Source organism: Primulina eburnea, chromosome 15 (assembly GCF_022965805.1).
Source record: "Primulina eburnea isolate SZY01 chromosome 15, ASM2296580v1, whole genome shotgun sequence".
NCBI lineage: Eukaryota > Viridiplantae > Streptophyta > Magnoliopsida > Lamiales > Gesneriaceae > Primulina > Primulina eburnea.
This window is the reverse complement of record NC_133115.1, coordinates 2,255,586-2,326,662: the sequence shown is the minus strand read 5'-3', so window position 1 is coordinate 2,326,662 and position 71,077 is coordinate 2,255,586. Positions and strand designations below refer to the sequence as shown.

The 71,077-nt window shown below is 33.8% G+C and overlaps 8 protein-coding genes and 1 pseudogene across 9 annotated transcripts; 5 read left to right on the top strand and 4 right to left on the bottom strand.

Moving 5' to 3' along the window:
* Window positions 1-3,093: 3,093 nt before the first annotated feature.
* On the bottom strand, window positions 3,094-7,203 carry LOC140814797 (TIP41-like protein). The gene is made up of 8 exons (XM_073173895.1): window positions 6,956-7,203; window positions 5,739-5,924; window positions 4,759-4,846; window positions 4,347-4,460; window positions 4,183-4,242; window positions 4,053-4,094; window positions 3,679-3,807; window positions 3,094-3,383 (listed from the first exon to the last, which is right to left on the bottom strand). Exons 1-8 carry the CDS (start codon window positions 7,093-7,095, stop codon window positions 3,288-3,290), a joined length of 855 nt encoding a protein of 284 aa, XP_073029996.1. The 5' UTR covers window positions 7,096-7,203; the 3' UTR covers window positions 3,094-3,287.
* Window positions 7,204-19,377: 12,174 nt separating this feature from the next.
* Window positions 19,378-21,667, top strand: LOC140815128 (probable indole-3-acetic acid-amido synthetase GH3.1). Its single transcript, XM_073174239.1, has 3 exons — window positions 19,378-19,785; window positions 19,862-19,963; window positions 20,113-21,667. The coding sequence occupies exons 1-3, from the start codon at window positions 19,466-19,468 to the stop codon at window positions 21,479-21,481; spliced, it is 1,791 nt and encodes a 596-aa protein (XP_073030340.1). The 5' UTR covers window positions 19,378-19,465; the 3' UTR covers window positions 21,482-21,667.
* A 6,032-nt stretch (window positions 21,668-27,699) lies between these two features.
* On the top strand, window positions 27,700-30,756 carry LOC140815225 (uncharacterized). Its single transcript, XM_073174348.1, has 2 exons — window positions 27,700-28,045; window positions 30,396-30,756. Exons 1-2 carry the CDS (start codon window positions 27,752-27,754, stop codon window positions 30,513-30,515), a joined length of 414 nt encoding a protein of 137 aa, XP_073030449.1. The 5' UTR covers window positions 27,700-27,751; the 3' UTR covers window positions 30,516-30,756.
* A 3,477-nt stretch (window positions 30,757-34,233) lies between these two features.
* On the top strand, window positions 34,234-35,902 carry LOC140814896 (3-oxo-Delta(4,5)-steroid 5-beta-reductase-like). The gene is given in 4 exon segments (XM_073173990.1): window positions 34,234-34,491; window positions 34,577-35,356; window positions 35,358-35,592; window positions 35,595-35,902. Coding segments are annotated over 4 exon segments (1,170 nt in total). The 5' UTR covers window positions 34,234-34,452; the 3' UTR covers window positions 35,711-35,902.
* Window positions 35,903-37,515: 1,613 nt separating this feature from the next.
* On the top strand, window positions 37,516-40,192 carry LOC140814672 (leucine-rich repeat protein 2-like; annotated as a pseudogene).
* A 215-nt stretch (window positions 40,193-40,407) lies between these two features.
* Window positions 40,408-41,785, bottom strand: LOC140814673 (uncharacterized). Its single transcript, XM_073173727.1, has 3 exons — window positions 41,531-41,785; window positions 41,056-41,181; window positions 40,408-40,768 (listed from the first exon to the last, which is right to left on the bottom strand). Exons 1-3 carry the CDS (start codon window positions 41,704-41,706, stop codon window positions 40,630-40,632), a joined length of 441 nt encoding a protein of 146 aa, XP_073029828.1. The 5' UTR covers window positions 41,707-41,785; the 3' UTR covers window positions 40,408-40,629.
* Window positions 41,786-43,999: 2,214 nt separating this feature from the next.
* LOC140814340 (uncharacterized) lies at window positions 44,000-48,659 on the top strand. Its single transcript, XM_073173290.1, has 4 exons — window positions 44,000-44,645; window positions 47,608-47,663; window positions 47,775-47,975; window positions 48,018-48,659. Exons 1-4 carry the CDS (start codon window positions 44,000-44,002, stop codon window positions 48,657-48,659), a joined length of 1,545 nt encoding a protein of 514 aa, XP_073029391.1.
* A 331-nt stretch (window positions 48,660-48,990) lies between these two features.
* LOC140814608 (LOB domain-containing protein 37-like) lies at window positions 48,991-50,040 on the bottom strand. Its single transcript, XM_073173643.1, has 2 exons — window positions 49,696-50,040; window positions 48,991-49,607 (listed from the first exon to the last, which is right to left on the bottom strand). Exons 1-2 carry the CDS (start codon window positions 49,877-49,879, stop codon window positions 49,159-49,161), a joined length of 633 nt encoding a protein of 210 aa, XP_073029744.1. The 5' UTR covers window positions 49,880-50,040; the 3' UTR covers window positions 48,991-49,158.
* Window positions 50,041-54,244: 4,204 nt separating this feature from the next.
* On the bottom strand, window positions 54,245-66,935 carry LOC140814983 (exocyst complex component SEC10b-like). 2 transcript variants are annotated; one of them, XM_073174076.1, is made up of 25 exons: window positions 66,561-66,935; window positions 64,899-64,991; window positions 64,554-64,802; window positions 64,395-64,469; window positions 64,143-64,244; window positions 63,880-63,930; window positions 63,667-63,772; window positions 62,873-62,992; window positions 61,640-61,731; window positions 61,142-61,307; window positions 60,990-61,066; window positions 59,516-59,614; window positions 59,344-59,434; window positions 58,162-58,247; window positions 57,846-58,019; window positions 57,068-57,121; window positions 56,852-56,980; window positions 56,622-56,714; window positions 56,388-56,534; window positions 56,169-56,266; window positions 55,865-55,949; window positions 55,584-55,642; window positions 55,126-55,224; window positions 54,941-55,024; window positions 54,245-54,627 (listed from the first exon to the last, which is right to left on the bottom strand). In XM_073174076.1, exons 2-25 carry the CDS (start codon window positions 64,989-64,991, stop codon window positions 54,549-54,551), a joined length of 2,508 nt encoding a protein of 835 aa, XP_073030177.1. In that variant the 5' UTR covers window positions 66,561-66,935; the 3' UTR covers window positions 54,245-54,548. The 2 variants fall into 2 exon arrangements, with proteins under 2 accessions (XP_073030177.1, XP_073030176.1); XM_073174075.1 differs by having other exon boundaries at window positions 66,566-66,935.
* Window positions 66,936-71,077: the final 4,142 nt, after the last annotated feature.

Here is a 71,077-nt window from a genome sequence, read left to right as displayed (position 1 = left end):
AATAAATAGGGATGCAAATGCGGTTGATGGCTTGCCCCTTGTCGTAAAAGACTTGGCTGAATCAAGTACCTGGGGGGCAATGTTTTGGGGACAAAGCCTAACCCGGAAACCATCAACAAAATAAGAACATCTGCAAAAGCTGTTGCTGAAGTTGCTGTTGTAGTAAAAGAGATGACTGGGAAGTGAGTGTGAAGTGGTGGCTGTAAGTGCTGTAGTGGTGCTGTGAAAAAATTTGGAAGAGTAGAAAAATCGGGTTTGGAAGTCTTTTGGACCTGCTTATGGACGAAAAATCGTAGGTATGCTATTCTCGCATAGAATCTGAGCATTGTTCTTGAGAAGACTACAAACGAAAAACTAACCGTTGGATTTGGCTGAAATTTTGCTATTTTATTCGAAATATATGAATGAATATTCTGAACAGTGGAGATCTGATTCTGAGCACGCGAACAAGAGGAATGATTTTCCGAACAGACATAATTTTGATAAATGCCGCAGAATTTTGGAGAAAAAAAATTTCGAAATTTCTGCAGCACTTGGAGAGCAGTTTTTGAAAATTTTAGTGTTTGTAATGGTGTGATTTTGAATGAGATGGTCCTCCTATTTATACGGATGAGGTGAAAATCTTAACATAATTCGATTGATATTCTTTCCAAAATTTTGAGATGCTCATTCCATAAATTTTGAGATACTACTTCCATAATTATTGATGTGCTTTCTTGTTGAGAAAATTTGCCTTGTATGTAATATTTTCTTCCAATTATGTGGATATCCAGCCTTAATTTACTGTGTATCTTGCACTGGATTTTGCTTTTCCTGTATTATTTATATTTTCGAATTTATTATCACTCGAAAATAAATTCTTATGCATGTCTATATTTAATTAATTACGTGCCCAAAAATTTGGGTTCTCACAGATACTACTAGGTATTTGGTGAAAGTACATTCAATCGAGGTGTTGACTCTCCCCGTCTCGAAGGAAGGGTCGACACTTGACCTACAATGTGCGTCTTTTTGCGACAACAGTGCTAAGAATCTAGCTCTTCAACTATCCAACTCATGTGGCTTTGTCAACTTACTGGAAGAATATAAAGAAACCAAATCCATCTTGCTCAAAGATGTTCCTGTCTTGGGAACATATGTTTTTGGCTCTTGGTTGCTAATTATTAGGCGCAGCCACAAGGAAGCCATCTGCTGATGAGACGCTAAAGAAAATAAATAGGGATGCAAAGGCGGTTGATGGCTTGCCCCTTGTCGTAAAAGACTTGGCTGAAGCAAGTACCTGGGCGGACAATGTTTTGGGGACAAAGCCTAACCCGGAAACCATCAACAAAATAAGAACATCTGTAAAAGCTGTTGCTGAAGTTTCTGTTGTAGTAAAAGATATGACTGGGAAGTGAGTGAAGTGGTGGCTGTAAGTGCTGTAGTGGTGCTGTGAAAAAATTTGGAAGAATAGAAGATACAATATATGATAGGATAATCATGTACCTACACCGTTTATCCGAGGGTTTGATGATGCTTGATAGCTGTTTACTTGTTAAACTTGATGGACGAAACTGTTATTTTTACAATAAAAGTAACCTCTCGTTAAGTTTGGCATCCATCAATTTTACAATAAGAGTAACCTCTCCTTACGTTTGGCATGCATCAAAAGCGGAACGATATTATAGATGTAACACAAATGGATCTTGATTCTTGAAATTAATGTGTTCTTTTTGGTTTAAATGCCTTGTTACATGAAATTTTCAGGGAAGAATTGTTGCTTCAATAGCTTTGGGATTTATTAGTATCCTGATATCTAGTTTCCTGGATTTCGCTTATTGGAAGGAACCAAAAAAAGTGCATGAGGGTTCTCGATTCTTGTTTCAATATTACTATAACAAGCAGTGGCAGTCCCGTATCAAATTGAATAATACAAGTTCTCAGGGAGAACATGATATTTTGGTTATTATGAGCTGAAATGTCAACTACTCTTTTGACAGTGATCCGTAAAGGAACTTTTGCAACGTACGACTATGGAATTTGGAAAATATGATGCAATACAACCGGTTAAAGCCACCAATATTTGATCTAAGCTCCATACCCAACTCGTCGCCAATCTTTATTGGCTATGGGGGAAATCATGCATTGGCGGATGTTGGCGATGTCCAGCACACACTCCAGGAATTCAAATGAAACCGAATGTGCTTTATTTCGAAAACTATGGCCATAGAGATTTCCTTTTGAGCACAAAATGAAAAGGAGACATATAAGATTGTATGGTTTCACTTTTCAGCTCCCTTGGAACATTTAGCAGTTATTGACTTCTTTATGCTATTCCATACGTATTGAACTACATTTTCAGAATTCTGAACTTGTGTTGTATACATCTAAACTTAGCCTTGAGACGTTTATCGACATTCACGATGTAAATGAATATTATCGCAGCTTATGGAGCCAGTGCACCTTTGTTAATACCTTATTTTCATGCTTTTGTTCCGGTTAAAGGATCATCGTCGTCATAATTCGTTTGTATCCGAGGATAGCTCTAATGCACTGGAGTTCTTTATAATGTATTGAATTTTTTAAATTGGAGATATTATTTATCGCATTCATTTTATACAAGATATTCCAAAATCCTATATATTTAAAGTTAGTACTTAGAATTCTTAATAACCCAAACTTAATGTCATCACAGTTAACTATTGACACAAAATCAACTTCTTATTCGTGTTTCTGGCAGGTCACTGGTCTGATCCGACTCCAAGAGCTGAACGGTTAGATGAATAAGACGGTTGGATGGATGAAATTGTTGGATGAACAAAAGAGTTAAATAAATGTGATCTGGTCCGATGATTATATCTCTTGATTCGTGGGCAAATAGATTAACATAAAAGTTTAGACTGTAAAATAAAAGCAAATTTATTAATTTCGAAATAGGTTAATAAATAATTTAATAACTTTCATTGTAATTACATAAAAATTTGAATATCCGATCGATTTAAAACATGTCTCACATAATTGAGTCTGACGTCGTTATGTTCTTTGTCATCTTGCTTGAATTTGATTTATTCCCAGCATCCGATTTGATTTGATAAAGTCCATTACTAGTTAAAGTCAATCTAAATTTAGTCTAATAATCTCATTCACCCATTTAATCGAAAATGATTCATAATCTGGTTTAGTGCATTTGCTAGTCTCAAGCAATTACGACGGTTAGGTCCGTAATCTTCAAGATCTGGAAGTGACAGTATAACATCCATATAACAAATTGCTACCATCCTTTAGAATAATCTCGAAGACAAATACAGCTATTGGAGCTTTTGTGTTTCACGCCTCACAATTGGGAGCCGTTCACTGATGATACCAGGATCACTGTATGCAGCAGAATCTTTGGGATATCCTTTCTGCACAATTAATTAAAGAAATAAGGCAGATCAATAGAGTGCAGAAATCGATCTTACAAGAAAACGAGTTCATAGATGTAATAGGTTGGTGTCATGGTGTGCACTCGATGTCTAATAATAGAATGTGTGACAGGCATGTAGTGGATGTAACCCAAGTATAACAAAGAATTGCACAAACTAAAAAGATGGAAAAAATGAAGATAGCAAGTGGGAAGTATGGAACATCCAAATTTAGAGGCCAACTTGGTAAAAGATAGATGATAATCTGACAAATGAAATAATAAACAAAACATACAGATGACATGGCATGAAATGTTGCTTCTCTCCAGCAGCTTTCTCGAAGAACAATTGGTTCATTACTCTCCCTGAAAATGCAATGCATACGAGTGTCTCTCAGTCTCATGAGCACTCCATCGACTCTGAGCTGTGAGAGAGATCAAACAAGTAATACCCATAGTAAGTGAAGACATGTAACACTAGTAAAATTACTATTACCATTAATAAAATCACTCTTCCGCTGTCACATCCAAAGCTAAAATAAGGAAACATCAAGTGTATGCATAAACTTTTGGTAGGCTTTTTATATCAGAAATCGTGATCAAAATTTGGAAGCAGTGATGTCAACTGTCAAAGTTAATATCTTAAAGAGAAAATTCTCAAAAGACTCACCCAGAAGCGCAAGAGGAGAAACCAACCACTGGGCATGACTCTCTGCACAATCATCGGAATACAGAGAAATTTGTGTCCTCGGTCCATTCAAGAAAGAAAGAAAATATATAGCAAAACTATTAAGATTTACCACTTTGACTGTCAAAAGAGAGATGCCATTATCAGCCAATTCATCTTCATACAATACAATCTGTCATATTAAATACGGCATAAACAAGTAAACCAGGTAAAGACATTCATACCAATGAATTGTCCCTTAATGCCTCATGAATCACCAATCAACAGAATACAAACCTCATCATAGAAAAGAATAGGCTCTTTAGCTGCCAAAGCAGCCATATCAATCTGCTCTTGGCAGTCTTCCCAATGAAGGCTGCGGTTGTTTTCCTCTGAAGCTCTTCTCCCAGTCTTGTAAACGAATAAAACCATGCATTAGGACCTCAAATGAAACAGTAATTACACAAAGTTGAATCATCTGACACACGATTCGTGGAAACCTTCATTTTGTCAAGAGTAGAACAAAAGTTGGACAATAAATTCGAATGTGTCAAGTCCTAGCAGATTAAGAGGTGGAAAAGACAAAGTCACTGGACGTGATCATCCTTTTATCTCAAACCTATAGATCAACAACTACTACAGTCGATCCACATTACTTTGAGGGAAAAAAAAAAACTAAGCTTGGACGCAACACAGAAAGAAGACACACCTCGAGATTCATTTCGATAGCAGTGCTTCCGCGGTATGGCGTTGTGAAGGTATAATCATAGTCCAGTATCACCTGATCGGTAGGCTTGCTGCAAGATTAAAAATAAAAAACAGATCAGAGAAAAGGTGTAGCCATGTAGGGAAGGTGTGAAATGACGTGGAATACTATGGACAATATGACTCCCTCCAAAGAATGAAAAAGTACAGTTTTGTATAACTCCTAAAGCTCCAGGTTAATGAATATGAAAGAGACTTGGACCACAAAAGGCCACAAGGTTGAATCATATTAGTATTGATAAATTTCATACATCTTGATTTGGTGGCGTTGAATTGTGCAGCTAGAAAATCAGTGCTGGATGCCTAAGATGGCTAGGCTATGCCTTAAACATGTGAATTTCTCCATGAAAACAGGCGAAAACACAGAAACATCACAATCAACTCTGAAATACTGACATTGAGAACTAAAAATATCAAAAGTAAAATGGAAGACTTGTCCCCATAACTAGGCTTCTTTTCTAGAACAAGACTCAGCAGTTAGAGGAGGAAATGGTTCATTTGATTTACGATGTGAGAAATCATATCTTCTATCTTAAATTAACATTGTGAGAAAACAATATTATTTTTTACCGAACCACGAATAGGTAACTGACATCTAAGAATGCATACAAAATAAAGTAACTAAAATAAAACAGTGAGACACATCCATTAAAAATGTATGATAGCGCATATGTGCATATAACATACCTACAACCATAAGAATTGCATAAATCAATTTAACATCCACAAGCCGCTAGGGTAACAAACACACTCCATTATACTCAGGAAACTTGTATGTAACGGCCATGCATTACTTCGATACAAATTCCACATTCCTCAGAAACTAATATAAAATCATATGATTTTGTTGAGGTTGTGGTGTTAAACAATTTGTACATTAGTAATAAAGATCAGTAAAAAAGATAGATATCTAGTACATAATACTTTCGAAATTTCCATTTAGCAGCTGCAGGAACTTCAACCGGAGGTAATGCCTCCTGCTTCCATCCACATAGAGCATCAAGTGCATTAAAATAAATTTTAATTCCACTATTTGCATGCTTAAGAACCAAAAAACTCTCCCCAAAAACCATCTCTGGCAAGTGGGATGTTTGAAGCTTCTCTTCCCACCTGCAGGTATACGTATACACAGGTTACAAAGCTGGACAGAATAATAGGCATAGCTAAACGACCAATTTATTTTCAACTCATTGAGAAACAAAACATCTTCTAGTAAGCCACAAAAGAATACAATGATTTGGATGCAGAGGATCAGAGAGTGCTTCATCGAATTAATCTAGTAACACTTTAAGGTGAAAAAATACTATATGAAGGGATACTTTAAATAACTTTCAAATGTTTTAGAATTACGGTCCTCAGGAGAACATCGAAATTTATGATATCAGTTACAGTTGATTAACTAGTATGCATGAAACGTTCAATTTTTCCAGCTGCTTATGAACGAGGAACACTTAACATACTTCAAAGGGGGTTGCAGAGGAATGAAAGGAATTTAGAATAACTGAAATCCGGTATGCAGGCATATCAATCCACGGGAAATAGTAGAATCACGAGGAAAAAAAATTCTTTCAAAGATGTTCCTTCTTATTCTGACATCCAACAACTGTCCATGACTCTTTCAAACCCCGTTATCTAATTATTCTATGTTTCTCATCGTATGCAGTTATCCCTTTCAAGTTTACACCATGTCATCCAGATAAAGTGTGTTACATCCTTAAATTATTAACATTTATTTCCAGCCGAGAAAAGATGGATGAGAAACTGCAACAAGATGATTTTTCTGTAGAAAAACAGCACCTTGAGGCATTAAAGTTAAACCGTGTCCTCTTGGCATTGACATTGATCAGCTGATAGATGACAAGACTAGATTATTTCCTCACCTTCGTTTATTTCCGTCATTAATCTTCGCACTTTTTTCTGAAGATTCTAATAGCATACAAATAATTATCTCTCAACAAACCACCACGTTCCAATTCATCCTTAAAAATGCATCAGCAGACATTCTTCTTCTTCTTTTCTAAACAAATGGTCCCAAGCACATACAATATACGCAATTAATCACACAAACTAACAAACACACTACAAAAACAGTCATATTAATCATATGCACAAACACTAAGGGAGGGAAATAAAATTAGTACTGTTGAACCAGTGAGGAGCTGAGAATCGAACGCTTGCAGGACTCGATCTCCCAGCCGCGGAGGCGAATTCCGACGATTCCTCCTCCGAGAAGCTCGGCGCCGGCGGCCTTAAGCTCCTTGTCGTCGCTTTGCCATTCCATCTCGGACAATTAAATTCAGTAAAGTGTTTTCTCTACACCCTCGTGTCTTTAATTAACTCCCAACTCTATTTTGACTTCGTGTTCCACCCCGCGGATACCCTGGCCTACACAACTCGATCACGGGTTCGAGTTACTCTAACTCGGACTTAAACAAATTCGAACTCGAGCTTTGATCGAACTTAGTCGAGTCGAGCTCAACTCGAAAATAAATAAATCTACTGACTAAAAAAATTATTTTTATTTTCCATTAAATTTTTGGAATTATCTTACTATTAGTAGGTTTAACGTATTATCTAAATCATATTTCTTACTTTTCAATAGAAGAATATAATTTTATTTGTGACAAATTATTTGTGATTTCATGAAAAATAAAATAATAACTAATAAGCAAATTAACATTTGTGTCGAACCATTGGGCCCATTTAGATATTGGGCCACGTGCCATTTTACAATTTGGGTTTGTATAGCTTGTTATCGGGCCGACCTAATTGGATCCTTCAAGGATCCGTTTAGTTGGGTTGATGAAATTGTTTGGATAACAGTAATATTATTATTATTATGTTCATGTAAAGTTTTTTACTTTTTAAAAAATTTATTTGGATTTTAATCAATTTTTTAATTAATTTGATTTATATTATAAAACAAGATTAATATTATATTTGTGAAATTATACTTTAGTGAGTGGTAAAATAATAATTTTACTTTGGTGCAATTGGCCATACCAAATAAGTTTTTTTTATGAGGTCATATTGCTTAATATATAATATAGATAGATTATGAATATTAAAATATTTGAATAGGATATTGAATAAATAATAATATATTTAATTTGGTTGATTAAATTTAAAATAAGATCATAAATTAAAATTTTATCATTTTCAATAATTAAAAAATATAAATAAATAAAGATATTGAGGATAATGTTGTGATTTAATATTCAATTATTTGATTCACATGAGTTAAATAATTAATTATTTGATTGATGTAGGATCAATAATTATTACATAAAGTTGCAGTCAAACACAACTTGTTAAAAAATACTCTGTCAAGTTGAGTTTTTTAAAGAGTTTTCTAAATTATTTTTGTAAAGAAAATGCTTTATCTAATTAAATTTTTACAAAAATTATTTGTATTATTGTGTACTTGGATTGGAATTTTTTTTGAAAAAAAAAAAAAAAAGAACATTTGTTATTGTTTAAATAGACAGATGTGTTCAAGAGGGAGATGATTAAAAATTCACAATTTTTTCAATTCTACCTTTTAGGTGACCTCTAATGGCGTTTACAAAATAAGTCTGATCTTGATCGTCAAAGTTCAACAAACAATTGATGTGCGATGCAAAATGAGTCTACCGAGATTTTGTGAATATATACAAAATTAGTAATGCAACAAGTAAAACACAAGTTCGAAAACTAAAACTTTTATACGTATCTCCTTCTTCTGTTTTCATAAGGTATCCACGAAAAGATTTTGATATTTACAATTTATATAAACACTCAATTCAGTAGTACTTAAAAATTACCCCACGGAAACTCTTAATATCAACTATATAAGAGTTTAAACATGTTTCTTATCAGAAAACTCTTTCTGTCAGTTACAATAACTCACTCAAACAATGAGATAAATGCAAATAAGTATAACAAGAATAACGAGTCAATAGATGATATATAGCACAAGTATGTGTCTTATTTTTTCGGTGAACCATACGTTGGCCTTTTATAGATGATTTTTAATGTTCGGATCTAAACGACTAAAGAATATTCTTACCAAGGTCATAAATGCAATAATACAGCATGCCATGTATCGTTTATCATGATCCAAAAATAAAAGGCAAAAAATAATGCTTTTGACATGGACAAACAAAGGTCAGAATATATTCTACTTAAATAGAATGTTGATCATTCTTTGAATGTTTGATTTGCTGAATTTATATTCCATTAATTAAATAAATAAGTCAAAGTCATAAATGATCATTTACAAGATTCATTAGAGAGCTGATATTCAGTGATGGTTGTTCGTTCATTTCGGTAGACCTTAGTTAATTTTCTGATAAGAATACAAGTGGTCTGCTGAATTTATCGGCTACTGTTTCTCGGTTATCTGAAATTTTAATATTTTTTGAACTAATTTTTTGAAGAGACTACATCACCAAAACTTAAATGTTCAAACAAATATTTTTTGTGAAGCTGAAATACAAGTTGGCAAGAGTTGAGTAATTTTGGGAAGAATCCTTATGTTGGACATGGTAAATTTTTTTATAAACACATAATTCTATTAAAATACATATTTTAAAATTCATTTAAGTTACATAACAACAATTCACAGACATTCTTTTAAAAATATGAAAAACATAATATTACATCAAAAAACATCAAATTTAAATTTGACTTTTAAAAAATAAATTGAAAACAATTCACATTTAATTACGTATTTATTTCTTATTTGTTTCAAATATTAATGCGGTATGTGAATACATAAATAATGATACTTTTTTTATAACATATTATTTTTGACAAAAAAAAAACTTTGTCTATATATATCTGTGAAATATAAAATAAAATAAATATAAATAATACAATAAAATGTATGAGAAAAAAATAATAACATTTTGATAATGAAAAATACATTTTAAACTTGAATTTCTGTTGTTTAATTTCCATATGCTAGTAGATCGTATCAACGAACTAATCAGAGTTTAAGTACTAAATGTATTTTTGAATTATTTCAAAATAGTTTATATTTTCAATTGAGTTCGGTTTCAATTTGAATAAAGAATATAAAAACACATAATTCATAGATTATATTTAAATTGATATAAAAATAAATTAAATTCAAATTTAAACTAATAAATGAAATGATATAATCAATTCAAGCAATAATTGAAGTTTATATTTTAAATTTTCATCAATTCACATATGAATTTTTTTAAAAAGAAAATATATAATTTTTTATTAAAAAAATATTAATAAAAATCGCATAAAATTAAATGTTTTCAATTATTTATTGCAATCCACATTTTGACATTAATGATATATCTTTCTTTGTTTGTGATTATCATTTTGGCGGGAACTTGGTATTTTAGACAAAAACTCACTTTATGTATGTATAGATATTAGTGAGTTCGAAATTTGATATAGATATAAATATATATATAGATTTCGAAATAATATGTATTTGGGATCAAAAATTTATGATTATTAAATATTGTATTTCTGTTTCAGTAAGTAATTTGAGCAGGAAGTTACTTAAAATTGAAATTTTATTTTTGAATGATTACCTCATGAGTGATATTGAACATTTCAATCATTTGTATTTTAAATTTATTTATACAGTTTTTAATTAAACTGATTGATATAATTAATGCAAAATTTTTAATATAATTTATGTTTTCAATAGAGTTTAGTTTTAATTTGAATAAAAAAAATAAAAAAACATATAATACATAAATTAAATTTGAATTGATATAAAAATTAATCAAATTCAAAATTGAATTAAATGAATTGATATAATCAATGCAAACAATAATTGAAACGATCATTTATTGCAGTACACATATATCAATATTCATGATAAATTTTTCCTTTTTTAGAAATGACATTTTGGCGGGAAATTACTATTTTTGGCAAAAACTCTGCTTTATATATATATATATATATATATATATATATATATATATATATATATATATATATTTAGGAATCATCTTATTATCGACAAATAATATCTTATCGACCACTCGATGTATATTTTTTTTAAACACCAAATAATCGAATTGACAACTGAAGAGGCAAAACAAATATCATTTGAATAAAAAAAGTATTTTAATTATCTTGAACTTAGTGTTGTAATGGGTCCATCTTCGATATTTTTCAATCGATTCAATTTCAATCTTTATTATTGAGTTGAATTAAATTTTGTCTTTTTTATGTATTGACGTTAAGCATTGATCACATCTCTTGCGAAACCAAAATCTAATTTAAAATTTGATTTTGCTAGTAGTGGCATATTTTTTTGCCCTCGAAAATTTTAAAAAATATTTTTTCTTCCGTGACTTTTTTTTTTACTTAACTCAATGTTCTTGCCCTTTAGTTCTCAAATTTTTTTCTTTTCTATATTTCTCGCACTCAACACATAAGATTTTAGAAAAATAAATCATAAACCACAAGTCAAAAGAATGAAAATGACAACTCCCATACGAAATTGATAGCTTCAACACCGTCGTACATTGACGTCAGTTAATATACGACCCTTCAAACCTAAAATCCTGGATCTGCACCTGATTGTAAGTGAGAAATAAGAAGGAAAGGGGTGGTATTTAAGAATTTAATTACATCACAAACATTTGAATAAGCAAAGAGAAGACGTTGAGAGAGGTGTGGCGAAGTTTCATGCAGCCAACAAATTCAAGAAAAAAAAAGTGAAAAACTAGGTGTGAAATGTGTCCTCACCAATAGCCATAATTTTGGACCAAAGGTAAGAACGTTGATTAACTTTGGAGTAATTTTGACCCGAAATAGAGTCTAAATTGTTAAAATGTTTTGGATTTTTTGTAAGACTAAATTGCTCTTTTTTTTTAAAAAAAAATAACCTTTTATCGGAAGCCTCGATTCCATTATTTTCTTGTAATTTATGACATACAAATACTAGTGTTTTCGAGAATGAGATGAAATGTCGATCGTTCACGATAAATTTTTTTGAGTTCGAATAAGATAATTTGTCATTTTATCATCAGATGTCGAAATTTTATAAATATTCTAGAATGTTTTACGTACCCAAAACGTTGTTGGACCTTTGACCATAAGCAACAAAATAATTGTTTTTATTAATTAAATTTGACTATAAACAACAGAATAAATAGACCTGTTAAGAATATAAATAAATACATAAAAAAAAATCACAAAAGTATTTGGGTCGACTCAATGTTGGGTCAACAAGAGCTTGGGTCGACCCAATGTTTTTTAGTCGACCCAAGTATGGGTCCACCGACCCAGGCATGAGTCGACCCACGTTTGGATTGACCCTTTCTTCTTCAAGCTAGTCAATCGAGGAACAGAAAAAATATATCAAAATAAACGTTAACATTACCAGATTTTTGTTAGTCATTTGTCCGATTGAGTTTGTCGATGTGAGGAGATCTGCGTCGAGAATTTCCGGGAAGGGTCGTCGCCAGAAAGAAAATGAAAGGGGGTCGACGGAAGAGAGATTTAGGTTTGGAGTCGACTGAAATGAGTATGGATAGATTTAATGTTAAGGGTACAAGTAAGTGTATATATCTAATCAAATTTAATGATATATTTACACTTAAACATAAAGACATTTATGTAACTTGACTTGTAGATTTTTTTTTTTAAAATAAGTAATAATGAACTCTATTTTCCCTAAATTACTGTTTTACGTACCCAAAACGTTGTTGGACCTTTGACTATAAGCAACAAAAGAACTGTTTTATTAATTTAAACGTGACAGATACCAATTTGTAGTTTCCATCGGCCTTCCTCTAATTATCTGCATGCACGTCAGCCCAGATATTTTCGTGGACTAGATCGAGAAAGAAGACTAAAAGTGCTTTTTCTTTTGAAATTGGAGGACCCCATTATTTTATTTTATTAAATAAATGCTCTTTGTACCATCGACTCTTTACTCGAGCGTGTTGAAATTGCAAAATTATTTAAAATAAAATTTAATCATATCCCAAAATTTGTTCACTTTTGATGTATTATTTTCATATATTTGCATGAGTGATCTTTGATCGGTTCTTGCTCTACTTTTTCAAATATGAAAATGACCTTGACTTGCAGAAAGGGCACATTATAATTAAAGACCGTTTCTCCTTGTTTAAAAGTACGTTTCTAAAATATGACCCGCATGGATAATTTTCCATAAACACCAAATTTTATACCATATTTTTTGTTTAGTGCAAGTACCAAAAAAAGAAAGAAAGATGATTGTATGGAAAGAATCGTTCTTTTCACATGGCCGAATACTTGTCGTTTGATTACAATCTTTAGTTAGATGAAATTATGTAACTCGAGTACTTTGTGTTGGGGAAAACCATAAACCGCAGGATCCATAATGTTAAATCATTAAGAATTTAACTCAAGTGGAAGCGTACCTGAAGCTATATTTCTGAATTTTTAGAACGTGTCTTAATCTTCCAGATCTACGCACTCTTTCCTTGAGAGAATCATTTAGTTTCTCTTTAAAGTTATTTACTTAATGGAGGAGAGAATAAGGAACGTGATAATGCGAGATCTGAGGACCATGACCTATATATATAGATAATGTTTACCATTCTCATCTGATATTTCTGTTTTAGTTCATCATAAAAACAGAAATTACACTTATTCATCTACACATTAAAAGTCCACAACCTGTAAAATACATTTAAAGCCCAATAACCCGAAACCTTAGTTGATCACTTTATTTTGGACTTAACTTAATAATCAATCCACAACACATAATTATTCATATATAAGCTCATATAAATAAAATTGATCCAACACTTTGAACCATATGCTTGTAATGATAATTATCGTTTCTCACAATCTCTTTTTTTTCTTCAAATAACTACAAGCATCTTGTAATTCATAAAAATTGAACACAAGTGATCCAATTGTAAAATCAAGTATTTATCGTTTTACTTAAAATTAGAGCCGATGATAAATGAATAGATTTAAATTTTTTTAAACTACAAAGCAACTCAAATAACACGTTGTGATTGCTTTCTCTGCATGCATGAACGAAAAAAATACTGATGAGGAAGAAGCTAGCTGACTTTGGAGCTTCTTCATCCAAAAATTGGGGAGGCCAGCACGATTTTTTAAAATATTTTATACGTAAGGTTTAAAATTGTTATATTATATTTCCTGTATTTGACGGCATTTAATTATAATAATTTGTTTAATACAAAATCTAATGTTGAAAAAACGATTAGCATTATTAGAAGGTAGATGATTCTGTGTAGGAATTTGAGGACACACTGATCCTGCAAGAATTGATAGGATATCTTCGTATTAATTAAAAATAAAACATCAATTTAATAAGCTGTAATGAAAGAGACAATATCTAATTAAAATATTACAAATCTGACTTTAGTTATAAAGAAAATGAATGGTCCAAAAATCTATCTAAATACGATTGAAAAATTGATATTTGAAGATATATATATATATACTACTTTAATTACGTTCTATTTTTTGCGTTTTGTTGATACGTTTGTTTTTAATCAACTCGTCACACAATTATGGATGAAAGTAATTTTTTTCTTCTTCTTTTTTTTGGACATGATGAACCTAAAATTAAATTTTAATTCAGAATAATTTTAAATGTTTTAGTATGAATTAAGTAAATTATTTTAATATAATATATTTTTTTATACAATGAGTGTCAAGAATTTATCTAAATATAACATTATTTGGACCGTGGTTTGGGGATTCTTGGAATAATATAGAAAATTTTGAGCCAATAATTCCCCCTAAATCTAAAGAAAATTACCAACCAAACTGATGGATTTAGAGAAAATTGAAGTGGCAAAAGGCAATTCAAATCAATGTTTCCTCTTCTTTTTAAGCAAAATAGATGCCAGGATAAATATTTGATTTTTTTTTTGGCTACAAAGAGTAGGCGCATAATTTATAGATTAGGTCTCTTGTGAAACGGTCTCACGAATCTTTATCTGTGAGATGGGTCAACCTTATCGATATTCACAATAAAAAAGATACTTGTAGCACAAAAATTAATGATTTTTCATGGATGACCCAAATAAGAGATCTGTCTCACAAAATACGACATGTGAGACCGTCTCACATAAGTTTTTGCCTAATGAATAGGTCTCTTATGAGACGGTCTCACAAATCTTTATCTATAATTTGTGAGACGGGTCAACTCTACCGATATTCACAATAAAAGTAATACTCTTAGCATAAAAAGTAATATTTTTTTCATGAATGACCCAAATAAGAGATCCGTCTCATAAAATACGATCCGTGAGACCGTCTCACATAAATTTTTGCTTAAATTATATTAGAAAGGATAACGAATGGGGTTAAACAAGTTGTGGGGCGGGACAGGGCAGGGCTATCGGTCCGAGGGAGGGTCGGGGCGGGTAACGGATTTGAATGGATCCACCCTATGTATATATATAAATGTCAGTGGGTCAAAAATATTCTTTAACCATTTAACTCAAGCTTCGTTTGAACAATCACTTGTAAAACGTTTTTTTACAAAAAAATTCTTAATGATTTTTAAGGTTTTTTTGAAAATAAATATACGTTTGGACAACTTTTTATAAATACATATTTACAATTAAAATAATAATATGTTTTGATTTCCATCGTTATCTTAATTTCTAAAAAAATAATAAAACACATCTAATTTGTTCTCTTTAAAACTATAATTGAATAACTCTTTTTTAAAATGATTTTACAAAAATCTTATCTGAAAATTTAATTTTTTTTCACTTATAAAAACATAAAAACATTTTAAAATATTTGTACAAACGAATCCTTAATATTTTATTTTACCTTTCCAACATATATAATTTTTTCCTACCATTTCAATTCCAAAAAGTGATAACTTTCATTTTAAATGTATTTTTAAAACTAATTTTCTTTATTTTTTCCTAGAACCACAAGTATCATATATGTCACGATTACTAGTATGCCGTATGAATAAATCACAGTTGTCGAATTCCTATATCTAAAGATAGAACTTGAGCATTGATACTATGTCGTCGTCGCATCAATTTCACCCGGGTATTGATACTATATCTATCTAAGAAAGTTGATGTGATAAGTTTTGCTTTATTATTACCTGATTTATGGGTATTGTCCGACACCTAAAGTAAGAAAAAGTGAATGTAGCAAATCGACTAAGTTTTACTCCTAAACAAAAAACCTATTATTGCTATTTTAAATTTTACTGACAAATATTAGTTTAATCTCTCGATTTTTTAGGATACCACATCTTGATTGTTCCATTTCCATTATCAAAATTATTACGTAATGGAGGTGTACAATTTAAATTTAGCAAGCATCTTGTGATACGGTCTTACGGATCTTTATTCATAAGACATGTCAACGTTATCTATTGTAATTTATTATACGAGTCTATTCTATCTATATTTAGACTAATAAGTAATATTTTTGACATAAAAATATATTATTTTTATTAATGATTCAAATAAGATATTTGTTTTACAAAATTGATTCGTGGTTTAATCCAAAATTACTTTGAAGATGTGGAAAATATTTGACTTGTCCAATGCATTCCGTTTATGAAATTTAGTCCCCTTACGCTTATTGAATCCCAATTCATAAGTCAAAACATGGTTCCGTTCGATTCAAGAATTCTACCGACAGAAGCATTTGAATTATATATTGCGTGTTTGTAATAACTTTTACATTAGGCACATATCAATTTCAATTTCACATTATTATCATTGTTGTTATTGTTTATCGCGTCTATGATATCAAATTCAGTATTTTTTTAACACGATTTGGAGGAGAGGATTGATTGAATCTCAAATCGAGATCTACTCTATTTTTGAAATATTCGATGTTCATATAATATCATATAAGTGTTTTTTTATATCGAAATATAGTACTTTTAGTTTCTTGTTATCAAAATAGAATTATTTTTGATGGATTATCAAATTATTGTTAAAAAAAAGTAAAAATCGAAAAAAATATAATAATTTGTGCACTTGCTTCCGTCTCTTCCAAAGGCGGGACATAAAAAAATATTTTTTAAAACATTGTTGCCTTCCGCCGCCTGTACAAGAGGAGAGGGAGAGTGGAACAAATGTATTATATAATATATTGTTTATATATATATAATAGATTTTATGTACATATATGTAATATATAGATATTAAGCATTTATATATAATAATTTAATATCACAAAAACTCATGTGAGACGGTTTCACGGGTCAATTTTGTGAAACATATATTCTATATGGGTTACCCACGAAAAAATATTACTTTTTATGTCAAATATATTAATTTTTATTATAAATATGAACATTTTTGTGTCTCACGAATAAAGATCTGTGAGACCGTCTTATGAAAGACCTACTCATTTAATATATACATACATAAATAATATTAGTGTATTTTTACACATGGTGTTTACATATATATTAGAATTTTTGATGTTCAATAATTTTTTTTTTGAATTCGAGATATTAAGTTAAAATTTTAAAAATTTTTTATATAAAAAAATATTTTTTATTTGTTATGAAATATATGATTATTTAATTTAAAATTTCAAATATATATAGATATAAAATTTATTAGGATATGATACATAAAATGTCAATTTATTAAAATGTGTTTGAACATATTTTTATTAAACAAAAATAGAATGTTTTGTAATTTGAAAAAAAAAATTGTATTTTTTGTTTATCAAAAAACAAACAATGACATCAAAACTAGTTATTATATATCTTTCAAACTTAATGTACTATTATTTCATGCTAAAACTGATAATCTCTAAGCGGTTGAAAGTAGCGTATCTTCGTTGATTTGTATACTTTTGAGTTTTGACTGAGATGAGACAGTAAGAATAAATACGATATGCGGCTGGTGATAAATAAAAGCATTAGAGCGGCTAGACTTTCAATAAAAAATTATTGAACACCAAAAATTTTAATATATATATACACATCGCGTAAAAAAAAGACACTAATATTATTTTTATATTTATATATTGAATTATTATATATATGTGCATAATATATATTATATTTACGCAATATATTATATAATACAATTATTCTACTCCCCGCATGTACAAGAGGCGGGGGAATATATCTTATTTTTAAAATTTTATTCCTCTGCCTCTTGGACAGGGGAAGACAAAAATATTTTTTTTGTACCTTTGTCACTTACAACGTGCATATTTTATTTTTTTAGATTTTAAATTTATTTTACAATAATTTGATGATCTATCAAAAATAAAGATATTTAACTTTTGATATAAAAAAAAAAAACTATCGAACAGGTCTCTCGTGAGACGGTCTCACGAATTTTTATCTGTGAGATGACCAATCCTATCGATATTCACAATAAAAAATAATATTTTTTCATTAATGACTCAAATAATAAATTCGTCAAACAAAATACAACTCGTCGCCACATATTTTTACCAAACCTATCGTATCACGTGTGGCATGAATAGTAAGCAAAAGCTATTTCAAAAACAAAAACTAGTAAGCAAAACAAAAAGCAATGTATAGTAGAAATTGTCGGGTCCGCCGGAAGGCAATCGCTATCGCTGACCGACATTCAGGCTGAGGAAGGGCCCGCTGTCGGCTCCAACGACGAGTCAACGGCGTAACGACGTGTCAATGTGGTCCCACCTGCTACCTGACAATTTATTGGGTCCCACGTTGTCTCCCCATTCAAATGCATTTAATTCAGGTCGTGTTTGCTTTCCTTTTACATCAACCCACCTGATAATATATTAGTTTCGTCATCTCATACTCCATCGTATCATCTCTTGTGTACGTCATATTTGGACAATATTAATTATATTTTGTGATATATTACAAATATCTTGTTCTAATAAAAGGGATTTAGTTTATATAAATCACTCAATTTGGATTGAAGCTAAAATATATTTTGAATGAATAACTATTCTGATTTGTCAAATAAAATCAGATTTATCAATATAAAAGACTATCTAAAAATGAATGGAATTTAATCACGTGAAATTTCAAGTATGTCGCATCTCATCCTCTTTTTTCATTTGGGGGAGACGGATGAAAAGTAGACCCACTCGAAATGGCTAAAATAAAAATACATGCTAAATTTAAGAAAAAAAAATCAATCTCCTGTGATATGTGAATCCTAAGAATAAAGTAGTAGATCGTCACTTGCGCCATGAATGGAACATGAAAAAAATTTCTGTGAGACGGTCTCATGGGTCGTATTTGTTAGACGGATATCTTATTTGTGTCATCCATGAAAAAATATTACTTTTATGCTAAGCGTATTATTTTTTGTTGTGAATATCTATAATGTTGACCCGTCTCACAGATTAAGATCCGTCAGACGGTCTCACATAAAATCTACTCACAGAACATTAGAGTTGTCAAAGATTAACCCAAGTGCCATCCAAAATCAAAGGAAATTCTTTTAAAATGAATAAATTGAATTTAGAGAAAAGAAAAGAACTATCCGATCCTATCCTGTCATGTCCTTGTGGTTCACGTGTTACTTTATATCTCTCACCAATCTTCCCCTATATATACCCCAATTCCGCTTCCTCCCCTCTCCACGACCTTACCTCAAACTAATCTTCTTGTACCCCAAAGTCTCAACTTTCTCCTTCAAAAAAAATTAAAGAAGCTTAATTTAATTGCAGTAATGGAGGCTGATTCCATTCTGTCATCCTCATTGGGTCCTCCAGCTAGCGAGAGAGACGCCAAGGCTCTCCAGTTCATTGAAGAGATGACCCGAAATGCCGACTCCGTCCAACAGAATGTGTTGGCCCAGATTCTCACCCGAAATGCTCACACCGAGTACCTGGAAGGGCTCGATCTCGACGGAGCTACCGACCGCGAAACGTTCAAAGCGAAAGTCCCGATGGTCACGTATGAGGATCTCCATCCACTGATCCAAAGGATCGCCAATGGCGATCGCTCCCACATCCTATCTGCTGAGCCTGTCTCCGAATTCCTCACCAGGTTAATAATCAAACAACAGTTTATGAATTTGTTTTTTTTATCCGGAATTGATTAGATTTTCCTTTTTTCCCAACAGCTCCGGGACTTCGGCGGGTGAAAGAAAACTGATGCCAACTATCAAAGAAGAACTGGATCGTCGCCAGCTTCTCTACAGTCTTCTCATGCCTGTTATGAACTTGTAAGCATACCTGAAATCACGAAATAAAATGAAAGTAATATTTTTATTTTCAAGATTAACGTTTTTTTCATGCATGTGATTGCATAAAATGCATAGAATTATTAGTTCTTTTAATAATGGGTAGTGCGTGTTTTTTGTGTGTGGAACAGATATGTGAAAGGGCTGAACGAAGGCAAAGGGCTATACTTCTTATTCATAAAGTCAGAAACCAAGACTCCGGGTGGGCTTCTAGCCCGACCCGTGCTCACAAGCTACTACAAAAGCCACCACTTCAAGAACCGACCCTACGACCCATACAACGTCTACACGAGCCCGAACGAAGCCATCCTTTGTCCCGATTCGTTCCAAAGCATGTACACTCAAATGCTTTGCGGGCTCTATGAACGCGAACAAGTCCTCCGCGTCGGGGCAGTGTTTGCCTCAGGTCTTCTCCGGGCTATCCGGTTCCTCCACCTCAATTGGAAACAGCTTGCAAATGATATCCGAACCGGGTCGCTGAGCCCGAAAATTACGGACCAAGGGATCACTGAATGCATGCTTCGGATTTCGAGACCCGACCCATGTTTGGCTGATTTTATTGAGGAGGAGTGTGGGAAAGAAAATTGGAATGGGATCATTACTAGGATTTGGCCTAATACTAAATATCTTGATGTGATTGTTACTGGTGCAATGGCTCAATACATTCCAACTCTGGATTATTATAGCGGCGGATTGCCTAAAGCATGCACAATGTACGCATCATCCGAGTGTTACTTTGGGCTCAATCTCAATCCTATGACTAATCCATCCCAAGTTTCATACACCATCATGCCGAATATGGCTTATTTCGAGTTCCTGCCGCACTCCACTAGCGGGTTCGCTCCTGATTCCCCTCCCAAGCTCGTTGATCTCGCAGACGTTGAAATCGGAAAGGAATACGAACTTGTTATCACCACCTATGCCGGTCTATACCGATACCAAGTTGGCGACGTTCTCCGAGTCACCGGGTTCCACAACTCAACCCCGCAATTCCAATTCATCAGACGGAAAAACGTTTTGCTAAGCATCGACTCAGACAAGACGGACGAGGCAGAGCTGCAAGCTGCAGTGGAGAATGCGTCGAAACTTCTAAGCGAATTCAACACCAGCGTGGTGGAGTACACGAGTTATGCTGACACAAAATCTATCCCAGGTCATTATGTCATATATTGGGAGCTACTAGCAAAGGACTCAGCCAACTCGCCCAACGACAGCGTGCTGGCTCAATGTTGTCTGTCCATGGAGGAGTCGCTCAACTCGGTGTACCGTCAGTGCCGAGTCGCGGACAACTCGATCGGACCACTCGAGATCCGGGTTGTCAAAAACGGCACCTTCGAGGAGTTGATGGACTATGCTATTTCAAGGGGCGCCTCCATAAATCAATACAAAGTGCCAAGATGTGTGAGTTTTACCCCAATAATGGAGCTCCTCGACTCGAGGGTTGTGTCGACACATTTTAGCCCATCTTTGCCACGTTGGACTCCCGAACCAAGTCATTGAGATGATTTATAAAATTCAAGAACAACCCTCCATGCAAAGTCAAAGGAAGATTCCTTCATTTGATTATAATAAGTATGCTTAAATTTTTCGATTTTGTTCTATGTGATTATGTATGTAAAATGGAAAGGGATTTCAGAAAGTGAGCTAGGTTTGTACTGCTTTTGCCCAATAAATTGCATCTCTTTATGGTCTTTTATCCAAGTAATTGATGCTGATACATACATATATTATATATAATAGTTACTTTGCACATGCAGTGCGTGTGTGTACAATCTTTTTTATAATTACCGAGAGATTAAAGTAAAATTTGACAAATTATCAAAGGACTAAAGCATTATTTGAATTGTAGGAATTTAAAAAAATAAAAATAAAATGTTTTTAAAATTTAAAAAAACAAAAATGTAATATTTTTATGACATAATGACAAGATGGAAAAAAAAAATTGGTGTCCATTTTGTCTTTATTATATATACATATATATATATATATATATATGTGTGTGTGTGTGTGTGTGTGTGTCTATATATATATATATATATATATATATATATATATATATATATATATATATATATATATTATATGATGTCTATCAATCACGTCCACTTCTTTCTCCACTGCCAATATGACATTCATCTAATTGATCTGCAATTTTGATATGTTTCATCACATACATTATGTGAGTGACACTTCAATTGTGGACACGAAGATAGAAACAAGGTTATTTTATTAAAAATAATTACAAATAATATATGTATAAGGACCTTTATATATTATCTACTTAACTTTCTATATTATTTGATGTTACGTTATCTTTTACTCTAATACCAATTTAATTAGTTAGTTTCAATCTTTGAAAATTGCAATAATCATATTTCAACAACTTTTTTCCATTTAGCACAAAATGGTCTTAAAAGAGTTGCTTTCAAATAATTAATTACTTTTTAGACGAGTGGCTAGTTGTCTTGAAGGATAGTTATCAGAAAATTTAAGCACGTGTTTCATAAATTATTATGTAGTCAACGATAGTTGGCGACAGGAAAGTTTCCATGGTTTTCGTATGAGAGTTTATTCATATTAAAATGTTCACAAAAACTCTTTGAGACGATCTCACGGGTCAATTTTGTGAAATAGATATTCTATATGAGTCATCTACGAAAAAAATATTGATTTTTTATGTCAAATATATTAATTTTTATTATAAATATAGACAAGATTGATCTGGTTCATTAATAAATATTCGTGAGACCGTCTTATGGAAAACCTAGTCTAAAATGTTTAAGATTTTTTGTTTGAAATAATATTAACGTACAACTTTTAATTTGAAATAGTGAATATATATGGTAAAATCAAACTTAAAAATTAATGCTGGTAAAACTTTGATTTGTTTTTAAAATTTGATTTTTTTTATGTAAAAAAAATTTATTAAAAAGCTAACACTAGGTTTTATATATTTAGATTAATGGAGGTTTAATAATATTTTGAGAGTACAAGCTAGGAAAAGTTTTGGACAATATTCTAGGATAATGTTTTAAGAAAGTAAAATATATGTTCCGTTTTATTTTTGGAGAAATGATATATATATATTTCGGAGAGAATGAAAGAAATAAGAATATTATCGGGAAATATGAAAAGGGATGGCAATTTCCATATTTTTTGAAAAGTAAATTTTGCCTTTAAAAATTAAACCCTATCTTCTCAAATATAATTGGTAACTCACGAGTAGAAATTATTTTATTTCCATATTGTTGGGAAATGTGAAAATTATTTTATTTTATATATATTCGTAAAGTAAATATATATGTAGCTAGCACAAAGAGCTCCATATTCATTTCTTGAATATGAGCAGATATTTTGAAATGAAAAATTTATATTTCAGACTTTCTTATTTAAAAATAGGTTTGTATTATAATATTTGAAAACTTTGAGAGCATGTCAGTCATATTATTTATAAGACTATATTAAATGTTCATAACCATTGCCAGAGGTCCCAAATTTATAATCGACGTATCGCGATTGTTCAAATTCAATGTAATCAATAAGAAAGAAACAAATTTTAAGTCTATTGTAGGACTGAGCGTTTGTCGTTTTACCAAAAGTTATAACTAGCTGTAATAGTACAACTCAAAACTTTTTAATCACACAGCAATTCAAGCAACACAGTTCGATCGAATTTACAAAGTAGGGACAATTATTGCACTTAACAATCTTCTTCCTAATAATTGCACTCTTTGCAATCAATGAGAATCAAACCTGTGATTTTGGCTCTGATACCAATTGTAGCATTAAGCACTTGTCTGATGGTAATGATACAACTCAAATTTTTTAAACCGCATATCAATTCAAGTATCATAATTCGATCGCGCTACTAAATAGGGACAATTATTGCACCCAACACCTATGAAATTCTTTATATATATATATATATATATATATATATATATATATATATATATATATATATATATATATATAATATGCAACATAGATTTAAGTTAACATTATACTTTTTTTAGGTAAATTATGTGTAGAGAAGTTTGGTATAATTGGGTATGATACCCGAAACATCATCCAAAACTTGTGAATGACGTAACATTACACTTTTTCAACCATAAGTTCTAGTAAAAAATTATTTATCTTGATTTGGTTTTTTTTTTGGATGAATGGTGATAACTAAATTCATATTTTACGTAAATTCTCAAGGTTCCCCGACTCTTTTTTGGCCTTTAATCGGACATCCGGCAGGCATCCCATTAACTTTAAATTTTCTGGTCACTTTGCTTTACTTTCCGAGCACTTCGTTTGATAATAATTAGTAACATTCAAATTATATTTTTTTTTACCCTGTCAAATTACAATTTTTTGGCCATGGACTGCTAATTAAGTTCATTCGTCTAACATATAATGCACTTCATTCTCGAAACGATTATTCGAATATGTACGAAGTTATAAGGTTTTTTCAGTATAAAATGGTATATATCGATACCATACCGAAATCTCTATATACCATACAATTTCAGTATAATCGGTATGCTAGTTTTATGTACCGAAAATTTCGGTACGATATCGGTATGAATTAGTTTATACCGTAATTTTCAGTATGATATACGATATATAATTTTCGATACGGTACGTTATGAATATCACCCCTACTTTCACTCATTAATATATTTTAGGCCATCGTGTTAAAATATAATAATAATCAAAAGTATCAAATATACATAAATAAAAAGATCGTTTTCGTATCACTTGTCTGAAATTTTCAATAATCTACGTTTATTTTTATACGTTATTTCTATAATTAACATATCTATGATGAATAATGATTATTTGATGAGATCTTAGCTAGGGCAGTTAACGTAACTCATCGATCATCGTAATCCTAAAAAATTTATGTTTTTTCTAAGTTACAAAAATATGTAACAAACATAACTATTTTAATTTAGGCAAAAACTTGTGTGAGACAATCTCATGGGTCGTATTTTGTGTAAGGCCCGAGATTTAATTACTGTAATCAGACGTCAATTGATTGACAGAATTGAGGTTATAGAACTCAAATGACGAAGCCGGGCGTTGGTTTATTTTAAGCCAATATGTTAAACCGAACATCTCAAGATGTTAGGCCGAACATCTCGCGCCCGAGCGGTAGAAAAGAACCGCCTGAGCGCAAATATTACCGCCCGAGCGCCAGAAGATGTTCAGCCGAGTATCTCGACAGAAACTTCCGCGCCCGAGCGGTAAAGATTAACCGCCCGAGCGCCGCTGCAAAACATGAAAATGAGACACGTTGATTTACATGCAACAAGTGGATATATATATACTTATACATGTAAATCTTTCAACATAATCGGCAGAAGAAAAGAGGAAATCGAGGAGAGAAGTTTCAAGTGTTCTTCAACATAAAGAATTGGAAGTTACGAATAATCCAACCGTCTGAATTTCAATCCGACTTCAGTATTGTGTTCATATCAACGTAGGCTACAACTGGACGTAAGTTTTACTACGTTTTGACATGTTTTGAAATTAGACTATTGTCAGAATTGAATAAGAGTAAGATATGGTGTTTCTGATACAGTAGACATCGTATATTTGGAGTCAGACTGAAGAACAGACTGGTTATGTAATTGTTATGATTTTCAGAGTCGATTTGACTGAGATTCGATATCAGATTTGTGTTATCGTTGAGATTATAAATTGTATTAATACCGATTATGACTCGTGGTATTATATCTGTGGTGTTCAGAATGACGGGGTATTCAGATTGTATTGTTATGCCGTCGAAACACCAGTTGATTAGATTTATCAGATTCAGTAATGATTTCGATTGTAACTTTATCAGATTCAGTAATGATTTCGATTGTAACGTGATATCGTTGATATGAATTAGATTGTACCTTGTTCAGATATAGATCAGATTATATACTGATTTGAGTATTGATCAGAACAGGTTTTGATTCGAGTTATATACTGATGTTGTATTTATATGATTGTCATTGCTAGACTGGGTATGGACAGATCAGAATACGAGACTTCGTCTTTGTCAGACCGAGAAGACAAATGTATAAATAAATGTTGATTCGGGATTGCACAACTCGAGTTAGATCTGACTTGAGTCTCCCTAAATCACATACTTTACTTTATTGCATAGATATTTGCATATTATCATATTGATATGTTTTAAGTCTATTGATTGATAGCAGAGCCAGAGATTGAGTCTAGGGCAGAACAGCCTAGCTAGGGCAGAACAGCCGAGTCTTTCTCAGAACCGATAAGACTCTAAACTTACGGTGTATCGACACGCTTAAATGTAGATCGACGTTTAATGTAGACACTCGATACAGCATACCGAAGTCTAAATTAGATCGAGATCCCTAGATTAGAATGAGAGATGAGTCAAGTCTTAGATAGTGAGACTAGAGTTTGATTTACAGATCCGTAGTAATTATGTTTCGTAGATTACGATTCATGTTTTATTTACAGACTTGGACTGATACATGTTGTTTATTATGCTACATGTGATAAGATATAATTCATGCTTTTATATATGTTTTATATGCTTGCATGATTACATTGTTTATACTGGGATATTTATATCTCACCGGAGTTATCCAGCTGTTGTCTTGTTTGTATGTGTGCATGACAACAGGTGGGGCAGGATCGGGGTCCAGAAGAAGAGGAGAGATCAAGATTAGAGTGGTGATTCCGGACTTTGATAGAGATAGGTTTCATTACTTGATTGTAGTAGTTAAACCTTAATCGAACTAGGTGTATGTTGTACATGATTTGTATTATTATACTGGTTTGTATAATAGCATAATTCCATTACCTTCTGCATTCTAAAAAGAAAATTTTTAGACCCTGTTTATCTTAATTTATAATTAAACCCCAAAGATGATTAAGAAGATGATTAGCGTCCGGGTCCCCACATTTTGTGAGACAAATATGTTATCTGGGCCATCCATGAAAAATTATTACTTTTTATGTTAAGAATATTATTTTTATTTGTGAATATCGATAAAATTGACTCGTCTCACAGATAAAGATTCGTGAACCGTGTCACAAAATATCTACTCTTTAATTCATGGTGTTTTTCTTATAATAACTCGGATCCAATCCACTGTCAAATAAAAAAGTTTTACTTTTCTTTAATCCAGTGTCAATTGCTACTTTTTCCAAACAACGATACCTTATACACGAATTGACTGCGAAACTAAAATTTATCTTCCAAAATTATACTAAACAAAATTATTGGTTTGATTATTTATATTTGTTTTGGTTTAAAATTTCATAAAATTGAAAATATATAATTTTTTGGTTATATCCGAAACTGAACTAAATCGTATTTGAACCACACTTGACGTTTTTTTTTAGATTCATCAGATTTGGAGGCCTTGAACAATTGTGTAAGTCTCTTGTGAGACGGTCTTACGAATTTTTATCTCTGAGACGGATCAACCTACCGATATTTTCAATAAAAATAATATTCTTAGTATAAAAAGTACTACTTTTTCATAGATGACCCAAATAAAATATTAGACCCACAAAATTAATCCGTAAAATCGTCTCACAAGAGTTTTTGTATAAACAATTTGGGCCTAACAAGAGAAGTCCATATTCACAAATGGGTCCAGCCAATAAGATGATGTTAAAATGGGTCAGGAACATTCGGGTTCGGGTTTCTAGTTTCCCACCCACCGTATTTTCCAGACTCTTTATCTTGTTCGTTTCAAACCCGAAGCCGATCATTACACTCATATTCATCACTTGCAAATGGCGATTTCTCTGGGTGTCGTCCCCAATGTCTACGCAGTACATACGGCGTCGTTCGTGAACTCTTCTTCTGCTGCGAGTTCCCGGCTCGTTCCCGCTAACTTGCGTGCTGTAACGGTAGCTGCTGCTTCGAAGCCGGCTACGGAGACGAAGAAGCGTGTCCCGAGTGGTTTAATGAAGCCTCGCCGGATCTCGCCGGAGATGCAGGAATTCCTTGGCGGCGGAGTCACTGAGATTCCCCGTACTCTAGTACTCAAAGAGATTTGGGCGCACATCAAACTGTACAATCTTCAGGTATACACCTGTTATAAATACTACGCTAAGTTTTACTTGTGATTTTTTATGCTTCATCTGAGTGATCGTACTTCGTGAAACCGTAGTTTGCTAACAAGAATCATCATCGGTGCACTATAGTGGAAAAACTTTTAGTTGCTAGAAAATCATTGATAAGGTGGGAAGATTCTTCTTTGTCCACAAGGGATTTTAGTTGATTTTTGTTAATTGTCCCACGTCGGTTAGATAAATAACTTTTTAGTGGTATATATGAGATTGAACTATCTTCTCTTTTGCTAGCTTTTGGGGTTGAGTTAGGTCCAAGTTTCAATCTTAACATGGTATCAGAGCCCAGATTTCACTGTTATGTGTTGGACTGTCTATAATTAGGCCACCCGTTGTGTCCATAATTTGGTCATTTCTAAACTCCACGCTTCAAATGTTCATTCTTGGACGTGGACGGGGTGTGTTAATTGTCTCACATCGGATAGATAAATAACTTTTGAATGATCATCATTGAACTAGCTTTTGGAGTTGAGTTAGATCCAAATTCTAATTTTAACAATTTTAGTGGTGTTGATATATCATACAACTATTTACTCACTTTTCACTCAACTGAACTTTTTTCCTACTTTCATGTCCCTCGATTTGACAACTAATTGCTGCCAAGTTTTCTTCAGCAGTCTGAATTTTGTGGATACATAAATTCTGATTTGCTCGTGTTTTTTTAGTCAGAAATTTCTATGATGGATACGGTATTTGGGTATTCTTCTGAATGTGGTTATCATAAAAGATTTCATGATTAAATGAAGAACACAATTTGGTAATCCTTGGTGCCATCCAATGTGCATCCGGTTTCTGATTTCTTACTGTTCTGTATTTTGGTAAATATGAGATCCCTTCATCAATACTGATTTTTTTACGATTCGTAGTTTTCAAGTGCATTCACGAATATTACAAGATTTTAGGAAATATATAACAATTTAATAAAATGAAGTAAAAAAATAAAATAGTATCTTAAAGTAATGTTTCTCACTCCTCTTGTAGAGACTTGACTTGGAAATTTTTTTTAAATGTAAGTCACGCCATATAATTGGGCGTGAGTTGGTAAATTTTATTTTTAAAACAAGAAAGTCACGCCATTTGAATAGGCGTGTCTTTCTTAAATTTTTTTGTTCAACGATTGTGGGTGAGGAAATGTGAAAGATTGACGATGCACTGCAGCTTATTAATTATTGACATGCTTGTACCTTTATTTTATTTTATAAAAAAGAAATTAAGAAATTTTTTAATTTAATTATTTAAAAGAAATATATTTGTATCTCGTCGATCGATGAAATTTAAGATAGATGGCTAAAGGCTACAAAGCCATGTGATATTTCTTTATTGATAATTGGGTTTTTTTTCACTGTTTACCGCAAAATTAAATAAATAACGCATGTGCAGAAAGATTAATAATATACAGTATCACGCCAATGAAGATGGCGTGAATGTTTTTAGATAAAAAAAGTCCCGTCATCAAAAAGTCACGCATGTGCAGAAAGATTATAATTAAACTTGAATATTCAAAACAAAATTTACATAATTTAAATTACTTTGAGCTGCTCGTGACATCCCATCACTCTGTCACCACAATTCTAATTATTAATTAAAAAAAAAATCAAGTCACCCCATCCAAGATGGCAGGACTTTTTGATCTAACAGCATTCACGCCATCTTTATTGGCGTAATACGGTATATTATTAATCTTTTTGTACATGCGTTATTTATTTAATTTCTTTTTTCTTTTGCGGTAAACAATGAAAAAATAAATTATCAATAAAGAAATATTACATGGATTTGCAGCCTTTAACCATCCATCCCTCTTACATTTCATCGATCGACGAGATACAAATATATTTTTTTAAATAATTAAATTAAAATTTTTCTTAACATCTTTTTTATAAAATAAAGATACAAGCATGTCATTAATTAATAAGCTGCAGTGTATTGTCAATCTTTCAAATTTTTTCACCCACAATCGTCGAACAAAAAATTTTTTTGAAAGTTACGCCTATTCAATTGACGTGACTTTCTTGTTTTAAAAATAAAATTTAACAAGTCACACCCAATATATATATATATATATATATATATATATATATATATATATATATATATATATATATATATTACGCAAGTCACGCCATCTCATTTGACGTGACTTGCATTTAAAAAAAATTTCCAAGTCACGCCTTTTCAAGAGGCATAAAACATTACTTTAAGGTATTAATTTTACTTTATTTTATTAAATTGTTTATATATTTAACGTAAACAGTTAAAAGATCCCAAGATTTGACCCCTGTGTGACTTGGTTTTCTCTTCACCTAAGGATCCTGCGGACAAGAAAGTCATCATATGTGATGAGAAGCTGAAGAAAATTTTTGGAGGAAAGGAACGTATCGGGTTTCTTGAGATTGCTGGTTTGATCAATCCACACTTTCTTAAATGAGAAAGCAGCCTACCATAAGGAGTGTGTCTCTACAGCACAAAAGCCTCTTTCCATCAGTGAGGTTTGTTTGTTATTACATCACTCTTAGGAAAACACTAGTGCACTCTAGCTTTGCCTTTTCTTCCTTCCCTTTTAGACAAGCATCTTGGAATGATCATTACTAGTTTACGAGTAGTATCTATTCGAAAACTTCAAATGTGGTGCTTGCAGAAATCAACTGATATCATGGTTTACCAACTTGGCACACGGTCTAGTTTTCGTTGATTCAGACTAATCTTGAGCTTTTGTTGGATTTGTACCATGATATTGACTTGATCATGTAATCGATTTTAAATCATGTATCTATGATATTTGAGCCACATTAACTCTATCATTGTCATCCGCATGCGCATTCGAATCAATTCTCTACTATGTTTAGCCATAACGTCTGTTTGTCATGGAGAATGATGACCGAAGAAGCACGACAATAAATTTCATCAACCTTATATATAATCAAAATAGCCCTTTGATCCTTTCCTCTTGAAAGTTAACGTTTTACACTTTCAGTTGTCGAAAAATGTTTAGTTGCTACTGGTTAGAAAATAATCGAGTGTCCATTGTAAGCCGGGCTGATTCTGGGTTGTCATTAGTATGAGTATTATCATGCCTCTTCCATGTGACAACTAAAGGCCACCAATTCTTCTATATCAATCTGATTTTAAAGGGATCCTTAAATTTTGTTTTGCTCGTGATTTTTTTGTTTGATCAGTTGAAGTTGGATGGACTTATACGTGAATAATTATATATTGTAGGTTGTCCATAAGGTTAAATTCAAATTAAAGTGATCAATTTAAGTTTTTTGTTAATGAGCTTTAATGTATCTGATATTATCCGAGTCTTTAATGTGTACAGACTAAAATGTAATTTCTATTTTTATGATGGACTAAAATAAAAATATCAGAAGATAATTAACAGAATTATCTATATAATAGTTGTGGTCCTCAGATCTCGCGTATCACGTTCTACTATCTCTAAATCTCATTATTAGAAATAGATCAGGGAGAAACTAAAGGACTCTTGAAGAAGAATGCTTAGATCTGGAAGATCAACTACTCATTCTAAAGGTTTAAATGATTATGACTTGAGGTACACTTTCGCTTCATCTTACTGATTAATTTTTTATGATATGACGTGATAGATTATGGGTTTTATTATATTGTTATTTTCCGATAGGTGTTATCAGAGTCGTCATGTTAAATCATTGAGATTTTATTTTATTTTTAAAAAAGTTGATGCATATTGTTCCCGATCCAGGATGGGAATTTTTTTTTCTTGTAAACAAATTTTCATGAATCTAAGCTGATAATTTCGAATTTGTATTCAATTTTTTTTATTAAAAAATCGGAAATTTGATATTAGGATTAAGGCAACCTGAATTTAGTCGATATGATTGAATTGGCCGACCCACGACCACTTTCCGGCGGCATACGGTGAATCTAAGCAGAATGACGTCTTTTGTAGAAATTAATTTATTTTGAAATATAAAAAGTTTTGTGTATGTAATCTATATAAATATTGATCAGCCCAAATGAAGTATAATATTCAATATGATTATATATGCATTTGTGGAAGTAAAAATGTTATAGTTATTCGGTTTTTTCTTTACACGTGAATAATAAATCTGTCCAAATGAAGACTATTATTTGATATGTTAATTACTATCGATGTTTGATTAGTGTGCCCCACCACTATATTAATGGAGTGTTCGGTATTATGTTATGGGGTTTATATTATTTGAAATTATTGATTATTTTGTATGGATAATTGTTGAGCATGTATTATTGTGGTTTTATACTCTGTTCAGATTTGAATCTTGAGAATATCAGTTACAAAATTAATTCAATTTTGATGTTAAATGACTCAAACTTCAAATCACGGTAGGAGAATCTGCTTATAGTTCTCCTAGTCATGGATTTGGATCTTGTCGTAATGATTGTCTGTCCCCCGACTATTACTGATAAGAGTATCTCTAATGAAAAAAGTGAGTTCGAAAAGTGGGAGATGTTTAACCGCATGTGCATAATGATTATAAAGAAAGTCATTCCAGAAACTTTCAGGGCACGTTGTCTAGTAACAATACTACAGCTAAAGAATTCATTAAAGACATTGTTATAAGATTAGTCTTTCTAGCAATTGTTATATATATTTGATGTTTTGTTTCAAGATTTTACTCGACTTTTCTAATAATTTTTTTTATTACTCGATGATAAAAATTATTAAATGAAGTTGGTCGTTATGTCACTTTTATTAAATTGATTGCGTTTTGTTTCCATGAGGGGATCAATTAAAAAAATAATTACGAGTTAGAGTTTTTAAGCCAACATATGGTTTCATTGGAAATTGGTGAAATGAGCAAGATATAAAAACCAATGAAAAACTCCTTTCAAGCAACCAATATCCAACATCATATACCAACTAATCTTCACCCATCATCCAACATCAAACAACCACAATGTCAAACCAACTGTCATCGAATATAAAACGGAGTCATCACATGCAAGCAGGGACGGAGCCACCCCAAAGGTTGGGGTGGGCTCCAGCCCAGGCTAGATTTTGGGGACTAGAAAAAAATATAGATAGATTAGCGACGGTTTATAACATCCGTCGCTAAAATTTTTGAATTTATTAAAATTTTTAGCCCATAGCCCATACTAAAAAAAACTGATGGATTTGCGACGGTTTTACTAAATCCGTTGCTAAAATTACGACAGTTTTGTTCTAACCGTCGCTATATAGCGACGGTTGAGTATAAACCGTCGCTAATCAGCGACGGTTTAATCAAAACCGTCGATCAGCCGTCGCTATATAGCGACGGTTTAATCAAAACCGTCGCCGATCTAAATCGGCGACGGTATTTGGAAAAGCCGTCGCTAGTAGGGACGCTTAGTCTCAGCCCAGCCTCAATTTATTTACTGGCTACGTCCCTGCATGCAAGAGCAGTAAGTAAACATGTGTGTGGGAAAGAAGTTCGACTGAAGTGCATTGCACAGGCGTGTATATTGGAAAAAGATCCAACTGAAGTGCAATTCATAAACTTATATGTGTGAAATAGATCCGACTGAAATGTAACGTACAAATGCTAGATAGGAGGGAAAGTGTTTTTGAGTGAATGCATAAATAAGTGGGGATCCCATATTCCTCCGTGGGAGCTAGGTGACTAAAATATCATGGGTGATTGATTGTTTTCATTCGTAGGAAAGCAATTTTTCCATTTTTTAATTTCATGGGTGGCGTTTTTTACATTCTTAATATAAAATAATAATAAAATTTAATGACATTTATTCACATATTTGAAAATAATCACTACTTATAATTAACATTTAAAAATTATTTTATCCAATAAGATTCAAACACAATATCACATATTTCTAAAATTTTAAAATCATATACATACGTAAACATCATTGAGATTGGGTGTTAACCCAGAAGTGTCCAATTTTATATAGGACACCTATTGGAACTTAATTTTAAAATAAAAAATATTATGGGGAAGCAAAAAATTTATTTTGATTTTCTTTAAATTTCATACTAATTAACTAGTATAATAAAAAAATGAAAAATTTATTTTATTTTTTAAAAAAATCAAGAATCTTAACACGTGTAAAGATTTGTCAGAAAGAAAATGTGGTAACGTGATTTATATATTTAAACTAATTTTAAGTCAATATAATATAATAGAATTTGCCACGTCTTTGAGATTTGAGCTGTACATTTCTCAATCACCAGCAAATAAATATGGCAAATTCAACTCCAATGGCTTCTTCAGCTGCGTAAGCATAAATCATCTGCCCAGAATCACCCATCTTTTCTTCGGTTTTCCCTACAAAAATCCCCCAAGTTCAACCCTTTTGATCAAATCTTCCCCCCGACTCTGTCCTTGTACGTGGAAAGAAGAAGAATGAGCTGGTGGTGGGCAGGAGCAATCGGCGCTGCAAAGGTAATCAGTCAAATCTTCATATTGGATTATTCATGTTTTGTGTCAACTCACGTTCGTAATTTGATCGAGCGATTCGTTGAAACAGAAAAAATTTGAAGAAGATGAGGTACCTTCTAAGCATCAGAGCGTGGCATTGATAATTGGGGTGACGGGAATCGTGGGCAACAGCTTGGCCGAGATCTTGCCGCTGTCCGACACTCCCGGCGGCCCCTGGAAAGTCTACGGTGTCGCCCGCCGCCCTCGCCCCGCCTGGAATGAAGACAACCCGATCAACTACGTCAGTTGTGACATATCCAACGTGGATGACGTGCAGGAGAAGCTCGGACCTCTCACCGATGTCACTCATGTGTTCTACGTCACCTGGGCTAATCGGTCTTCAGAGACCGAAAATTGTGAGGCCAATGGTAGAATGCTGAAAAATGTTCTTGATGTTGTGATACCTAATTGCCCTGATTTGAAACACATCAGTTTACAGACTGGTAGGAAGCATTACATGGGGCCATTCGAGTCACTTGGAAAGATAGCAATCCCAGATTCTCCTTTTGATGAGAGTTTACCCCGGTTGGATCATATAAATTTTTACTATACACTCGAGGATATTTTGTTTGAAGAGACAGAGAAGAAGGAAGGTTTGACATGGTCTGTTCATCGACCTGGGAACATATTCGGGTTTTCTCCGTATAGTCTGATGAATTTGGTGGGGACCCTTTGTGTTTATGCGGCTATCTGTAAGCATGAGGGGGTGGCTCTGCGGTTTCCGGGGTGTAAGGTTGCTTGGGATGGATACTCAGACTGCTCCGATGCGGATTTGATTGCCGAGCATCATATATGGGCAGCAGTGGACTCTTATGCCAAGAATGAGGCAGTTCAATGTGAGTAATGGTGATGTGTTCAAGTGGAAGAGCTTTTGGAAAGTGTTGGCGGAGCAGTTTGATGTCGAGTATGCCGAATTCGAGGAGGGTCGTGAGAAGCTGACATTACAGGAGTTGATGAAGGATAAAGGATCCGTTTGGGATGATATCGTGAGGGATAATGGATTAACACCGACTAAGTTAGAAGATGTCGGGAAATGGTGGCTCAGTGATCTTGTACTTGGGGTGAGTGCTTGTTGGATACTATGAACAAGAGCAAGGAGCATGGTTTTCTGGGATTCAGGAATTCCAAGAACTCGTTGGTTTCTTGGATTGACAAAGTGAAAGCTTACAAGATCGTTCCTTAGGACGTGGTGTTTCCATTCCTTGTCTGCTCGTGGTTTCCTTTGGCATTTGGTTGAATCTTGAATTCATGTTTACTTTGTTGTTCTCCCCTGTTCATGCATGTTTTTCTTGGCATATGGTTGTATGTGTTTCACTTCTTAGATTTGTTCAATTGTGTTCGTGGAATGAATGGAAAACACTATAAATTTTAATGATTATTTTCGTCAAAACCGCAAAGCTGGAGAATTGTGCTAGGAAGCATATAAATAGGGATCCTAAATATTTTTGCTGCCGAATTTTATACAGGATGATAGAAATGAAAAAAGAGCGGGTCTCATGTGAGACCGTCTCACGAATCTTAATCTGTGAGACGGGTCAATCCTACCCATATTCATAATAAAAAGTAATACTTTTAGCATAAAAAGTAATACATTTTCATAGATGACCCAAATAAGAGATCTATCTCATAAATATGACCCGTGAGACCGTCTCACACAAGTTTTTGTCATGAAAAAAAGGGTAAGATAATTGATTATATATAGGCAAAAACTTGTGTGAGACCGTTTCACACGAATATTTTATTTGGGTCATCTATGAACAAGTATTACATTTTATGCTAAAAGTATTACTTTTTATTGTAAATATCGGTAAGTTGATCCGTCTCACAGATAAAGATATGTGAGATCGTCTCACAAGAGATCTAATATATATATATATATATATGTATGTATATAAAGTTTTATTATAATTTCTATGTTTTGAATTTCTTAAGAATGTCACACCTTTGTGATGTTGGAAAAAAAAATCTTAATGTTTCAGAATTGCATGAACCGTATGGAAGAAAATGTAGAAGAAAGTCATATGATTATCAGTGTGTGGTGCCGTAGTTGGTTCCTCTGTTTGGGTTGTCAGATTTCATATCAGAACAATAGTTAAAGCACAAAGTACATGAAATCAGCAAATGTGTGTTATTCCCAAAGTACCAAAAAATGTTGATTTATTATTAATTTTTATATATTCCCAAAGCACAAAGTACATTATTAATATTTACAATTTTTAACAAATTTTGTGTGATAAATTCGTTGATTCAAGAATATTTTATAAATAAATGTGATCAAATTTATTATTTTATTTTAAAAATGATTTATGTATCAATATATATAGGTGATAATGGATGACATTTGAATTTTACTAGCAATAAAAATTTATTTGTATTTTTTGTATCGAACTTATAATTGTTATATTATTAAACATTTAGAAATAAATATTTATTAAAACGCAATTAATTTTTTGTTTGACCATATTAAGACGCAATGACTACTCATACCTTGGCCATGCCCAATATTATAATCATTGATCATATTCTGACCGTAAAATAATACAAATTATATAAAAATAAAATAATAGATATATTTAAATATTATTGCGTCCATTATTGATGAGTCAGTTATTATAATTATAAATTCTTATTATTTGTATTTTAATTTTTAAAAATTGTTGTTATCTTACATTTATGGTCAAAACTGGGAAATAGAAAGTATTATTTTATTTTATCACGAGAGAGTATAGTCTCTTGTAAGACGATCTTACAACTTTTTATCTATAAGACAGGTCAACCTATCGATATTCAGAATAAAGAGTAATACTCTTAGCATAAAAATTAATATTTTTTATGGATTGCCTTAAATAAGATATTTGACCCACAAAATTGATCTCTGAGATCGTCTCACAAATGTTTATGTGACGGTGACAATGAATGAATTTTCGATTTCCAATAATTTCATTTGTAGTTCACCAATATTGACTTGACTGGACAGTTACATGTCCACTCCATCAATGTTTTACTTGTAAAATTAACCTTTCAATTCCATCGACCATCTTTTTCCTGTAAAAGTAATGGCTTCTCCCTCTCTCTTCCTCTGCTTCATCCTCCCTATTTTCTTCTCCCTTTCTTCAACAGTCTGCACAAATTCTGAAGGTGGAGTGAATTTTTTGTTACATTTTTTGTACTTTAATTCTCATTGCTTTGTGTGCCAAGAATTTTATGTAAAAAAGCTCGTGTTCGAATTTTTGCGTTGCAGTTTTGTGTCGTGTTTCAATACTTCAATCTTGTTTTGGAGAGTTTCTTGAGTGAATATCCGAAGAGCCCATTTCAAAAGGGTTCTTCTTTCCTTATTCTTGATCATTTTTCAGGATTTGAGTTTGATTTTCAGAGTTTTATGTTAGAATTTAATATTTGGATATATTTTTCCCTTCAAAGAAACCATTCTGAATTTGCTATTTGAAGTAAAAGCCTTGCACACTTTCTGTTTCCAAGAAAAGTTCAGAAGTTTGCTTCTTCAATTACTTTTCCTCAAGAGAATTTACTATGAATTTACCTTTTTGTAAGAAAGGCACATACTTTGTGCTAGGTTGGGGATTTGAAATCATTGAATAATTTCATGATATAAATTTATTGTATCTGCTTGGAAAACTTTGGATTTGCTGCATTTTTAAATCTTTTCCCAGCTTTGGTTTGATCTTTCAATGAATTTGATGGTTTCCACCGAATTCAACATGAGCAAAGAAATATATATTCTCTTTCTCCAAGGAAAAATGGCTTCAAATTTGTTGATTTCCTTTTCTTGTTTGTTTTTAATTTGCAGGAAATGCGTTGCATGCTTTGAGAATCAGCTTTCAGACCCCACAAATGTTTTACAAAGCTGGGATCCAACTCTTGTCAATCCTTGCACTTGGTTTCACGTCACTTGTGACTCCAACAGCCATGTAATTCGCCTGTAAGAGATTCCTTTCATTTTAATTACAATTTAACTCTCATACTGTTCTTACTTTTCTTCAAAACATTATTCAAATTGTCTTTACAATTATGTTGTTTGATCGCAGGGACTTGGGAAATTCCAACATCTCTGGGTCATTGGGTTCAGAGCTTGGTGAACTGAAGCACCTTCAGTATTTGTACTACCTAAACTTCGAACTTTGTTACAGTTTTATTCCATTTTTGGTTTTTAAAATCATGTTTTAAATTCTGTAATTTTGATTTTCATATGTTATGGGTAGTAACGGTTGCTGTTGTATTGTGATTAACGTGTGTTTTTTGAGCTATTTTATTGCTTCAAAGGTTCATACCACAACCTATAATTTTTGGTACGGCTGTAGACACTCGATCCTACGGAAAGTAGATTAATGTAGACCATTTTTGTTTAAAGGGAACTCTTGTATGGGGGCAGTCTATAATAGAGGAAACTTCGTGTTTTTTGGCATTAAGATTACAAGATTGTATGGTCATTTTGACAAGATTTGCTGGCCTTGTTCTTGATACACTTATTGATGTTTTTAATGATAGCTATTGTTTCATCGACTAATCATCATAAAAATCAAAAGTCGAGTTTTTCAAACTTTTTGATGATTTTCCTTGTAGTAATTGTGAATTTGTGATGAGTGAATTGCAGGGAACTTTACAAAAATAACTTAGGAGGGCAAATCCCAGATGAGTTGGGCAATTTGGAGAAACTTATTAGCTTGGATCTGTATGGAAACAAGTTTGAAGGGAAGATACCGAAATCGCTCTCTAAATTGAAGTCTCTTAGATTTCTGTAAGTAAAAATCTCATACATTCATAAGTTCAACAGTGTTGGTTTCTTCAAGTTCAAAATATTGAAGCTTGAAGTTAAACTCTCAGTCGGGTAAATGATAACAAGCTCACTGGATCAATCCCAAGGGAACTCACCAATCTATCTAAGCTCAAACTTTTGTAAGCAAAATTCATTTCTTCTGTTATTGGAAATGTTGCAAAAGTTAGTGTTTCATAGGTTTTGTGGATAACTTAACGTTTGGTCCGTGAATTCTTTTAGTGATGTCTCCAATAACGATCTATGTGGAACAATACCAGTTGATGGCCCATTCGGAAATTTTCCCATGGCAAGGTACTTTTTTTTTTTTAATGAACCCTCGAAAAACTCAGATCCTGCCTTTCAATTATTCTAATACTAACTTGCAAAACATACAGGAGTTTGTTGTCTTGGGGTATTTTTGGAAAATGTTACCTGAATATGTGTTTTCAGAAAATAAATGGAAGTAATATGAGTGCTCGATTTTGTTTTTAGAGTGATACAATTTTATGATTATATCTTCTGCCTTTCCTTCCAAAAGGACATGATTTTGTCATGAGCATAATCGTGAACCAACACGCACCCTTGCTTGGTTCATCAACATGAGAGACTTTATTTATCACTAATATTCTACGACCGATGTTTACTTTCTTGACAATCTGTTTTAACACCATATCTTCTATCGTGCAGTTTTGATAACAACAGACTCAATGGCCCTGAGCTGAAGGGGTTGGTGTCCTATGACTTCGGATGCTGATGAAACGTAGATTCACGTTGTTTTCGCCTTAGGGAACATTATAGTGTAAACTTGAAGTAGGCTATTGATATCTTTTATCCCAACATAATGGTACTGTAAAACAATTGAACCTGCATTTATAGCTGAACTTAGACTCTTTATGAGTGGGGTTAAACCTTGATGGCAATTTTTTAACACCAAAATTTGATCTTTAAACCCTCAGACTCTTCGCAAAGAAACGAGCACAAACTTGTTCGAATATTGTCTGAAGTTGGCTACGTGACAGCGAAAAAAAAGGAAGTGAGAGATGTTGAAATTTGTATGAAGGTATGATTTATAGGATGTACCAATTTTTTCAAAACGGAGTCTACCCCTTGAAAAGCCATCTCCAAATTCAAGATTAATCATATACAATGTTTGCAAGAATTTGAAACCATTCAAAATGGCAATACTTGTCCTCTACATCTGAATCCATCCTTGCTGTATAAAGAAAGACGAGGAGCAAATCTAACCTTGATAACAAGTTCGCGCTAAGTATGAGCTCGTCATGCCCAGAAGTTAGCTTTCCCTTCAGAAGCCTAGCTTTCCCTTCAGAAGCCTATGGATGACTGAGTGTCCGTAGCGGGGGAGCTTCACCAAACTTCAATATATATGCAGTCTCATAAACAGGGCGAAGAGGCAATATCACTTGAGCATCAAGATAAGCATCACAGGAGAAACACCACACAGAAAGGTCACTGTTTCACGTCAGATACATCTTAGAGAGGTGAATCTATCGGCGCATCAAAGGCGCAAAAATAACGATGAAATTACAGCAAGCACCAGGGATGGTCCCGGAAATTGATCCAAGACCATGCGAATGTGGCTACTCGATGGATTCATTTTGGACCAAAACTTACTGTCCCAAGTAAATCATGCATGAAATTTCATTATCTCGTGGATGGGATGACCACTGATAGCACAATTGTTCTAGTGTAAGACAGGAAGTTTGAAATACAGGAAGAAAAGAGTAGCCTAGAAAAACCTGAAGCTCAGAGCCAAACTGTGTTTCTCTCGTCGAAAATGCTCTAGCATGTGCTTGTTCACAAAACGGCTGCAGAGTACATCTTTGCAGCATAAGCATAGCCAGTTTTCATCTGGATGCTCGCACCTGTACAGTTTCTTTAGAGTCAAAGGATGGAGGGAACCCAAAATGCTGAAACATAAATACATAATTCCCATGATGATAAGGTAGGACAAAGGGAAAATTTAGCAATAACGTCGAAACTCGCCTTTCGATGAAAAATACAATAAATTCTCAATTTTTCGTTCGATCCCACAACAGCCCTTCTGGATCGCCGTCGCATATAAACTATGATCCTCCTAGACAAACAAGAGATATTGGGAACACAATACAGTGAATTTTTTTCGCAATATCACCAAATTCACAACACAGAGAGAGCAAACCATGTAATAAATCCCATTATAAAAAAAGGGGGTTAGGGTTTAAGGAGGTAGACCTATTGCAGGGAGTATGGGGAGTTGGGATGTGGATGAGGTCCGAATTCAAAGAAGCGAGATGATCACAGTGGGTTCGGGCCTCGACCCAGCCCGATGCGGAGCCGTATAACATCGAATCATTGTCTTCTTCTACGTTGACGGGGAGACAGGACGACGATGGACCTTCCTTCGCCATTGGCCTCTGCAACCGTTTTCTTTAAAGAGAACAGATTTTCTTTAAACTTGCTTTCAAACGTTGCAAGGCATTTTATTTTTCAACCTGAAATATATTTGAAGAGGACATTTTGTTAAAAAATAGTTGATGGAAATTATATATTTGAAAATGTGTTTTTTTAAAAAAATAGTTTATAGTTGATCGAAGTTATTTAACAATTTATTTTTAAAAAAACATTGAATTATTTTTACAATTGATGAAATATCTTTATGTATTATGTCAAAAAAGAAAAGAAAAAAAAAGAAATATTGTTATGTAGATTTAATAGGTGATCTTGTGCTTGATTTTTTTTTTTTTCAATTTTTTCATTTTATCGATTAGTTCAGTTCATATTTATCGTTTATTGAAAAAATTATTGTTGGTTCAGTTCAATTATTAAAAATATGGGTTCTATTCGATTTGATCGATAACCAAAACGAACGAATGGTCACCCTAATAATTACATTGTACTATAGACTCTTGGCATGCATTACGTATTTGTACAATTTTTTTATTATTAGTTTGATTTATATTTAAATTAAAGTCATATCGTAATTAAGGAAAATACCGAGAGATCAAACTGTAATTTTGAAATAAATAATTTTTAAAAATGAAATGTGAGTCGATCAATGAAATGAACCACGTATGTGTGTGGGTATATATATAATCAACTTGATATTAAACCAGATTGAGTCGAGGATCTTCTTGGAAATGGAAAGATCTAGGATAGGCGGCCAACCTCTTGGAGAGAGCGATGTGCATGGACCGGGTGAGTAGGGATGCAACTCCATGGACCACTCATCGGGCCTGATAGGTGCATGGTGATCAATTGGCAGACAAGGGCAAGCATACAACTCAAACAGCAGCTAATTCGATGTAGGGTATGTGTGATATCAAAGATATTGATGATGAGGGATTCAAGGAAGTTACAAATACGAAGAAGAACAAAAATAAGAAAAAAGGGAACAATCAGCGTGCAATCAACAAGCTAGTAAGCAAAGAGTTGTATGTTTTGAGGATATCTAACTCATACGATACGGAATATGTTAATGTGGGAGATCAAAATGAGAAAAAGAGGTATTTTGGAAATCAAGAAAAGGGGCGACAACCCGAAATTTTCTCCCGTTCTCAATGAAATCTGCTTCTTGGAACATTAGAGGTTTTCACAAACTTCTAAAACAAAAGAGTGTTCAATCTCTTGTGAACACTCATAAGATTGATGTTTTTGGAATTTTGGAATCTAAGATGGATGAAAAAGCTTTGCATAATCTGCTTCGAAGCCGTTTTCCAGGTATTTATGTTATCCATAATTTTGACATTAAGGGTCGGATTTTTGTTTTGTGGAATCCGAGTAAAGTTGGTGTGAATGTGCTAGGTGTCACCGAGCAAGCGATCCATGTTAGCATACAGTGCTTGCTTACTAATAATATGATTTATGCATCTTTTGTTTATGGCTTTAATACTATTGTTCAACGGAGATCTATGTGGGATGACTTGAAATTGATAAGGGCTAATTGCACATTGTCGTGGCTTGTTTTGGGAGATGTTAACAGTGTGTTCTCTCCAAATGAGAAGCAAAAAGGTCTCAATGTTAAGAATTATGAAACTCATGATTTTATTGATTTTGTTGCTACTCTTGATTTGCATGACTTACAGTTCACCGGTTGTTTCTTCACTTGGAGTAGTCCTAAAGTCTGCAGTAAATTGGACCGTGCACTTGTTAATAATTACTGGTTATCATCGAGTATGGAAGGTTTTGCTGAATTCTTAACCCCGGGGTGGATTTCGGACCATGCTACTTGCGTTGTAACTATGTTTGAACAACAGAGGAGGAAGATAAAACCATTCATATTTCAAAACATGTGGACTCTCTGTGATGATTTTGAAGAGATTGTTAGGGATAAATGGTTGTTCCATGGACACGACACCTCCCAGTTTCCACTTAAACATCTGTTCAATGCCCTTAAGAAACCTCTTCAACAGTTGAACATCAAGAAGATTAGTAATATTTCTTCTCGTGCTCATGCTGCAAAAGTCAATCTTGACAATTTGCAATTGGACATGCTGACCCATGAGGTAATGGCAGATAATTACGGAGATGTTAAAAGAAAACAGAAATGTTATTAGAAGCGGAGCAGTTGTTCACTGCTCAAAAAACGAAGATCGGGTACTTTCGGGATGGAGATAGGTGTATAAAGTTCTTCCATGATTTGATCAAAATAAACAACAAGAAAAATTCTATTGTGGCAATCATTAAAAGTGATGTTTGTCAGCGATGATTGAATTTTTCTCATCAGGACGGTTGCTTAGACAGTGGAACCATTCGGTGATTGCACTTGTACCAAAGAAAACAGCGGCTTCGATTGTTCATGAATATCGTCCTATTTCTTGTTGCACGGTGTTTTATAAGTTGATTTCGAAAATCCTTGTCGACAGGTTGAGAGGTTTGTTGGGAGATATAGTCAATGAGGCACAAGCGGCCTTCGTACAAGGTCATTCCATTGTGGATTACATTCATTCGGCTCAAGAACTGATGAGGAAATATGCTAGAAAAAGAGGATCACCTAGGTGCATTTTACAAGTGGATATCCACAAGGCCTATGACACTGTTGATTGGGATTTTTTGCATGAGGTACTCAATTCCTTGAACTTTCCTCCTCGTTTTATTCAGTGGATTATAGAATGTGTCGCTACAACATCCTATTCCATCGCCATTAATGGCCATTATCATGGGAAATTTGATGGAAAAAGAGGCTTAAGACAAGGAGATCCATTATCACCGTTATTATTTTCCTTGTGCCTTGAAGTTTTGTCGCGATCTCTGAAGCGAATGTCTGCATCTCCGGAATTTGTCTTCCATCCAAAATGTGGTAATCTTCGCATTACTCACCTAGCGTATGCAGATGATGATGTGAATCTTTGTACGAATGAATAGCAAACACGATTAAAATCGAATCGCGCCCTCAATTCAATATCAAACAAAGAATCGTTGTTGTCCCGATCTTTTGAATCAAGTGTGTGTGTTGTGATATTCACCTCTAAACTATGAAAAGTCTAGCAACAAATAATCACGAGATAAACAATCGAAATTATAACGAACCTTCGAAGAACTAGTCGACGACAATCCGCATAAGCACGATCAACAAACGCCACAAAGTTAAAAACTTTGATAAGTTTGATTTCCGAATAACAAAGCGAAGCTTTGAACGTTTGAGAGTAAAACTCTAAACTTTGATAAAAATCAAAATAATGAAATCTGAATTGTGTACATGATACTCTAGCTTATATATAGGTAACAAAACCCTAAATATAGAAAATTGTATAATTAAAGATAACAAATCAATAATTAATTTAGAATTTAATTAAACTAAGGAAACTAGGATTCTTCTCGTAGCAGTCGCGCCCGGGCGGTAGAATTCGACAGCTCGAGCGCCGATGGTTCTGGAAATTTGGTTCTTTAAATTCATCCTCTACTTGATTGTGATGCAACCCGAACCCCTCGAGCCTTGTTTCCAAGCCTTCATTGGTTGGATGAAGGGCAACTTTCAACATCTTCAAGCGTCCTCTCGGGATTGGTTCTTGAAACGCATAGTGGCTGGCTAGATTCATATCATATTCCATTTCTTTAAAAAGATTTGTCCTTAAATCTTGTCTTTCTGGATAGCCAGGAAGATCAATACATTTCATTTCTTTTCCACAATCTTGCAAGTAGAGTTTAACAATGCTCGGGATCGAACCGGCTATTTCATTAATATAAAATAAACCAACCTTGCACAGATGTACATGAAGTGGTTTATTCAAAATAAAGAATCGCTCATCCTCACTCTTTTGGGCCACACACATAATTTCTTTTTTTGTTTGCTTGACCTCTTTTTCACACAACTCTTTATTTTCATCGATGGCCATCTCACTCTTTTTATCACTTCTTTTTTCGACCATCTCATTTTCTTTTTCTCTCAACTCATCACAAACTGATTCATCAACACAGATTACATTCGTAGACAATTGAGCAAAAGAAACAAATTGCACATCATCTAACAACTCACCCTCCACAGTACAACACTCAATACTCGCATTAGACACAATATCAACATTTAAATCATCCACAAGTTTAGCTTCAAGGTAGGAAGTGGAATCCACTACCCTCATATCCTCAATTGGACATTGACTAATATCATGTCCAAACTCTAGACACCAAACACATTGAATATCACAAGTACTAATTTTTGAAATTTTAGATGTACCTTGATATCCACGTTTTGAACTCCTCGCTGGTGTCGCCATGCTTCGCTGCTCTTTACTCATACTTCCACTCTCATCCACTCGTCCATACTTTGCACGCAAGTGTTTAAATTCTTCCTCCATCCTTTTCCCAAATTCGACCAACAATGACTGAAACTCACTATCAAGCATATTGTACCCCCTTTTTTTTTCTTTTCCCTTTTTTTTATATATATTTTTTTTTCGGGTGAACAGTATGCTACTGTACCGTGAACAGTAAATCCGGCGATTGAACAGTAACTTCGGCGAATGAATAGTACTCCGTTTCCGTGAACAGTAATTCCGGCATGAATAGTAAATCAGGCAGAATAGTAAATCCGGCGTGAATAGTAAATCCGGGATGAATAGTACCCCGATGAACAGTAAATCCGGAAGAATAGTGATTCCGGCAATTTAATAGTGAATCCGGCGATGAACAGTTTTTCCGCCGCTATGAACAGTTTTTCCGCCGCTATGAATAGTAACCGTCGGATGAATAGTGTCGGCGATGAACAGTAACCGCGATTTTTTTTTTTTGTAGATTCCACAACAACGTAGAAATCGCTACACGAAAATCGGTATTGAAAATCCTACGAAGAATTGAATGGATACTCTTACTTGAATAAAAAACCTTGAGCTCTGATACCAAATGATGTGAATCTTTGTACGAATGAATAGCAAACACGATTAAAATCGAATCGCGCCCTCAATTCAATATCAAACAAAGAATCGTTGTTGTCCCGATCTTTTGAATTCAGTGTGTGTGTTGTGATATTCACCTCTAAACTATGAAAAGTCTAGCAACAAATAATCACGAGATAAACAATCGAAATTATAACGAACCTTCGAAGAACTAGTCGACGACAATCCGCACAAGCACGATCGACAAACGCCACAAAGTTAAAAACTTTGATAAGTTTGATTTCTGAATAACAAAGCGAAGCTTTGAACGTTTGAGAGTAAAACTCTAAACTTTGATAAAAATCAAAATAATGAAATCTGAATTGTGTACATGGTACTCTAGCTTATATATAGGTAACAAAACCCTAAATATAGAAAATTGCATAATTAAAGATAACAAATCAATAATTAATTTAGAATTTAATTAAACTAAGGAAACTAGGATTCTTCTCGTAGCAGTCGCTCCCGGGCGGTCAGATATTACCGCTCGAGCGCCAAGTCTTCTGGCATGTTCGCGCTCGGGCGGTAGAATTCGACAGCTCGAGCGCCGATCGTTCTGGAAATTTGGTTCTTCATCCTCTACTTGATTGTGATGCAACCCGAACCCCTCGAGCCTTGTTTCCAAGCCTTCATTGGTTGGATGAAGGGCAACTTTCAACATCTTCAAGCGTCCTCACGGGATTGGTTCTTGAAACACATAGTGGCTGGCTAGATTCATATCATATGATCTCTTATTATTGTCACATGGGGATAAGATGAGTATAATGATGGTAATGCATTGTTTGAGTAAGTTTGGTGACATGGCTGGTTTGAGAATTAATGCTTTGAAATGAAAAAATTTTATGGCTAGCATAGATGACTATGTGAGACATGAAGTTATTGAAGCGACTTGTTTCGGGGTAGGTGTAATGCCATTTAGATATCTTGGTGTACCGCTTGCAGCTAGACAACTTCGAGCCTCTGAATTTAGCGTTTTTGTTGACTCCTTAGCTTCAAAGGTGAGTGCTTGGCCTCGACACACTCTTTCTTATGCTGGGAAAGTTGAATTGCTCCGATCAGTTATACAAGGGATTTAGTGTTTCTGGTTGTCTATTCTTCCTCTACCGAAGTGTGTGATCGATAGTATTAATTCTATTTGCCGCAAGTTTGTTTGGCCCACCAAATACCCTCCGATTGCTTGGCATGAACTGTGCAAACCTTTGACAGATGGGGGTTTTGGTCTTAAAAATCTGAAGGCATGGAACCGCGCTTTGTTGGCAAAAAAGTTGTGGAAAATTCATGCTATGAAAGATTGCCCCTGGATCAAATGGGTGAATCACATTTACAACAGCTTTGGAGACGTATGGAACTAGAAGTGGCGCAAAGATACATCCCCATTGCTTAAACATATTATTGACATAAGGGAAGAAATGATTCGGGAATATGGATTGATAGGTGCTGCCTCTTCACAACTAGATTCTTGGTTCGGTACTACCGGCGGAATAAGTTGTGCTTATGAATTTTTTGCACGGGCCAAAGGAAATTGGCCATGGAAACCACTGATATCGAAATCTTGCGTACTCCCCAAACATCGGTTTGTTCTTTGGTTGATGGCTCACCGGAAGTTGCAGACTAGGGACATATTGGGTTATGTTCAAGACAGAAAGTGTGTGCTTTGCAAGTTGGAGGATGAATCTATTGCTCATCTGTTTTACGAATGTCTTTGCACTAAGATCATTTGGGATAGAATTCGAAAATGGCTAGGTATGAAGAAGTGTATGAGATCTCCTTCGGCAATCTTGTGTGCGTTTCGTTCAGTTTACAGAGGAAATTCGAATATAGCAAGACTGAGATTCACGGCTATGGCAGCTACGGTGTACCACGTCTGGACCATGCGCAACCGGGTTATGTTTGACGGAGAAAATCTGCAGGTAGACGACATTGTCCGGAAAATACAGATTCATTCTTATCGATGTTTACCACAAGTTGTTGAAACAATGTGTGTGCTGCCTTAGTCTGCATTATTGATCGGATTTTGGTGAGACTATGTTCTATTGTTTTTAGGTATTCAGTGTGTTATGATGTGTTTTCTTCTTAGTCGTATTCTGATTTCCTACGTATGCCCAGCGCACTTACATCTGTAAACTTTTTACTTTTTTAATGGAATTAGTTTCATTAAAATGTATATATATATATATATATATATATATATATATATATATATATATATATATATATATATAAAAGATCAAATTGAATAATTTATGTTAAATAAATTTTTAAAATTTGATTAATTGAATGAAATGTGACGAAAATATAATTACTAAAAACTAAACCTTTTATTTATTTGATGCGACTGCACTTTTATAAGGGGGAAAAAAGTTCCACCAAGAAAAAAAAATAATTCCGACATTTCCCAAATAAAGACAAAAGCTCAAACAATTGAAAAAAATTCTCTCAATGAGAGTGTTTTCATGAAAAATTTCGATGCCCATAAAATTAAATAATAAAACCTTAAAAGAACAACCTCAAAAGTTTGGTTTGATGTCCGTGCTGCAATTCTTGACCGGAAACAAAACCACTTTCGAACGTCGTCGTATCGGACTCCTCCGACGGTATCACCGGCCTGTTTTTATCTCTCCGCCGCTTCACCCTCCCACCGGCGGTCATTCTCGCCGGGAGACCAGCCGTGAACCCGAGATTTAGTCCACTCGTTGTCTCTTCTATATGAAACCCTTTCCTCTTAAGCCTCAAGTTCATTTCTTTACACCCGTACAGATCATTTTCATTTCCGGCAAAACCTTCTTTAAACTCCGGCAAGGCTCGCAGAACGCCACCGCGAAGCACCGTCTCCACCGCCGCCTGGCACACCAGCCAATTCCCCGTCCATTGTAATCCCACGGCCCCGTTCACTGGATTCACTGTCCTCCCGCATGCTTCGAATAATAAAGATTGAAACAAATCTGCAAAACAAGGAAAGCAAAACACATATTCACGGATAGATAAAAAACACACACACACACACAGTATTCTACAGAACGTGGTGTGCACCAGGTCTTTGGGATTCGTGGACAGATGAAAGGAAGGACATGAGCCCGGTGCGGCCGAAAAACCTGGCTACGAAAACCGTGGCGTTTGCCTGAGCTTGAGGGCTCTGTATGCCTCGCAAGCTTTGCCTGAGGATGCAGCTTTCGTTGCATCCCTTGCGGAGTATCCTGCAGCCATTGCAACTCATAGTTCTCGATTCAGTAGCTTCGAAACACCAAGAAATTAATGAAAAAGGGTACTCGGATATATGATTAAATTAAAGTTTCGTGCTTGAGTTTGATCGATGGAAGGCGGAGATGGAGAGTAGAGTCGAAGAGGCCCGGCGAGAATGAGGAGAATATATATAGAGGGAGGAGTTCACCATGCATGTATTTATGCAGCGCAATCATATCCATTTTTAGACTAATAATCTATTGGAAAGTATATGTATAATTTATTATTAGATTACAAAATAGAAAAATATTATGTTCCGAGATAGATATTTGATTGAGAAATGAAGATTCAGATTACATCGATTTTGTGTATATATTTTAAGGCAAAAATTTGTGTGAGACGGTCTCACGGATTGCATTTTATGAGACGAATCTCTTATTTGGGTCATCCATGAAAAATATTATTTTTTATGCTAAGAGTATTACTTTTTATTTTGAATATCCGTAGGGTTGACACATCTCACAGATAAAGATTCGTGAGACCGTCGCCTCATAAGAGATATACTCATATTTTAAATCAATCATAATTACTCTTGAAAATGTATAAACTTGATATGAAACGCTTCAATTTTGTCCATCCGAGCAAGTAAAGAAATTTGAAATCAATTTTAAGCCATCATCTCATATCTATCGATTCAAGCACAACTTTAATTCATTTTATAAATTAGTTAAACTATAAGAAAGATGAGGCACTCATGAGTTAATGATCACAAATTAAAATAATTAATATCATCTATTATACAATTACATATATTGTAAAACAAATTTTTAAACTTTTAGTTTTAAGTTTACTTTATCTTGATTAAAATTAGAATATATTGAATTTTTTTTAGTAGTCGATGTTAATTATAAATTAGATATAGTTATTGTAGAAGAATTAAAATAATGGGGAATTAATGAATGGATGGTGTTATATATTGAGTTGGGAGAGATTTCCAAAGGTGTTGGGAAAAGAAGGCCCCGTGTTTCCGCCAAAGGGTGTAATGTGGATGCCCCCCTCCCTTCCCCCTTATAATATCGAAAAAAATTATTTGAAACGGTGTCACGAGTCGTATTCTGTGAGACGAATATCTTATTTAGACCATCCACGGAAAAATATTAATTTTTATGTTAAGAATATTACTTTTTATTGTGAATATTGGTAGGGTTGATCCGTCTCACAGATAAAGATTCGTGAAACCGTCTCACAAAAGACCTATTTTATAATAGATGCTACATTTATGTATGTATTCTATAATATAGGAAAAATCGTGATTGTGGTTCTGCAAATTTCATTTAGTCACATATCTTTTATGTTATTAAATTTTAGATTTAGCAGTGTATCTTTCGATTTTTGGTAATTATAGTCTTTTTTATTGGGAGTACTGATGTGACAGTATCAATTCAATGCTACATTGATACTACATGAAAAAATGACTAAAATAATTATAAAAATAGCGGTTCAAGACTGAAATTTGAAAATATATAAAATCAAAATCACAAATAGACATATATAGATGACCACCAATATAATTTTTCCGTATAATATATAATTTGTTGACTATAGAACATCAAAAAAATTGTTAATATTATCAAAGCAAGATCATATGAGAAGTTGATTAAATGTGCAAAAATAGAAAACATCGAGATAAGGATGTGCTAGAAATGAGTATATGTTTGGATGTATCGATGCTAATTTATATATATCCAAACATATATTTTTAAATATTATGCTATAAAAATATTTGATGGTTCATAATTTAATTTACCCTTTCGATGCCTTGTAAAGTTGTTCTTGATTTTTGATAGCTTTACACATGAGATTTCTTTGTCGTTTTAGACGTTTTATTTTGGATTATTATGGCTCATGACTCGAACTTACACTTACTCATTTTATATATTATTATATATTAGCTTTTTTATATGTAAGTTTATTTATTAATTGAACCTATTCTCTTTTTTTTTTAATTTTATATTTGGTGTTTTGGAAAAATATAAATGAAAAATAAGATATATTGGAACTTGAACTTTGTACAATGGATTAAATAATAATTTATACATTTGTATTGTATAAAATGTGACACAAAACAAGAAATATATATGAAGAGATAAATTTTGAATAATTTATACAATGGTCCTCCTCTATAATTTCGGGGACAGATTTAGCAAAAAGTCAAGAGGAAATTGGCTAATTTCAAACAAATTTTTAAAGAAAATTATATTTAAAATAAAGATTTTAATCTGTGGTGACTGCCACTAAATGAGCCCCAAGCTCATTGGATTGGAATTGATGGATCCGATACTAAACAATTATACATTTGCAGCATTAATCACTTCAAACAAATTGATCGAATCACAAAAATTCTTATGACACGGTCTCACGAACCAATTTTGTGAGACCTATATTCTATTTAGGTTACTTATGAAAAATACTTTTTATGTCAAATATAAGTAGAGTTGACATGTCAAGTAAAAATTCGTGAAACTGTCTCACAAGTCACAATATACCTACTCTTCTGTATGCAAATTATGGAATCACATTATTTTTTTAAAAAAAAAACGTTATAGACGAGGATTAGCTAAGACTGGATTGAGAAAGATTCATTGGAATTATAATCCAAAGAGACATCTTAATCTTATCCACTATTAGATATAATTAAATGCACATTTTTTTTGTTTGTATATACCAACATTCCAATATTCAAATCATCCATCTTAGTTGTAGAGGAAGGGTTTCCATTAAACTATGTAGCAAATTTTGGCTTATTATAATTACTTAAATCAACTATTCTTGGGGGTTTTCGATACTACCGTGGGTTTTCTCGTCATAAAAAAATATTTACGTGTGAACCGTAAAGATCAATGTATATATAAAATCTTATAATTAGATTGATCAAAACTAAAATATAATTTCTAACGATAAAAATATGCTTTTTTACAAAAAATAAAAAATAAAAAAATCACCAACAAACCGAAGTTCCTGTATTAAATGTAACAAAATTGGAAATTCTATTTTTTAAGATGTGAAGGGATTTATTATGATTAGATCTCGAATTTGAGACTTCGTTCTAAACACGTGATATCGAAATCTTGTTTGATACATCAGGAGAATTATCATAAAATAATAGGACTACTCAAGCAGGGTTAAAAAGTGCAATTGTTGTCCTTCCATGGAATAGAGAGTCAAATAATGTTTCATATTTCAGAGAAAGATGGCCATAAAAAATTTCGTTCGTTTAACGTTGTTCTTGCCCGAAAATGAGGTTTATCGCGCAAGTAAAAGATTGTTCCATAAGGTTGCAGTTTGTTTAATTTGATCTTCCGATGGAACTTTTTTTTTTTGAGTAAATCTTCCTCTTAATTAGAAGTATTGATTTCAATTTTATGATCAAATACGAACCCAAACCTCAAATTTTGTAGCCTGCAACTATAGGGTCATTTGACCTCTAAATTCTTTTTATACGCAAAATCTTTCGAGATAGGATTTCTAGCGACCAATCAATTTGATCTATCGAGCGCAAAGAAATTTTTTGAATCATTTTTTTTATACCATCTACAAATCCCGGACAAAATAATTCATTTGCTACAGAATACTCCAAAGTCGAGATGAAATCTCAGGTTTCAACAACACCCAATTAGGCAAAAACTTGTGTGAGATGGTCTCATGGGTCGTATTTGTGAGACGGATCTTTTATTTGGGTCACCCATGTAAAATATTCTTTTTTATTCTAAAAGTATTACTTTTTATTGTGAATATGGGTAGAGTTGACCCGTCTCACATATTATGATCCGTGAGACGGTCTCACATGAGACTCACTCCACCCAATTATTATAAACTCTCTGGCTTAAAAAAAGAGTATGTCTGTTGTGAAACGATCTGACGAACCTTTATCTGTGAGACGAACCAACTCTACCGATATTCACAATAAAAAATAATACTATTAACATAAAAAATAATATGTTTTCATGGATGACCCAAATAAAAGATATGTCTACCAAAATATGATCCGTGTGAACGTTTGACACAAATTTTTGCCAAAAATAAATGTGACTTAGATTCATAAAAAATTTTCTTCCTCTGCCTTGTCTCAAATTCTTTTGTTGGCGTCTCAAATTCTTTGATATGCCATATCAAAGAATTTGAGACGCCAACAAAAGAATTTGTAATAATTACTACAAAGTTTCGTCTCATTAACAATTTGTTTTTTGTCATTTCCTTTTTGCTTTTAAAACCAATGAAGAAGAGGATCAGGAAATGAGCATTCACCTTATCCAAATTAATTGGATATTCAAACATATCCACCAACATCAATTTACCACTGACTATTATTTATAGAAGTCGATGTAATAACCCATTCGGAAAAGCTAAAAAAATAATTTACACGATCAAAGTTGTTGAAGCATGTGCGTGTCTACAAAAATACACACAAGAACTATCTCTATCACACAAATACCTATAAGGTGAATGAGTACATAATGTCCAAGAACAAGGAAAAATGGAAGAAGATGAAGATTCAGACCGGTGAATGGATTTAAAAAAAATCCAAAAAAAGAAAGATGGCGATTCGTACTCTGACGGACTTCACTAATCATGTACTCAGGAGGTGGAAAGAGCATTGCCCGAGCAACAGCGGCTCTGTCTACACAACTTTTACCAGTTAAGCACTAACTAGAACCACCCCACAAGGAGCTGAGTTTAGCTGCCAATTTTGCGCTCTTGTAGTCGTCTCTCAGCTGAATAAACCTGTGAAATTGTAACAGCCAAAATCTAAATTATCGTCTCATGAATGAATCATGAAGAGGAATGGCAGGGGGAGAAATAATAATGATAAAAAAAAACTCGTAAAATTCGCTCCAAATCTGATGCTCCGTGGTTGTGCTTCATTTTCGTGAAGAATAAATGCAGATGAACAAGAGGTTTCTACGAATTCAATTTTGCATTTGTTATAAAAATTATCTACTCGTAACTCACGTAATGAGAGATGAAAAATATCGAGAATGTGTTGAAGTTGACATGATTACCAAATGTTTAATGGTATATATTGAGAACATCGTACCTTTGTGCGTCTTTCCGGATGCTAGGTGTTCCCTCAAAAAGCGATGACAGACTTTCAGGAGCAACAATAAAGACATTGGCCATGCTGGAGAACCATGCAAGTTTAAATCAGGAGGGAAATATATAATTTCTAGCTTGGTTCTTATCTTATCCCTATCGAATAAGAAATTTTTTACGATCACTTACATGCCCAGTGACTCAAACTTTTCATCAACAGTGGGAGAATTAAAACTTCGAACAAATTCGCTGTACTCTGTTATGTCACGCTTGAGCCGCAGCCCTCCACTTTAAAAATGACAATTGAGTGTAAATTTAGCTTCATGGAACAAGAGATAAGTACGGGGATGGGGGAAGAACAAGACAGGAACTTTAGGTTTCTTCACATAATTACGAGCTTACAAATTAAGCTTTTGATGGAATATTGCATAAAATTATTCCTGAGTCCAAATTAAACAGTAATTTCATAGTTACATCAGTTCTCGGTAAGCTAATTGAGTATCTTAGCAAATGACACAAAAAACGAGATATCAAATGAACCGAGCCTTTTAGATGCATTTACACTCTCAACTTTGGTCAAGAAGAAACTAATACTTGAAAATACAATCATAAAGAATAGTAATCATTGTTATAAACCAAAATATTACCTGGGATTAAAAGTGAACTTCTGCCAATGATTAAGCAGCCCCTTGTGCAAGCGATTTCCCTGCAGCCATCCACCAAATCACATAACCAAGTTTCATTATAATAAAATTTTGACAAACAATGAGAATTTCAATTTTTTTTCTTTGAGAGAGAGTTCAGTTTTAGTTGAACTATCATTTAAGTTAAAATGCTAAGCTAGTCCATGGAGCTAGAAAAAAGTATATTGCAATTAAAGAAATCCCTCAGTCTGAACTTTCTACTGGAAACAAGAAAATCTCTATACCAGTTCAGTCAGGAATGCTTGTTTGTTAAGACCTTCAAGGGCTGTAAAAGCAGCCTCAAGCACCCGGGAAAGATAAGCCACAACCCTGTTTTTATAATTAGGTAAATGAAAATAAAATGACAAAACATGGCCAGATGGAACAACTTTGAAAGCATAAAAATAAAACAGAGACGAAAGAAAAACTTCAGCACAGAAATATCGAAGCACTGTCAAATGAAAAATCATTTAACACCTAAAAGGAACTGAAGTTTAATTTCTAAAATCTCAAAGTACATCAACAAATCTTGCAAGATAAAATTTACACCTCGTACAGGCGTTTGTTGGTCGGTGATCAGGAACAACGCCATCATCAGACGAACAATAATCTGTTGCCTTTTGTTCAGCAGATAGAAGCCGCTCAGCCTAAGAAAATTTCAAGGATCAACCAATAATAAATCCAAACGGTAAAGAGGAAAAGAGGCTTCAAAAAGATAACAATGAACTTAAACATAAGAAAGAATCTTTTAGTCACAAACTGACAAACCTCAGCCATCACAGTTTCAATGCACTGTTGAAGTCCCTTGTATGCAGCACCTTCTGCACTGGACATTGCCGTTGCCATTTCATCACAGGAAGCAGCATGTGCACCATCCACCCGCAGCAAAAATCGAGAAATAGAGTTTGAAAAATACTGCATGGTAAAAGTTTAGTCCCAATGAAATCAATCACACATCGAATTATTAACATCAGGCAATACAATCAGAGCACAAAAGCATACTTGCTGAACAATAGCTACACTACTTCCACATCGCTGTACAGCAACCATAAAAGATCTGAAACTGTTTTCTCCAGCTGCAGCGGCAGCTTCTGCCTGCACATTATCAATTAAGGTCTCACACTGGCATACAAGGACTTCCAAAATTGAAGAAGTCTGCCTGGTATTAATTTTCCCAGTAGACTTTAACTCAACTTTGATAACATAAAAACTAAAAAAATTGGATCTCTTACAGCAGAAGAGGCTGCTGCGGCAACTCTTCGACTGACAATAGTTCCCAGAACAAATCGTTCCCTCAGTGCCGCAGCTTCGGTTAGGCTATCACGAGCTCTTTCAAGCCCTTCTGTTATATATAGACTGACCTGAAGAAGGTGAAAGGATTAAAATGGGACAGATAAAATGGTTATTGTAGGCAAGGCGGAAGAAATTTCACAGAATAATAAACCCACCTGGTCCAAAAGGCAGGTGAAAACTGACCTCACATTAGCTGCAAGTGTAGCAGGCTGCCGACGACAAGAAAATAATCAATAAAACCATATCAGTCTAGACAGTATACTACCCCCAATACAAAAATCCATACTCACATTTTAACATAAACTTCATGTTTAAAATTTAAATACCGTCATAAAATTTATGGTCTTTACAGCTATGTTCTTTTCGTGGTAAACAAAAAATGAGCACATAGAATATGAGTATCCACCAGGAATACACAATAGGATCACTCTACTAAGCCAAAGTAGAAAGAGAAGCATTACAGAGGGGTACAGCCAAAAATAATCGTCACTAATTTTGATTCCCAACATATAGCATCCGTGTCTGCATTTTATTTGCAGCAAAAAATAAAAATGAAGAATAAGAAGTCCCAGACAAAGGTTACTATTCCCAGATTAAAATACCAAAAAACAATGAAGAAAGAAAGAAAAAGATGACACCAAACTACATTAAGGAGTCCACCCTAGTCCATTTCCATGTAATGCACAACACTCATGTACAAATAAGTATTTGAATAAGTCATTTTTGTTCAATCTAAATTGATTGGTAATACTCAAGGCCAACTACAAATATGATTAAATCTCAGCCAAGAACTCAACCTAGTCCTGTTCTATGTAATACACAATTCTCTCTGGATAAAAGTGGTATATGAATTAATCATTTCCGTCAAACCTAAATTGATTGGTCAAACTGAGGTCAACTATAGTTAAATCTCAGTCTAGAAACTAAATATACCTGTGATGACAACAAAGCACATCTAGATATAGCTTCTTCATTCCAGCGTACAAACTCGGCCACCACAGTGACAGATATCTGCAGCTGTGACGATGCTATTGAAGCTCCTCTAGAGCGCCCGATTGTCCCCGTAGATTCAGCAGACTGCTGACTTTCAGCTTGAAGTTCCGCCATCTGCATCATATGCACAAGCTTTTTACTCAAATAGGAACGTATGAAGTCAAGCAGCTTCATACTAAAGGTAGTCAAAAACAGCTAGCAAGTTACAGAGAGGGGGGAGGGGGTGTTCTTTTGAAGCTCATAGTTTAGGGTATACCTTTGCTTTATACAGTTGCCTAAGAGAAGACTGCTCGTACTCTATGTATGCATCTTTGTGAGGCAGAAATAAGGACTCCATCAATCCTTTACGTAAGGAAAAAAACAATGATCATGTATTTTGCATCATATGAGAACAGGACGTACTTATAAGGCAAACTACGAAGATTTTGAATGAGTAGGTTTATGAGAACTGTGGGACAATGTTATGAACTTCATTATTATGGACCATAATAAGTTGGATATAGGCCCAATCGTCCCAAGCCCATGGAAGAATCTAGATGTACGAATGAATGAGAATAAAATGTGGGCTGGTAGCTGGAATGCTGGATAGAGGCATTCACGTTTATTCTGTTGATTTAGACTAGCTTGTGCTAGGGGCAAGAGTTCTTCCTCTTGTAAAGGGATTAAACCCTTGGCTGAGCAGTAATACTCAGATTTTCATATTGAATCTTGAGTTTTATTTGTGTTTGAGTCATTAGGAAATATTGTTTCTAACAGACAATAACGATGCCAACCGTCTTTTAGAACTTTTATGATATGAGGCTTCATTTGACAAGGTCTTTCCCTTCCGCTTTTTAGAGAAGGGGGTATGAGTGTCTTCAAGCTCCTTTTTCTCATTTTTTTCCCTCAGAGCCTGTTTGTACAATTTGGTGTCTTAGACCCCTCACAACTGGATTTTTTATATAATTATGTGCATAGATCAACAAATCTCTCTCTCAATACATTTATGAGCGTGGATACTTTTCCATAGCTTTTCAAATGATGACTATTTTGACATATCTAGCATAAAGAGAATGGAAAGTTAACCAAAATTATCTAAATTTAGAAAATACCACCAAACAGATAAATTGAACCATTTGTAGTTTATCCGAGAATCGACAATTGATGCACTATATGTAAATTTAGCATATACACAATATTCTGTATTATTTCTTCTCTAAATAGGATTAAAAGTATTGGAATCAGGATATTAGTTGTCTGACTAATTCTAATTGATTGAATAGTTGACTTCTCAAGAGTATGTCGAGCACACTTTGTATAAATAACTCATCAAGATATATGAAACTCATTCGACCAACTTATCAGTTTATACTGACGACAGGATCCCAACAATATATTCTTGTTCAGAGGATAAAAACAATAGGCATAAAGAAGAATCAACAAATTCCATAGCTCGCACCTTCAATATCTAAGTCATTGCACCCCACGCTGTGCAAATCTCTAGAAAGGTCCTGCGTCTTCTCATATGACACTGCTAGCATCCTAAGATACTGAGGGGATGCATGAAAGGGTTACCATAACTTAAAATTGAAATTTAAACATCAGTTTTACAAGCCACAAATTGGACTCACTAATACAAGTCCCCCTTCTGCCATGGGAGGTGGATTAAGAAGAGATGGTTTCACCAAGATTTTCTCCAAAAGTTTAGGAACCCGGTCTTCCAACACACGCTACACCACAAAACAAAATTCAAAATAACGAATGATTGCAGATGTATGTTTTTTTCTTTCATTAAAATTCAGACCAGGGCGTAGGAATAGGAACAAAAAGTCGGGACAAAAGGTTAAAACATCTTAATGTAATTTTAGGGGTAATATTGACATGGATAATAAAAAATCATAATCTTGATATGATGGCTTGGATGCAGAAAATCGAAGGCAAACAAAAAAACAGATATGGTCTCCTCTTCCGATTAATATTCTTGATTTGCTTAAGTTCCCATAATCAAGTAGCAAGTCAAAACACGGGTAGTGCTGTACTTGAGCCATGGAAAAGTTTATGTTTTGTTTGAAAGATTAATATCAATTACTTTATTTTACTTTATAGGATAATGCTTTCTAGCGCTTTAGATTGTAAGTTTTGAAAGGAGCAGGACATATATTTGTTGATAGCAAGTCAAAACACAGGTAGTGCTGTACTTAAGCCATGGAAAAGTTTCTGTTTTGTTTGAAAGATTAATATCAATTACTTTATTTACTTTATAGGATAATGCTTTCTAGCGCTTTAGATTGCAAGTTTTGAAAGGAGCAGGATATATATTTGTTACCTACACCTAGTCCTTGCTCAACGTTAGATTTCTCAGTAACTATATTTCCAGTCGTTTCTAGTCAAATCCTTATTCAAAGGGAGATTCCTCAGCAACTACATTTCCTAGTCCTTTCTAGTTTTGTTAGAGTAGAATTGAACTTATAGTGGCCACACATATGATAAAATCTCTATCAACATATAAAGAATTGAACTCAAGTTTTATGAAAGTATTGGGACCTTAGGAGTTATTTATTTTTGTCTTTCTACTAAAATAAAGCTGTCAGAACCTTTAGACACATTGTCAAGTTTCTTCCATACATTAGGCTCCTAGGGTTTCGGGTTCTTGTTGTCTCATTTGATGTTTCTCAAAACAAAAAAGTGAGTGTGTGCTTGGATTGAAGAATTTCATTTTCATGGGTTTAGATCCATTTGATTGCTTGAATGGTTTTTCTCTGGGTGAATTTTGAATATGCTGCTTTTCAATCAAACTCTTGCATTAGTAGTTGTAATGTACATTCAATGCCCTCAAAATTGCTGTCATTTGAAATCTAAGCTTGAATTCATCTCTCCAAAGGGTATCTCTCCACACAAATCAAATACTTCATCCAAATACAGTCTTAATATTTTGGTATGTTGCTATCTTATATAGTAATTTCCCACATTCAGTTTTTTCCATAAAAATTAATTGGTCCCATGAAACAATTCTGAATAAAGTATCTTTCACTTTCTGAGAGTAGTACAATTCCAAGAAATATTACCACAACAAAATGAAAGATTAAAAAAGTAATACTTGAATACCTGAACCAATATTGACATCACATCATTCGGAGAAGGAAAAACTGATGTTATGGTTGCTGATTCTTTGCGAACAGTATCTAGATGCCAGTCATTGTAAATCAAAAGAACATTTCAAATAACACAACCTTCGTCAGATCAGTAGAGTTATAAACCTGTTATATCTTTGTACAATGAAGAGAGCCCACGAGCCACATTGCTAGGGCTAGGTTGAGCCCCAGGATCTCCGAGAACCAATTTGGCGTCTGCATTCATTACCTCCACATCAAACATAGGACGTAATCCCACATAATGTTGCATTGCACTGGTTCCCCTGTTAAACTGAATGCAGAACTAAAATGTGTAAGGAGAAAATTATTTATAAGGCATATTGCTTTTCATGATTTCATTAGGACAAAATTACAATAAATATAGTAAGTTGGCTCTACTTATAGTGCCTCCCACCATCCCTTGATATGAATGTACACATACCTCTAGCAAGAAAAAGGGGAAATATATCTAATGGGATGATTTGTGTCATGAAAGACTTTGTAATGAATGGCAACTTATATTCTCCCCTTCATAAATGTTTTGGTTCCTTTATATGAGCATTGAATAATTAGCCACCATATTTATATTCACACATTCTGTCAGACAATGACCAAGTAAATGACCTGTGACAAAATTTTTGCACATTCTGCCATTGTGGACAATTCCCTTCTTTGTGATGCTGCATCGAATCTGGCCAACAATCTATTTTCAAGTTCTGTTCATGTATTTGAAACCAAAAAAGCAATTGTTACAGATATGCTAATAGATATCTATTGATTAAATTTACAAAACTCTTGACAGACCAAAGCATGGTCATGCAGAGAAAAGTCGATGCTTTGTTCAAAACTGGGAAAGCGACTCGCTTAGAAAACATACACCAACAATATTTGAATAACATGGTTAAGGTTCCAGACTCGCATATCCTAATTGTTGCAGCAATATTTGTCCTGATATTACTTTAGCTTGGTTATAGAATGTCAAAACTGTTGCCTTGATATCGTACAAGAAATTAACTGGCTAATGCCAGAGTGCAAAGGATGAGATATATGATCTAAAGTGCTTTAAAATCAGGTGCCGATCCCAAATAATTTACCATATTCATTGAACATTAAAATAATTACTCTTGTCCAATTGTCATGCTAGAAGTAAGATGGTGAAGTGCAAGTTTATTGATATTACACAGAAGCCTTGCAGTTTCTTTTGTTCAATTTCACCAAGTACAAACTTTCATAAATATGCTTTGCTTGCTAATTAACATCGTAATTACAAAAGTAGACTCCTAGAATTTCTTGCAACTCTTGGACAATGGAAATTTGTCAAGCCTCTGTTTGGTCAACCAATATAACCTCAATGGAAAAATAATATTTTATTCAGCAGCAGAATGATACCAGTTCTCAAGCTTTGCATCAACCAAAGAAAAGAAAAACTAACCAGAAAATGGAACCAGATAAAATAATTCAAGCTCAACTCACAATTTACAATCTCAAAAGCATATAAATTCCAATTAATGATCGTCAGTTACTGTTATTAGTCTGTTTGAGAACAACAATAGCTCCTTCCTTTTTGGCAGGTGACATCCATCACGATGAAAGCTACTAGAAACACAAGCCTTCAATTGAACATCTTCATGGAAGTTACATTAAAATAATGATAATTCCGAAGACAAAATGATGATTTAACCCTGATTACAAATAATAGAAATTGATTGAGTGATTATTCTTGTACAAAAAGAAACACGTAATACAGTTGGACTATTCGGATCCTTATGCAAGTAGCCAAACAACTTACTTCTGAAAGGCATTCGAGAAACAATTTAGATTTTATGGTTTTTTAAACCAATAATTATGATGTCATACCATTGCAATATTCTTGAAGATTAGCAACTGCAACTTCCAGTCCTCTGCTTGCCGTTGCATTCCCCACAACTGATGAGGCTGTCATGCCTTGTCTTCCAACATCTTCCTCAGCAAACAACCCTAAAACAAGCCTCTCTTTCTCAAAAATTCCACAATGAAAGAAGTAACCAAGACACAGCTTTCTACGAAGATTTTTCCATTGAAGTGGATAAATCAAGCAACACAAACGACTTGAAGACACCGCAAAATGTAAATGAGGCGCCCGTTAATGGTAAAGTTCAGATTCCTCCCAACAACTCTTCCCAGCTTGCTATAAAATTTTCATATAAGAGAGATACCCTCTTGCATGGATTCCTTGATCTGTTTAAGATTAGTGTCTGCACTCGTGGAATTTATGTTATTCCATCTTCTTTGGCATATTATCTCCCACCTATTACCTTATCTTTCTATTTGGCCCTCAATAGGTTCTCATACAATCAGGTGAACATTGGGTCCTACAAGATTCGGGTTACTTCAAGAAATGATACCCATTCTATAAAAGAGTGTAGCTAACTCTAACCCAGTCTCATTCTCAAATAGTGTAATAAAATTCTTGTTCTGGCTTCCTACATCGTCCTAAGATTTCCAAATAACCTCGTGAAAAGAAAATGAAGAAAAACAAAACAAAAGCATCAGAGTAATTTCAGAAGTTTGTGCATACAAAAATGTCCTTTATTCAAACAAAAAATCAAATCTTATCACATAAGAAAAGCGTGATCATCATGATCTAATTCCAATGATAAATGCCATCTTACTCAATCTTTGTGCAATTGAAGCTGCCTCAGCTACCCGGCTATCATCAGAAAACAGAGGTGAAAGTTCCATTAGGTCACCCAGACTACTATTGAACTCCATCAAATACTGCAGGATAGTTTTCACTTAATGTTATTTAAGTGTAAAACCAGATGCACTATCATCCCCAACAGACACTAATAAGGTCATTTAAAACTTATTTATCGATAGTTTACCTTTATGAGATCAATAGTTTGACTAGCAGTTTCTCTTTGAGCATCTGCACTCTGACAATCAAGAAACAAATATTATAGCATACTAACTTTTTATCACTAGCAAACCACTCAAAGGATAAATAAACAATGCCAGATATAGATATGGCGGTAGAAGCAACAATAAAGAAGCACTCTATAAGTTTCTACATGATGAAGTGAATTAATCTTTAAACAGTGACAAAACAATCAGGTCATTTACAAATGTCAAAACTCAAAAGATTTACCTGGAGATGGTCACCTATCTTAGCAGCAGTTTGCCCAACACTTGATATGCGAGTATCCAACCTTGCAAAACTGTCAAATAACCCATCAACTCCTTTTTCCAGCTGTATGTTAAAATGGAAAAAAAAACACAATTAGCAGGTGGTGCTTGCAACCATAAATTCAAATATAGAAAAAACATCAGGCAAGTATCAATCCATGACACATACATTCCCATGTTTAACAGAATACCTATAAAACCTGGAATGACTAACCTCCGAAAGTGTCTTCCGGTGCTTAAAGTCCTGTGCGGCTACCTCGTTTTTGAGATTGTAGAGTTTACCATCAATCTTTGTGCAAAACTTAACCTTAGGAGGTGACCCAGTAGGTAGAATATGAAAAAAAATCAAATGCTGCGAAATTTTAAGTTTCACCTGTTCCCTAAGATCAATTAATTGTGTGCATGAGTTCTTAAACAAAGATAATAGAGCATCTACTTCAGGAAATAGAGGGCCTGATAGTCCTGGCGCTGATTTTCCTGTATCAGACGGAGTTCGCAAATGACCATTTGACACAGCATCATTCGCACCATGTCCTTCAAATGTATCTGTTTCCTCTTCTAAATATGAAGGCAGTAGCTCATTGACTAAACCTCCAAACAGTGCGTCAAATGAAAAGTCACCCTATATGTCACAGAAATCAGATGTACATAATAATGAGCTAATTGGACAAAATTCGATAAGAAGCGCACACACCCAAACACCTATTTAAGGCATCACCTTAAAGTTGTCAATGTCTAGAACAAGAGGAGATGTGTTTGTTGATGGCGATTTCGGAAATCTACCAGTCCTCCCATCTTTAGTCTCTTTCATCTATATTGAGGTGAAAATAGAAATGTCAACCGGATTTTATCAAGTTCAGAATGCCACATGGACAATCCGATAGTTTGTGGAGGAGAATGAACATGGATGACATCGTGTATCATGGTGTAGTAAGTTTTTAAACTAATTATGATAGATTTAAAATATACTTAAGATGAGAGCCATTTGCAATCCTCCCTAAATCAAATGTCTTTATTCACGGTCTACCTAAAAATTAAAATTAAAATAAGATCAAATAAAATGTTTTCTGTTCAGTTTGGTTGGAGTAAAAATTCAAAATCAAAACTGAACCATGTCAAACCACAAATGCATTTCACAATTTGCATTTCTCACAGTTTAATCGATCTCTGCAAAGCCATTACAATGAAGCATTTGCAGCCTAATGAAATGAACTTAAGTATAAGCTGAAGTTAAGATCAAATCCAGATGTGACAATACACACCAAAGTAAAAACATGAGGCAGGAAGGGTCCCATAATTCATATTTTTCATCCGTTTAACCCCATCAACAACTGGATAGGAATCAATCTAGGTTTCGCCATAAATTATATGGTCATAATAAATTGAATACAAGTTAAGCCGCTGACTTCTTGACCTAAGATTTTTAATCCAAGGAAGCTTATAAGTTATAATCATAATATTATATGTTTAAAGCATATTTAGTGGAGCTCATTAGCGTAGTCATACTTAAATGCAGCCAAAAAATGGAAACAAGATCCAAATCCCTGTTACCAAATTAGGAAAAATCATGAGAAAAATGCAGTCTTCGTGTAGAACTCTAGATCACAAATATGTCCCCCTGCCACCATCATCATTCGTTACGTATATACTCCAGAGGATTCTCCCTTTATCACGGACATGATTAGGAACCTCAATAAATTACAAGATATGGATAAAATAATTTGGTAGCAGGGGATCATAAATGAATGAGCATCGGCATTAATGTTAATTGTCCCACATCCGTGAGATAAATAATCTTAGAGTTGTATATATTGGCTTCGACAATCCTCCCTCTTGAGCTAGTTTTTGGGGTTGAGTTAGGTCCAAGTTTCAATCTTAACATGGTGTCAGAGCCCGGGTTCCACTGTTATGTGTTGGACTGCCTATAATTAGGCCATCCGTTCTGCCCATAATTGGGTCATTTGAAAACTACACGCTCCAGATGTTCATTGCTGGGCGTGAGAGAGGTGTGTTACTTGTCCTACATCGGTTGGAAAAATAACCTTGAAGTTTATATATGACCTTGGACAATCCTCCTCCTTGAGAAGCTAGCTTTTGGGGTCGAGTGGGGTCTAAATTACAATCTTATCGATTAACTTAACTAAAACCTTGTGATATTTTAAAAACACCACCAAACAATCTGACAATTGTTCAGCAAACAGAGAGAATAAACAAAATAGAATGATTAATCATTAAAAATCAAAGCAACGATATAACCCATTAATCAAAGTCAAACCACTAAAAACATGAACCCGTCATAAACTTACAAACCTCAAACTCGAATCGCAAAGATAAACACCAGCCAAATGAATAAATTAAGAGAAACGAAAGAACGAGAAACTCCACCTTGAAAGTAACGAGAACAAATGATGGCCGAGTTGGAAGGCGGAGCTTCGAACAAAGACACAAAGGCACACCGCAGTGGAGAGACGGAGATAAAGAGGAAAGATAAATCGATGTACAGCTCACAGAAAAAAAAAAAAAAACTCCACCCCTTCGTAGATATGGCTGTAGCCTGTGAATTTTTGTGCGATCTGGCACAAAACTAGGAAAAATCAACGAATTTTCACAGCGAAATTCTTCTCCGCCCGCTGTTTTTCAGTCACACAAGTAATTCTTCGCTAGAACGAATCCTGTGCCACCAGCTGCTTGATCGCAAGCTCAAAATGAATTCACTGGGCTTCGTCGTTCTTCTTGTCGCGTTCTGAACGAAATAGCACGCTCACCCTTGAAGTTTCAACAAAATATATTTTGGTCCATAATATTATTACCAAAAAAATAAGTACCACTAATTAATTGTACAAGTATCGGATTATTACTTCACATATTACTGCACATTGTGCAACATTGAAAAAATTTGGATTACATTTTATAATATTCACATTGGTGAGTATTATAATACTTATCGTCTTATCGAAAAACATGAGGTTTACTTGTAACCTGAACATCATATTGACGCTTTTATTTTCTCACATTCATTTTAATATTAACAACTATTAGTTGTAAATCTCATCGTCCAATCATTCAAATTTATTTTATTTTTATATTAAATAAATATGATGAAATAAAAAATTTAACGTACATTGAGTTCAGTCTGGTGAGCTAAATTTTCAATGTTCCTTGTAGTTTTAATGTTATTCGTGTAGAGAGGTTTGGATCAGGAAGTGATCGGCCTGAGTATGGCCTAGCTAAGTGGAGCATGTGCAGACGAACAAACACTAGATGCCACCATAAGTGTTTCCGATAGAGCTCCTTCGATGATTAAGTCATTAAAAAGAGCAAACTTAAGAGCGCGAATATAATATTTGTGTCAAAAATGAATGAATGAGAGTTCAAAAAGTGCCGGATATTTATAGAATCGAAACTAAGGAATTTATATGGTAAGAATTCTATAACTAATATGTAAATGTTTCTAATAGAGTAAGTTGCTGTGAATAAATTGTGTCTTGTCTTTCCTTATCTCATAAATTCAAACAACATATTATTGTCTTTTTAAATTTTTTTTTGACAAAAACTTGTGTGAGACGGTCTCACGGGTCGTATTTGTTATACGGGTATCTTATTTGGGTTATCCATGAAAAAATATTATTTTTTATGCTAAGAGTATTACTTTTTATTGTGATTATATGTAGGGTTGACCGTCTCACATATTAGAATCCGTGAGACGGTCTCACATGAGACCAACTCTTTTTTCTTTATCACATAATATTTGTTCAAGAGTTTTAAACAAATAAGACTTTATTCATCTTCGTTGAGGCGTCTATCCGAGTCGGAGAGCTCTTAATCTAGATGCTCGACAGCCTTATACTCGGTTAACAATAGTGCTCGGATGCCTAAACTTTACTTGGCAGAAATATCCCGAGCTGAGAGAGAAGTGATCTGGAGCTCACTATGTTGTTGGGCCTTCTTCCTTGGTCCTAATCATGTTTACTATGGACCTGTCAATTTGAATAATGGGCTACAACACTCATATCCAAGTCAAGTCGGGATTTATGGGGGATCAATAATACCTCCTTTATACAGTCTAAAAGGATTTTGAATTTTAGATCAAGTATTTGATCCATTTGACCCGACTAGTAAAAAATCACATTGTTTCTAAATTGTATTTCTTTCTTTTTTTTAACTCGAGTCCATCTGAGTCGTTGACTCGGAAGATAATGAGCAGGTGAGATTGAGATCTTCGTAGATCAAAACCTTGATCCACGTCATTTTGTCTTCAATATTTGGATGTAATGAAGACATCCATGATCTTGCATCTATTCTGCTTCACGAGATGATGATTCGGACTCCCGCTTAAATTCTTACCATCCGATTATTTTTTATCGTGTGGCTATGATTTTGTTGGAACATTTCATGTTTTCAATCTTGATTTTGATGCTACCAAAATTTATTATTTTGTTTCTAACAAATTTATTTAGCACGCAGAAAGCTGAAACTGATATGATCACAAACTGATCAGTTCTTAAAGCCAAAACTGAAGTTGTTGAGACGCCAACTGAAGCCAGTCCAACTGATATATCAAAGAACAGTTCAAGTGATTGTTCAACCGATAAGTGGTTAGCAGTAGACATTCAGAAGCTTGGTCAGTTGATGAAGAGCTCAAGTGATGAATAACTCAGCTGAACAAAAAGAACTGATACAGTGAAATCAGTTCAACTGATTTCACCAGACCAGTTCAAAGAACCAGTTCGCCAGACCAGTTCAGAAGCATCGGTTGTAACTGATCTGTTCGCATGTCACGACAAGAATATTTAATGGAATCCAGCTAAACACGAATATTCAAGGTACAAGCTACCTCACAGATGAAAGTACAATAATGGACGTTGCAGCAAAGCTGAAAAGAGAAAAGCTTCCAGAATAGTTATACAAGACATGTCCTAAGGAAGCACATGCAAATGCAACAGATATTATTATTGAGTCTTCATGTACGATTAGTTGAGCGCCTATAAATACTAAATCAAAGATCATTGAAGACAAGAAGAATCAGCGGAATCACAACTAAATACCAGTGTCTGAAGAAAACTGAGGGCACGCTCATTACATATCAGTTTACTAGAAGCACTTAGCTCAGTTGTGTGAGAATACCTTCGTGTTGTATTGATTAGATCAGTTCTCACATACTCACACACAATCACTCACATATACAGAGAGTTGAGCTTATGATTTAGCTATGTGATTCTTCACACAAAGACGTAAAATAATGTGTTTGTTGTCTTGGCATAAAGATGTTAAACATTATGCGGATTGTAAGGTGCTACCTACAATCTTGAGTGCTAGGAGTTCTAGTTGGGTGCTGTCTTTCTGGAGTGGTTTGTACACAGATCAAAGTTTTCTAATGGATCCTACCCGAAGTGGTAGAATGAGTGACGTAAGAACAGTTGAAGTTTCCGAACATCCATAAACATATCTTGTGTCCCTAACTGTCTAACTATTGTTTTAAAACTGATTTGATCAGTTCAGTTCTTCCCATAATGAAATGATAACCGATCCCCCTTATTTCAGTTATTCAGTTTAAACACAAGCTAAAAGCTTTAAACTGTTCAGATTTTTTTAACGAATGATTATTTCGAATATCTTCCGCTTTGTTTAAAAATCAAACTCGATTTAATTCATCGCTATATTCATTTTTAGAACAAAGCTGTTGAAGCTTATGGAGAATATTATGTTTGAAGCACCTTCAAGGGTTTCATAACCAATCCTTCAGATTGCTTGCGTTTTGCTATAAATAATTAACCCCTTTTTTGTCGTTGTCATGCTTTTTTTACTATATTTTCGTAACTCTGTCAAATTGTTACCTTGTTCCGGGCCATAAAACTTTTGTGATCGGACCTACGTGTTCTAAGATGTCTATCTCGGATCCCCGTCGATGAGATAGCCGAGTTTGTAGGTGATTTTCTTTCTCCCTATCAGACCACCAGTCCAGGTCAGAATACTCCCCAAGAGAAACACCTTAGGTTGAACAAGACCTTATAAAACTAAATGATCTAAGGTTGGCTTCAAGTGGTACGAGGTGCCCGAGTCTCACCTCGACCATGGTCTAGCTGACTCTTTCATGGAAACATTGGACTACCCAACGGCTTCTGGCTGGATATGTAAGGTCGCGTGATCGAGGACACAATCCCCCTCCTAGGTACCATACTTTATTCAAACCGATTTCCCATCCCAAGGATAATTCGATAACAAGTCAAAAATAGGTAATGTTGTTCTTGAGAAAAAGTTTTGTTTTGTTTTAAAGATTAATATCAATTATTTTATCTTACTTTATAGGAAAATGCTTTATAGCGGTTTAGATTGCAAGTTTTGAATGGAGCATGACATATATTTCTTACTTGCATCAAGCCCTTGCTCAACATTAGATTCTTTGTAACTATATTTCCAGTCAAATCCTTATTTAAAGGTATATTTCTCAATACATTTCCTAGTCTTTTCTGGTTTTATTAGAGTAGAATTGAACTTATAGATATTTGGAAAGTGAGGTAGATATGGACTATATGGATATTTTACTGGGAATTTTAAATTTTGGAAAAAAGCATTTTGGTCTGACATTTTGGAAAATTTAGGAAATTTCTAAAAAATTCTCTATTATTTTTCATCCATTTCAAAAAAAAAAAAAGATCATAAAAATAAATATTTAAAATGAACTTGAAATGACGAGGATAATGAAGATGTGATATTGACAATGAAAATGGATGTATAATAATATGTTTGTATGAATTATATGATTTGTAGAAATTTTTTAAAAATTTATTTGACCATTTGATATATGACCATTTATTGGATGAGGAATTTAATTTGACCGTTTAATTTATTTATGCGTTTGATGTCATTGAAATGATCAGAAATTTTTTATTCTTTAAT

What these genes read in the sequence shown, in the direction of transcription:
- LOC140814797 (XM_073173895.1), bottom strand. Translation starts at nt 7,095, where the DNA reads ATGGAATGGCAAAGCGACGACAAGGAGCTTAAGGCCGCCGGCGCCGAG. An exon ending in AGCTCCTCACTGGTTCAACA is followed by an intron (nt 5,925 to 6,955) that starts GTACTAATTTTA and finishes GTATACCTGCAG; the next exon opens with GTGGGAAGAGAAGCTTCAAA. An exon ending in CTATTCTTTTCTATGATGAG is followed by an intron (nt 4,243 to 4,346) that starts GTTTGTATTCTG and finishes TTAATATGACAG; the next exon opens with ATTGTATTGTATGAAGATGA.
- LOC140815128 (XM_073174239.1), top strand. Translation starts at nt 19,466, where the DNA reads ATGGAGGCTGATTCCATTCTGTCATCCTCATTGGGTCCTCCAGCTAGC. An exon ending in GTCTCCGAATTCCTCACCAG is followed by an intron (nt 19,786 to 19,861) that starts GTTAATAATCAA and finishes TTTTCCCAACAG; the next exon opens with CTCCGGGACTTCGGCGGGTG. An exon ending in CTCATGCCTGTTATGAACTT is followed by an intron (nt 19,964 to 20,112) that starts GTAAGCATACCT and finishes TGTGTGGAACAG; the next exon opens with ATATGTGAAAGGGCTGAACG.
- LOC140815225 (XM_073174348.1), top strand. Translation starts at nt 27,752, where the DNA reads ATGGCGATTTCTCTGGGTGTCGTCCCCAATGTCTACGCAGTACATACG. An exon ending in TCAAACTGTACAATCTTCAG is followed by an intron (nt 28,046 to 30,395) that starts GTATACACCTGT and finishes TCTTCACCTAAG; the next exon opens with GATCCTGCGGACAAGAAAGT.
- LOC140814673 (XM_073173727.1), bottom strand. Translation starts at nt 41,706, where the DNA reads ATGGCGAAGGAAGGTCCATCGTCGTCCTGTCTCCCCGTCAACGTAGAA. An exon ending in CCCCATACTCCCTGCAATAG is followed by an intron (nt 41,182 to 41,530) that starts GTCTACCTCCTT and finishes GAAACTGTACAG; the next exon opens with GTGCGAGCATCCAGATGAAA. An exon ending in AGTTTGGCTCTGAGCTTCAG is followed by an intron (nt 40,769 to 41,055) that starts GTTTTTCTAGGC and finishes GACGTGAAACAG; the next exon opens with TGACCTTTCTGTGTGGTGTT.
- LOC140814340 (XM_073173290.1), top strand. Translation starts at nt 44,000, where the DNA reads ATGATTGAATTTTTCTCATCAGGACGGTTGCTTAGACAGTGGAACCAT. An exon ending in AGATGATGATGTGAATCTTT is followed by an intron (nt 44,646 to 47,607) that starts GTACGAATGAAT and finishes TACCGCTTGCAG; the next exon opens with CTAGACAACTTCGAGCCTCT. An exon ending in TTGACTCCTTAGCTTCAAAG is followed by an intron (nt 47,664 to 47,774) that starts GTGAGTGCTTGG and finishes CCTCTACCGAAG; the next exon opens with TGTGTGATCGATAGTATTAA.
- LOC140814608 (XM_073173643.1), bottom strand. Translation starts at nt 49,879, where the DNA reads ATGAGTTGCAATGGCTGCAGGATACTCCGCAAGGGATGCAACGAAAGC. An exon ending in CCACGAATCCCAAAGACCTG is followed by an intron (nt 49,608 to 49,695) that starts GTGCACACCACG and finishes CTTGTTTTGCAG; the next exon opens with ATTTGTTTCAATCTTTATTA.
- LOC140814983 (XM_073174076.1), bottom strand. Translation starts at nt 64,991, where the DNA reads ATGAAAGAGACTAAAGATGGGAGGACTGGTAGATTTCCGAAATCGCCA. An exon ending in TGATGTCAATATTGGTTCAG is followed by an intron (nt 59,615 to 60,989) that starts GTATTCAAGTAT and finishes TTTGTGGTGTAG; the next exon opens with CGTGTGTTGGAAGACCGGGT. An exon ending in AAGTTTGAGTCACTGGGCAT is followed by an intron (nt 55,025 to 55,125) that starts GTAAGTGATCGT and finishes ATGGTTCTCCAG; the next exon opens with CATGGCCAATGTCTTTATTG.